Raw genomic sequence first — 55312 nt, forward strand, 5'->3', positions numbered from 1 at the left:
CACACGTTTTAAGAAGTCTTAAGACAACTTTGAGACGTTTTAGTTATGACGACTTACAGTGTTTCATTTTAGCCCAGTTTAAGACATATCAAGACGTCTTAAATTCGTATTTAAGACGAATTGTTACTGGGTGGGTACATACATACATACATACATACATACATACATACATACATACATACATACATACATACATACATACATACATACATACATACATACATACATACATACATACATACATACATACATACATACATACATACATACATACATACATACATACATACATACATACATACATACATTAAATTGCTAAAATATTTTTTGATGATGTTTGTCCATAAAGAAAGTTCTTTGTCAAAGTAAAATTCGTGTCCAAGTCCCTACGAAACGAAATAACTGTTTTGTTTTCAGTCAACAAGATATTATTGTCATAATTAAGAAGTTAGAAGTTCAGCTTCGTTCTTCATTTTGGAAGATTTTTGTTGTGGAAAAAAACCATTTGAAGTTGTATAAACGAAGTAAAAATTGGTAGCATAATTGTTTTTCATCCCAAATCTTGGTGAAATCCTAATTGGTATTTCTATTTCCCTGGCTGATGAAGGTTGAAGATTCTCAAAACGGACCAGTGGAATTAAAATTAATAATGGTTGCTGAAATGACTAACAGGTCGATATTTGAGAGGTACAGGTAATTTTTTTGTCGAGAAACTTAAAATTAAGAAATTTTTGTTGTTGTTTTGAATGATATTCTTTCTGCCCTGTGTTTCTGAAATAGAATGCTACTAAAATATATGGCATCTGAAATAGAATGCTACTAAAATTTATGGCATTTGTAGGTCAAAATGTTGGTCAAAATGTTGGTCAAAATGTTGGTCAAAATGTTGGTCAAAATGTACTTTTCTGTATTAAAAAATATAATTTTCTTATTAAAAAATGAACTGAAGTTAAGGATTCTAGAAACTAAAATCGTTTCATTACTAATCAAGAATAGAAGAATGGAAATAAAACGCCCTTATCAGCTGTGTATCGTTACGGACAAAGAACAATTGATTAAAGGAATATAGTAGTGAGACAAAATGATTATATGTTTCATTGTTTGTGCTTTTAAAATATACATCTATGCTTATTGTTTCTGCAAACTCAACCAGAATGAATTGTAGGTGTTTTGCGTATTTAAATGTCTTCTTCTTGCCCGGTCCTTAAATTTGCATCCATAGTATTTTTACATAAAGAAGTTTGGTATGTGGCAGTTCTATGCATTATTGGAAGACCGTCATATGTAAACTTCTAATTTAATCATGTTGCGAGTTGAACTAAATATTAAATTATCTCTGTTTTGTGCGTGGCGTCAATAATAAAAAGATCTCTTCATATTAATTCGTTAAGAAGCTTTTCTGTAATTTAAACCTTATAATTTATACATTTTTGCGTACAATTGGTTTGTTATTGCTTTAAATAAAACTTATAAACAAAATGAGTTCGGATGAGTTCCAACAGTAGTTTATCTGCGAAAGAGATGGTCATATCTGAGTCATCCATTAGTGACTATTAACGTATTTTGCTTCTTTTTACATAAACTACAGACCAACTTCATTCATCAAATGCATGAAGTTGATTTCTAATGTATGTAAAAAGGAGCAAAATATGCTATACATTACCGAAACCTTAAGCTTTATCATGCGGTTGGTATGAGTGTCACAAAAGCGATGGAGAACTTGCACCATAGCATTTAGGTTGACTTGGATTGTGGTTGAAAATAGAGAGGATGTGTCGATTTACCTTAGAGCTAATTTACTTGTCGCATAAAGTATTTATTAGAGACCTGGTAACAATATCAGCAAAAAAATGAAACTCAAGCTGAACACCCAATATAAGTTGGCAAGGGTGTCTTCGATCTATCTAAAAAATTGATGAATGACTACTGGTATAATTGATGAATGACCACTGGATGAATGACCACTGGTGTAACGATCTAAAGTTAGATATGGTGACAAGGCTGGTTTGCTATGTTGCTCCAGATTGAGACTGAAGATACCCACAAATACATGTAGGAACACTCGGAAGATGTTGGTATCCGCAAATTCCCAAGTTTATTTTCCAGATGAATGTAAAGGTTGTTTTATAGCAGAGTTTGTTGTAGAAAATCTCAATAACTGCTAGCAGGTTATTATACCTCTGTTGAATTTGTAGAACGATATATCACAAAAGCAAAGAACAAGTTCTTCAACCTTTTTTGTTTTGAAACGCTCAGGAGCCAATTGATAATCGCTCTGTGAGTCATGCAGCTCTTTTAGATATTCCGAGTTTACTTTTCAAATTAAAATTTTTGCAAATTTTTCAGAAGCCAAAGATATTCCACCTCTAATTCCTATCTCAATTAACTGTATCAAGATCGCAACACCCTTAGAAACATTTTTCATCCTTTTTTTTTTCATATTGACTATGCTTTTTAGAAAGCGGAAATCAAAAATAACGCAACGGCTATTTTTTGTATCGAGGCTAAAATCAGTTAGTCGAAAGACCCATATCTGGGCATTGGGGTCATCCATAATTTACGACACGTGCTAAGGAGGATGAGGCATTCATGTTTTTATTTTCCTCTTTTCTAAGCATTCAAACAAAAGCAATCATAAAGTTAAAAGACTTCGAGCAAATCTACAAAAAATGCCTCTAACAGGTTTACTCTTTTTCGTGGCTTAAGATGATGAGGCAAAATTTTGATGTTTCAAGATTAAAATACTATTAGCTGCAACCACACTCTTGATTTTCAGGTGAAAAAAAAATTTTTTTATTTCTCTGAAAATCAAGAGTATGACGCACTAACAGTATTTTAATGATGTCATTGACGTTATCTCCAACAAAATCAACCAAATCACTCCGGATTTTTTTTTTTTTTTTTACAAAGTTAAGAATACCGTAAAAATTTGCAAGTATTAAAAATCGGTTAAAGCCATCTGGCATGACGTCAAACTTTGCCAATAGTAAGATGTCACTAAAACGCGCAACAATTAAATTGAAGATTTATTGTTTCAGCTTGCAGCGAAACTAAACGCACAGAGTCCATTTTTTTTAATCAACTTCAGAAAATTAAATCTTATAGAACGATAAAGAAGTAAATTTAACTTTCATCCAAATTACTTGTTAAAAACAAAAAAAGTTTAATGAAAATTTTAGTAAATATTAGTACCGCGGTAATTGGTCACACCGCGGTATTATAAAAACCCGATGAATTACGAAAAAACAAATTTACTGGTGTGCAACAAAGCGTGAGGAACATTTTGGATGATTTAATGTCTGGGAGGGATCATAAACACAATGTGATTTTTCAGCCAATACAAACTTTGAAACAATTTTCTATACCTATTTAGTTTCTCTTTACTAGATTGCAAATTACACGGAAAAAAAAAAAAGATCAGTTGCACAGAATTTCCCCTTTCTTTCCACTCTCCCCTTTGACTGCCAGATTAAAATATACATTGTGTTGACGTCTTAAATTGGGTGGTAATATCCATTGTTAAAGGATAATTTTTTGTTAACCTCAAAAGCCTTCTTTTTTTTAACAATTATAATTCTTTCGGATCCAGGCTCCAAAAGTTTCACATAAATAAGCTTTTGCAACGTTAAATTAGAGGTGTGATAAAGAATCAGATAAAAAGAATCAAAGTGTTAGGTAAAACTTTTTGTATTTTTTTTTTGCAATTTTTTTTTGCTCAAAATTAAGCATCGGCCGGTTTGATTTTCCGTTCATTTATTTCAAATATCAGACATGAAATAAATCGAATTTTAAAATGATTTTTTTATTTAGACCTACAAAGTTGTAAGACTCCAGAAAAATTTTTCGATATCTTATTTTGTTTTAACCCACCAAGACGCATGCGCAGAATTGCAATTCGATTAAAACCGTTATACTAATTTTCCAAATGTAACAAACTTGTGTATAAAAAAGTTTTTTTTGCACAAAAAAAAAATGCTGTTTTAAATGCACACAAAGTGGTATTTTAACAAACTTTAGAAAATTCAATTTATTTTAAAAGACCGATATAAAAATTTGTCTTATTATTATTTGTTTAAACGAAAAAACTGAACGCCGAAGCTTGATTAAAATGTTTTAAAAGGAAAAAAAAATGAAAAAAAAAAAAAAAAAAATTAAATTTCTTCTTGTCGTTAAAATTCGCAGAATAAGGAAAAAACGCTTACGGTTTTTCCTTTACATTTTATGATTGTATTAGTAACTAAATTTAGAATCCTTAGCAATTTATCCTACTCATGTTGTATCATTACTGCTCCGAAAACTGGCTGTTGCCAAGGGTTTCTAATTAAAAATGTCAACTTTTGATGGTATTTTAGGATCAAAACTTGAATTAAAAATGAAATTAAAGTCTTAGTTTTTTTTTTTTTTAGCCATCCTTTGAACTGCCAATATCTTGATCAATCAATATGAAGATTCAAGTAGCTTTTTTGACTGCTTTTTTGACTGCTTTGCTTTCAAGTGTTATTGCTGTCCCAACCTATGAGTTTGTTGTAAGTTATCAAGCATATTCAGAGACAAAAAATAGGATTTGAGAACTTAGGAACATCAATTTAACTATTGGTGTATTAATATATTGCGCTGTTGATGCGTGCAGGTTTTTTTTTTGTTGTTATTTTTCGATTATATGTATTTTAATTAAATCAAATATTTAGTGCCCTTCTGGAACTGAGTTAAAAGGACGAAAGGATTGGACTGACCAGCAGCCAGTTGGAACTGCATTTGCTGGTTTTACTTGCTGCCCGGTCGGATATCCAAGTGAGGATGATTATGATTAATAATGAGATTTGTAGTGCAAATCTCGCACTAAAATTGATAAGCTTTTGTCGATGAAGACATATTTTTTTGTCTGCATTACTTGCAACATACTAATTATAATTTTTATAATTATAATTTATATAATTATAATTTTTATTAATGCATGCAATACGTTTTTTGATTTCTATTTGCACACACCCAGGCATAAAATGATCACTTTTGCTCACACGATGTTTTTCCCGTTTTCTATTTGCAGGTTTGCATTATGTCAACGAAAACTATTTTTGTTGCGAAGCTGGTTCCGGTGCAAGTTGCAGTGAGAAGTTTATTTTTAAAATTAAGATTTTTGAGTGACGATTTTTTGATTCAAATTATAAAATGCCTCTTTCGTTGCAACTGCAATCTTTTTTTTTTAGTGAGTAATTCGTGCAGATGCCACAAAGGAAAATTGAAGGGTGGAGTTATACCAAATATAAAGAAAACTAGCAGCTGAATGAAATTTCGCAAGCTTGTAACATTAAACTCGAATAAATCATTAAAAATTTAAATTTTTTTTTTTTTTTTTTTTTTTGTTTTTCATTCACCAATTTCAAGTTAATTTAACCAAATTTCTTAAAAATACGTTTAAAAATTCGTTATGTCAGAGTCATATTTAGTAAATTTAAAAAATTTATTTCATTTTTTATTTTGTAAGTTAAATCACGAATTTGAGTTTTTAATTGAATTATGCCATTAAAACATTTACGTAAGTTACCTAAGTTGTATAGAAATGAGAGTGGTCGCCCATAACCACGATGCCGACCGTAAAGCCAAAAATGGCGAAAATTATGCTTAAATTTATGGTTTCCATAATTAGACCATAAAGTCCAATTATTAAATCACCAAAAAAAATTTGGCTATCAACCATTTTAAGCAAACCTATTAAAGAAAGCTAATTAGAAATCTTGTATGTGAACTATGGGTGCGTAGCACACAAATAGTAGTCGAAAAAATAAAAGTAAAATTTTCAACTCAACAACCCTGCTATCTCGTTTATGAACGTCACAATGGAATTCCATTCTGTTATCTCGTGCAAACATCTATCAAAAAGAAACTTCAATGCAGATGTCTATCGTACGCTCCACAATTTTTTAAAAATTCAATTTTTTCACTAAAATTTGTACAATTGTACATAACTCTTCACCTTTATCAACCCAAATTTTAGTTGGTTTTTGTTGATTAAATAACTTTTTAAATCCTTTTTGCAGCTGTCTTACCTGTTTTATCTTTTAGCGGAATTAATCATCCGTATTTTAATTTTAAAGAAAATATCAAAAACTACTTACGAGTATTTTTACGCCTCTATTGAATTTGGAGTACACCAGCATGTCTAATTAGATCAGCAGCCTTTTTTTCGTCAATACCATCAACAACGACTTTTCTTCTGACAAGTTTTCTCCTCACTTGTTTATGTAATCCATCTGCGAATTGTGTTGTGTGTAAATGGTTCATGTTCTTTTTAGTTCTTTTTAACCACGTGGCAACGATGGCACGCCAAACCCATTCCAAATTTCATCTTTGTTCCAATAATATTTTCAGCAATTTATTTATCTAACTTTTCTCTTAGTGTTTGGTGAACGATGCATCTATTTCTTCTAACATTTTTTTTTTTACACACTTTATTTTGAGTTTATACATTTTTATTTAATAGATGCATCATGATGATATGCAGCATTATTTTCCTTCATTATTACAAAGAAATCATTTTTAGTTTTACCAAGATTCTTTGAAAAAAAGACTATCATATCCCCTTAGATAGTGAAAAACGATGAAATTTAGAGGTTTGCAATGAAATTTAGAGGTTTAATCACACATTAAAGCAATTTACATGCCATTGTTCTTATATATTTTCCAGTATAGTGACACAAATATGGTTTATTTTCATTAGGCTCAACCATTTGGTTATGAAACATGCTGCACTTTGATTCAGTTTCAAATCTCTTTTTTTTTCTTCGCCATTGAAGAAAAAAAAGATTTGAATAAGCAAAATGTCTGTCATATTTTTGACAATCAGACTTTTTGACTTATTCTAAGTGGGTATACAATTGTTTGTTATCCAAATACGCTGATTGATATATCTAAATAATGTTTTTCAAACTTGTTTATAGTGGCATGTATGAGGTACTTTTGATAGTTCGTATTTAACAGTGCAAATTTTAAGAGATGTTTTATTGATCAACCACTACATTTCTAATGAAATTTGAAAATCTTTTATAAAACGATCAGTTATACTATCATAAGTTATCAGAGCTTCTCAATTCAATTCTATTTTTTAGAATGAAAGTCAACATCTTGTTCAATGATATCTCTAATTACAATACTAATGCTTTCCATTATACATTTTAGAACTAGCTCTCCTTGGTTATTGTGTTGTCAGCCAAACAATTTTTTACTTTAGCTCATATAGGATTTGAAAAAAGATTTAGGATCATATTTTTTACCATTAATTAATTATATTACATCAGCATCAATAGCAATAGCATTTACAAACTTTTTCAAAGCAAACTGTAATTTTCGGATTAGAAAATTTCTTGAAAGCTTCATGATACAACTTAATTTTTATAATTAGCCCTAAGATTGGGAGTTGTGAAAATATTTTTGGACAGATGTTCAGAGTAAATTAAAGACTCATGTAAATGAAGAAATTAAATACTTACGTATATGAAAAATTTTTTAAGCCTAAATGGTGCATATGCACCAGATCGTTATACAGCCCATCTTCACATATTACCTCATACAGCTAAGTCATAAATATTTTCCCTAAAAACCTTTATTTTGTAATATACCAGGTTCAACAAATTTTTATATTAAATATTATGATACTATTAGTAATACTAATAATAAGATTGTAATAAAATTGACATTGGATTAAGTTACTGCTCGGCGTATTTCTAGTCTGATATTCCAACTCCTTGCCTTGAGTCAACAATCGTTCTTATTCAAGCCTAGTTTTTAAGTTTCTCGCCCGGTGTCCTCCTATTCATTTTAAAGTTGTCATTTCTGTTTGAATAGGTTCCTGCTCTGTGTAATTCTAGCCTAAATCTGCAATTTGTAACCTAGTGTCAATATTCGTTTCAAAGTTGACATTTTCAACTGGATCAAGACTTTGCTCAATGTAATTCCAGTAAAATTCTCGTACTTCTTGCCTGTGTCAGCATCTGCTCAATTTGTTAATAAAGATGGGATGTTTTATGGCTTTATTGTTATTCAAGTATTCTAATCGAATTCATATCAGTCTAAATTTCAACAATTACTTTAACTTGTTAATATCAATTTAGTGTAAGTGTATGGATCGTTTTTCAATATTCCTAATGATTTCATATGCAGCTTTTTTTTATTTTGTTTGATTTGTTCACATTCCGAGCACATTCTCACTTTTATTATCCCCGCCTTAATATGCTGGCGTTATAACAATGCTAATGACCGATAGAAAGTTTATTACAACTTTCTTTGACCCTGCTGGAAAAGGGGATCCTGTATCTCAGGATTTGCTTTGAATTTTCTGACACCCAGAAGTATACATTCTTATAGTTCCTGGATTTCGGATAATATCACAAATCATTCCGGCGTTTAGCTAAAAAAGTCAGGTTTTCTGCTATTTAGGAATGATAAATGCACAATTAGCTACAGCCTTCATAGAATTTATATTACGAGCACATTATATGTTTAACATTGGGATGGATATAGATCCTAGAGCATAATTCCAAAACATCTTTTGGGATTAGCAAGAATGCCTAGAAGATTTTCAGATTTCCCTGATTCTCTGACTACCTGAAATCTTACGGGCTCTTTAGGGTCAACAATTTTATTAAACTGGTGTAACTTGATTCACATTTGTCATTTTCTATGTCTTTTACAGAGAAGAAAAATTCCTTGATTGAAACAATATTAATACAGAAAAGATTAATAGTTCGGAAAGAATTCTAATGAAGCCCCCTTTGCAAGAATACATACTTTCAAAGAACTACCTGTTGTTAAGACACCCTCCCGAAGACAGGTGGTATTTTCTAAAACATGTCATTTTTATTAAAAAAAGGTTGATTATTTTCAGCAGTGTGTTTTGGATTATTGTCCTGTTGAAACACAAAGGTGTTGCCAAATCTAAGTTGATTTGGCGAAGATTTGAAATTTTGGTCCAATATAACGGCACAAATGGTTTCATCAATAGGTTCTGATTTACCAATACCCTGCCATGCCATACATCCCTAGACCATACATCACATTTTCTCTACCATATTTAACCGTTTCTTTCGTGTAGCTCAAATGAAAAGATTCTTTCCTCTTTCACCAAACATGTGCTCTAATCAATTTTATGTAATATATTAAGCCTAGTTTTATCAGGCCAAAAGGAGTTTTTCTAAAAAGAAAATGGGGGATCAAATGTTACGTTTTTGCAAAGTTCACTCGTTTCTTCTTTGAGCTTTTGTTAAAAACGGTTTCTTACGAGTTTTATCAGATAAAAACTATTTCTAACTTATATTGATAAAAATGTGGTTGCTGTAATATTTTCCAGATTATTTGCAATTTTAATTGCACTTTCAAAAGATTCCAGTAGTCTTGCCCTGAGTTTACCATTGATGACGTGTTAGCTTCACATGAATATTCGGAATATTGTAGAAGGCTGATTCTCAATATCCAAACAAAACGAGAAAAAAAAAAAAAGCAAAAGACAATCATGTTGATAATCGACTCGTTAATTTTTGATCTCCAAGTTGCATTTTTATTTACATTACTTTCATTTATTGTGGAAAGGGTCTTGATTGGAAAAAGTTTCCAAGAAACTTGGGTTTAACTTGTAGTGAGTACTTGCTATCATTAATAGACTAGTATTCTTTACTTAACTCTTAAACTTCGTCTCAACAACAGCTTTTAAATAATAGCGTGAAAATTGCTACAAGAAATCCTAATTTATCTTAAAGTCTCACTTTTTATTACAAATAGTATTGTATGTAATTTACTTGTAGATCAGCAAATTTATAAATCTAAATCTGAAAAATATTAAAATAATTAGTAATTGTTATTATTCTCTTTTAATTACTAGATTACTCGATTATTAGATTAGATCTGTAAATTAGATTTTATTAAATTTGCATGGAATTAAATGTGATAGCAATTGGGAAGTTTGTAGACTTGCTGCTGCATGTAAATCAACAGTAAAGGGATATTTACATTAAGAAGTGCTGTACCAGGGTATGCGGCATATGAAGATAACAACCAAGATATACAAGAGAGGAAAATAACACTTAAAAAGAGCAAAAAATGTTCCTATAAAGTCAAAACCGATGAAATTTTTGGGCAGTTCATTTTTACATACAGAAGCTTTAGTTTCTGCAAATTTTTTATCAGAATATAGTTTAATTATGTCAGCTCTGTGTGAGTGCCTTCTGCACCATCTAAAGAACAATAGAAAGCTTCTTTCTTTGTCTGTCATGTTGGAAAAGGAACAGAAGGATCAAATGAAGTATGCTTATATGAACCTACCTCAAAAAAATATCCCTTCCATCATGTTTTTTTCCATAGATTTTAGGCACAAAAAAAAATCATACTTTAGTTTGATTGATGTGAATCTTGTCATGGTTAGGAGGGGGACTAAAGAACTTATAAACATTATCTTTAAGAAAAAATCGATCAGCATAAAACGTATTTAATCGAAGAAAAGTTAGAGACAGGTTAAACACCAGATGAACACACGTGTACAACTTCATGAAAAACAAATCAGTCGCAACATTAAAGTTTTAAACTGTTTTCGCAATGATGACCGAAAATAATGACCAGAAATTCAATTGTAACTTCACTGATAAATTGATAATAGTTCAATTAGTAACATACCCGACAGCTCTGTAATTACTTTATATGATTTTTTACAAACAAGTTGAGGCCAGAGACAAACGTTAATAGATAGATAACTAGTAAAGCCTCTTTAGATAATCATGACTACGAGGTCAAAACAAAAGCACTTAACAAACTTGAAGATAAAATCCATTGTCTATGCAAGGACAACACCTGATTTAAGAAACATCTGTAGACACATACAAAAAGATCAGTTAAGAAAAACCAGAGGATGGATTGAAAAATTTTATGGAAGATTGATAGAAGATTTTATGGGAGCATTGATAGGAGAGTTTGGGAGATTTTTAAAAGAGAATTTAAAAGAAAAGGTAAAGAAAAAAAACTAAAGGGATATTTTCAAAGAGAAGAAAAAGAAAAAGAAATTTTCAAAGGTTTTAAAGTAAGAATAGTTCTAATATAGATAGACACTTTGGCCATGAATCCAAACGTGATAAGAGAATATTTTAAAGTGAATTTTGATTGCATATTATCAGTATTTGAAAATATTAAAAGAATATACTTGAGTTAAATATTTGAGACTATTTATTAAGTGAGACGAGAAAGACTATTAGTAAATATCATTTCATTTACACTTCGGTTAGTAGTTCCATTAGGATTTCTTTGTTAAGCTTTACATATCGCGAGGTTAGAATTATTTTGTTTTATCTTCCATTTTAAACGTTGGAAGAAAGTGAATTATTAATTTTAGTAAATAATGATTACTTTTATAATAGATTTTAATTTTTTAAATTTTTAAAAAATTTTGCTTAAACATAGATTATTTTAAGCATAAGTTATAATTTCTTTAAAAATTAAAGCTAAAATTTTAAATAAATTTTACTTTTAAAAAAAAAATCTAAAACTTTCTCCCAACGTTTAAACTTGAAGATAGAACAAAATAATTCCAACCTCGCGATATGTCTAAAGTGTTTAAAGTCGAGGAATACATCGTTACACAAACTATGCACTAACCAAACCCTACCCGAATCACACACAGTCACACACACCCACACAACACTGAGGGCAACCCAATAACCCAATCATAAAACCCGAAGACTAAGCACACCTCCGCACTAAACAAATCACCGCCCTTACATTATCTCCACCCTCACACCATCTTCCCGCTCACAATCACCGTCCTTACTGTATCAAATAATAAAATTTCAGAGAATTCGTCAATACTTTCCTATTCCAGTTTATTTATTGTTGTCTCGCAAAGGAGACTTTGCTGTTTTTAAAAGGATTTAAAAAAACAGATCGAGTTTACACTATTGAATAATATGCTAAACAAATAACAAGTTCCACGAAAGTTCAAAGGTTTGAACTGTTTATGGTTGACACTAATGAGATTAAAGTTTATAAGTAACTAGGGCAAAGCAAGAAAATGATAAAATCAACAGCTTTTTATCGTTTATTTCGTATTATGACTCTAGAATGGTAGCTGATGTCAAAAAAAAAAAAATTGTTTAATTTTTTTTTTATCACGGATTAAAGTAAATCTTGGTTTACCATTTTGAAATAATAAATAATAAGCAATCTCAGCGGGAGATGTAGCCATCGCTATATAATTCAGACTAATAATTTAAAAGCTTTGTCACCAAGAGGTGCAGGTAATAAGAAAACAGTTTCTTTTGATTTCTCAACAATTTGTGGACAGTGGCTTATAGGCTTTCTGAAATAACTGTTTCATTCTTCATAACTCCAAAGTGTTTAGCTCATTCGCAAGCAGTCTGCTTAAAGTGAATTAGGTTTTACGTAATAAAAGTTTAAACAATCATCTTGATCTATTTATAAATAGAGATAATCAATTTTGAGCCTTCGTTCTTCTTGCGAAAAAAATCTGCGGAGCCTACTAAGAAGAAATAGTTAAAGAAGTGCGATTCAGCCTTTTTGCCTTCTTTATTCTTTCTACATCGGCGTTCTGCATACTTGGGTTTTTTCGTCATCCCTCACTCAGCTATAGTGCCAGTCCCCCACTCGATATAAAAAAATTTTGAGTTTATTTCTTAATAATCTAAATTTCCTCGATTTGAATTTTGCAGCTACTGCGAGGCCTGAGAACGAGCCTTTTTTGGACTTGCTGATAGGTGCACACTTTTAAAAAACGTTAAACGTTCCTTAATGTTAATGTTGATAAGCGTCTGAGATACTAAGCCTTCGAAACAACGTAAGATATCAAATAAATTTCGAAATACATAGGGATTATTAAGGCACGAAAAAGGCACATCTCCTTAAAATATTTATTTTCTATTTCTGGATTAAATAAAAAAAACAGAAACAAACATAGTCTCTTTTTACTTTTACATTAAAATGAATTTAAATGATTGAAACTGAGACATCAAATAGCACTTTTTAAATCTAAAAAAACATCTAACTGGGACAAATTGCGACATCCAAGCTTTTAAAAGCTGCTGCGTGGTTTGCAAACAAGTAAATGAAAGCTTAGACCGTTTTGAATGACATCAAGTGTAACCGAGCTAATATTATTTATTATTCTTTCTAGTTAAAAAAAGCTGAACTTTAAGAAAAAACACATTTCAAGATTCAAAAGGGAAACAATACTTTCGAGAATGAAAGTTCTTTTTGCACTTTTCTTGATTTTTTTCTTTGAAGGCATTTACACAAAATCCATCAAGAAAGATTTGTTGAGTGATTTGACAGATGATTTATCGGAAGAGATCTTAGATGATTTAGAGGATGAGATCGAGGAAGATGCTCATGTTAAATTATCTGACAGTCGATGGAGATTTCGCGTTCCTTCAAAAGCTAGATTGATTTGGAGAATGATAAAACCCGGATGTCTTGGTTGTGCTGGAATTTGTGAAGAAAAAGTTCCTGGTAGATGTGCCTGTCGACCAAAGCGAAACTGCAGATTTGGTTAATAGCAATAGAATTGATGCCTTTAACTAACTTTATAATTATCTTTTATTTTTTGCGTTGCTGAAATATTTTTACTTTGTATTACAGAGTTCAAAATTATTAAAAAAATTTTCTTCAATTTCCTACAAAACAGTCCACCCCTGAGTTACAAAAGGTTAGAAAAAAGTGATCATCTAAACTGCAACTGGTGAAGTGGGAGGGAATCAAACTATATCTAAAGTAAAATGCATATTTGCACCTCAGTGCTTGTAGAAAGTGAACCTTAGGCGTCACTGAGATTTAAAGTCTTTTGTATGAACCTTCAAAAACTTGAACATTTTTTGCATAAGATAAAACTTTGTTTATTTTTCCTTCAAATAAAATGGCATTTTAAAAACTGGAGATCTCAAGTCTGCTTAGATCTGATTATCACTTTATCACTTAGATTAAAACTAGTTTAAGCCTAAGTAGTAATTAGGACCTTAAGTGTTAATCAGGGCGATAAGTGATAACCAGGGCAATAAAAGATAATCAGGACGATAAATGATAATCAGGACGATAAATGATAATCAGAACGATAAGGATTTTAATTTTCTTTTTTGGAATTCCACCATCAACTGCTAAAATCTGGACTTTGGTCATAAATGACTTTAACAAGAAGAAAAAAAAGAACGTTAAATATCAAAAATATCAAATAAATATACATAAATATCAAATAAATATACGTAAATATCAAATAAATATATATAAGTAATAAAAAGTTTAAAAAGAGTTTAATTAAAGCAAACGATTTTTTTCTCATTTCAGTTTGAAGAAAAAACAAAAGTTACTTATAAACAACGTTGAGAATTGAAAATGGACTTTTTTTTGTTTTTAGTTGCATACTCGATATCTTATTTGTCTGTTTCACACCCAACTGTCAGTTTTGAAGTTCATTTTCTGACCAAATCAAGTTTTACTTAAATATGATTCATCTCTTTTTACCAACGCCTTGAGTTAAAGGAAAAACAATAAAACATCGTTAATACATTTTCAATAAAAGTTTGCACTTAAATTTTAAGAAGAAGTTGGAATTGTTTGTATCATAGATGTGCAGTCTTTAGTTTTGATACCTTAATACAAGTATGATAAAATACAAAAGAAGCATTAGAAAAGCAGTTTAACAATACCAGATGACTTTGAACTTAAGTTGATAGGAAAGTATTCGGATCTGTACACTAAGTACAGATCCTAATATTTTTTATTTAGGTTCCCCCCTCATGAGTCAATGAATTGTTTTTAGCTCCAATCTGCAAAGTAAAATATTAACAAAATTTGACTGCTTCATTCCATCCAGATGTAAAGACTTTAAAATTTTAGAATTACTAAATGTAAAAGATATTTTAAATAAGTAGATAATTTCTCGAGGCTTTTGCGAGCTCTGCACGCGGTGCTCAAATGAGGAACTTTTTTTAACAGAGTTGTATTAGGAGTAATGATGATTACTCATAAATATTTTCAAGTAATAAAAAGTAAAATTTGGTAAAATTTCACAAATCTTAAAATCAACTTTTCTTTTTAAAATTATTTCTTGGAAAAGAATTGCTACTTCTTAATAGCAACAATACCCCCTCAGTAACCTTGGAGGGATTTGTAAATCTTTGGTAGTTTATCACTTATACTCAGTCAAGACTAAAAATAATTTCAAGAGTTAGACTTTAATATAGCGCCAAAATAAATAAGATATTCGTAGGAAAACCAAAAAAATCACGAAGATCTTCATGAATAAAAGTGTTTTGTCTTGTCTGGCCGCTATAAATTTCAATTGGCAAAGAAATTTGTTTTTCGTGAAAAAAATTCGCCGCGTGGAAAACCTCTTTTGTAACATTGTGGCTTCCGCGTGGTTTGTAACTTATGGTTTTAGCACTCTGTTACTTAACACATAATGTAATCAAAAAATGATGTTCGTAATTTTTTTAGCAAACTTTTATTTCATAATAGTTGAGTTTAGCTACTTCATCATTAAAATCAATTATTTCGAAATCAATGTTTATTAACAAACAATCATTAAGATGGCCGAAGATATCAGTTCTCAAAGTAAGATGGCCGAATATTTCACAGCAAAACTGAAGATAGTACAAAATAGCAACATTTATTCATCTGTTGTGAGAAAAAAGCCTTATCTAACATTTTCATGCACAAATTCTAATCAAATTTTTTGAAAAGAAAAACCAGTGAAAAGGAAAACAAGCAAGATCAAATATTTCTTCTACAGGAAGACTAAAAATGGAGCGTTACACGAGAGAACAACGCGTTTTCAATATTTAACACTATTTCAAAAATAATTAAAGTTTGGCGGCCACAGTTACGAAGTAAAATTAATATTCCGATCACATTTTGTACGAAAAAAAATTTCCTACAAAATAGGATCGGAATATTGATTTTACTTCGTCGACTGAGAGGATTTGTGATGCAAAACACACTGGTTGTTCAAAAACAAGCCGCTCAAATGTCAATATCAAAGCTGTGCGTTTGAGTGGTGAAAGTCCAGGAACATCAATTCAGCGTCATGTACAAGAATTGGAAATTTCAAGAAGCTCTTACAGCGTATACTCATTAAAGATCTACGTCTATACGCTTACATAGTTCAATTGACACAAGAACTGAATCCTAATAACCATGACTGATGACCAGCGAAGAAAGTTCGTGGATTACTGAACATCAACAAGTGAATACCGATTTTTCGAGCAAAATCAACTTAAGCGATGAAGCATATTTTCACCTTGATGGCTTTGTTAATTTTCAAAATTGCCGCATTTGGGGTTCTCACCCACATGTGAATGTGACTGAAAAAAATAAAATCCATCCACAACGTGTCACTGTTTGGTGCGGATTTCGGGCTGGAAGCAACATTGGGCAATGCTTCTTTGAAAATGAGGTCGAGTAGTGACTATTACTGTTGCTCGATATCGCGGCATGATCGCAGAGTTCTTTCTACCTCTCTATCTCTCTTTCTATTGGATGACATGTGGTTTCAATAAGACAGTGCCACATGCCATATGCGTATGAGCCAGCAAAGTATTGGAGAACATTTCCCCAATGTGCTGTTCCATAAAAAACCCTATCTTATGTTTTTTATGATTCAATGAAAAGATTACAATCGAAAGAAAAAAAAATTTTATATTCAATTCAAACCTTGCGACACTCCGTATTAATGCTTACTTAGAGAAAAACACCTCTTGACAAGGATATTAACTATAAGATTGTAATTGATTACGTGAAGGTTAAAAAAATTGTAAGCAGTGTTCGGCTTAGAAGTGCATTTATGTCAGAAGTCTTCATTATGCAATGAAGACTTCTGACATAAATGACACAAAAAAAAAAAACATTTTCTGACATGTTTTTCTTTTTTGTATCATTTATTTGATATATTATCCACAAGTATGGGGGCTATTGAAAACCAACTCTCAAGATAACAGAGGGAAAAAATTGATAAACCGACGTCAATTTGCTTTTTTATGTCACCTGTAGAGGTTTCAAAATGGAAGTTTTAAGATGTTTATCAATACCTTTTTTCAAAAAATCATAAAAAAGCAACTATAATAAAAGCATACTTCTTTTTATTTTTTCTTTGGTTAACAGAAAGTATATTTCTCTACTAAAACCACTAACAAGTTTATTAGCTTGTCCATTTTTTTATTAATTTAATTTACTTACGTGCATATGAAAAACATAGAAGAAAACTTTGTAAAAAAAACACAATATTTTAAAATGATTTTTGTTCTATTTACTTCTCGAACCCACTGTTAGTTTAATCATTTTTCAAAAAAACGTTGCATAAAATTGTTAAAAATGACCAGTTTTTTTAAAAATGACTAGTTAAAAGTTTTTTTAAAAATGACGTTAAAAGTTACGTTAAAGATTTTTTGAGGCTGAAAGTTAAAACGCATAGATAATGATCAAAAAGCAGTAAACTTAGCAACAAAGTGGGATATAATAGGCATGAAGGATGGTCAGAGGACATAATAGGTATGAAGGATGGTCACAGGATCAACAATAAAGAAGCATTATTAATTCCTAAAAATTGCATCAAAAGTATCTGAAAAAATTGCAAAAGTATCTAAAAAATTTTAAATGACACTTGGCGTCATCCAAGATCTGGAAGATCTGGAAGATATGAAAGATCTGGAAGATCTGGAAGATATGGAAGATATGGAAGATATGGAAGATATGGAAGATATGGAAGATATGGAAGATATGGAAGATATGGAAGATATGGAAGATATGGAAGATATGGAAGATATGGAAGATATGGAAGATATGGAAAATATGGAAGATATGGAAGATATGGAAGATATGGAAGATATGGAAGATATGGAAGATATGGAAGATATGGAAGATATGGAAGATATGGAAGATATGGAAGATATGGAAGATATGGAAGATATGGAAGATATGGAAGATATGGAAGATATGGAAGATATGGAAGATATGGAAGATATGGAAGATATGGAAAATATGGAAGATATGGAAGATATGGAAGATATGGAAGATCTGGGAGATATGGAAGATATGGAAGGTTATAAAAAATTTTGGGTGGGCCAAAAGTCTTATACTTCGTCAAGTTTGAACCAATCAAAAATTAAGTTATTCATGAACTTTGGAAAAGCTTAAAAATCATTTTCATCAGGAAAAAAGTTGGTAATCATGCAAAACTGATAATTATTCAGCCGTTAGAAAACCGATTATGATAACCAGAAATAGGCTTGCAAGATTAAGGTGGTATAAACCCAGTGAGCACGCCACGAAGTATAAACGTTTTATTCACGTATTTTATTTGTGTTTCCGAATAAAATACGTGAATAAAACGTTTATACTTTGTGGCGTGCTCACTGGGAAGAAAGAACTGCTTACACCACCAAAATCTCGTGAGTTTATACCACGTTAATCTGTGTGACTAGATCCCATTTGGAGAAGTTTGTTTTGAAAAATCTTGTTAAATGCAAATAAGATGCAAGACTTCCACGTTTTTACAAATACTACCATTGATGTTATTGTTGCTGCACCAATTTTGACTTATCGCAGGTGTTTTTTTTTTTTTCTTTTTTTATTGATTTTTTTTCTCTGTTTTAGTATGACATTCTCATTTAAAATTTACTTAAGAATAATATTTTCATGAAGAAGCATAATGCAAATATCTTTTTAAGTTTTTAGGTCATGAAATTTTAAATTTTAGACAAAAAAAGTTTAATTCTCCTAAAAAGTGCAGAGAGCTGCTGGATATGGTTTCGTGATGTTTCTGACAAGCGTGCATTCTGAGTCGGATGTCCACTTCATGGCGCTACTAATTAACAATATTTATCTTACACATTGATTTGAACTTTTTATTGAAGAGTTATCACGTTTAAATATTTAAGAGTGTTTTAATATTTATATCTATACTCATAAAAGTTCAAAATATTGTTTACAAATAAATAATGTGATTATTCTTTGTTCTTCTCCTACCCAAATCCCTAAAATGCTGAACATGGAAGATTCAACAAGACTTTTTCGATCAATGTTTCAGAAATACGATTTTCTGCATTTAAACAAATTACAGACTTGTGATTAGCAATAAAAATAAACTGATGATTGAAGAATAGAATAGAAGAGTATTTTAATTTTTTTTTATTTAAGAAATTAATTTTATCATTGATAAGAAAAAAACTTTTGTAAGTATCATTAACAAGTATCATTAGCATGTGACACGATTGTTGTATAGCACGTAAGTTTTAAAGATCATACTTTAAAATATCGATTCAAAAAATCTTGCGCATGCGGGAGAGAAAGAAAACGACTTATTAGCCCAATATTTAGACAATGAAATGAGGTAAAAATATTCCACAGCCTAAAGACAGAAACTTTCATTTGTTTTGATGCTCAACTCACACAGGTTTATGGTTTTTCTTTTGAAAAAACTAGAAATATTCAAAACTGTTTTATCCAAAGATATTAATTTTAATTTTGCTTAACCAAGCTGATCGTTATATATCAAACTAAAATTATAATAATTACAAAGAATTTAAATATTTATATAAAAATGTGAAATGCTAGACCATATCCATAAATATTTACATATTATTTCTTTATGATGAGTATGTTTTATTTTTATGCATGTGGTATGTATATATTTATACTTTAGAAATGCACACTTTTTAAATTCATGTATCCATATTTAACATAGGTTTGATATATTTCATGAAATGATATATCAATGTAGATATATGTAGTATATATATTATATATATATATATATATATATATATATATATATATATATATATATATATATATATATATATATATATATATATATATATATATATATATATATAATAAATATGTATGTATTTGTTTGCAATTTTTTTCTAAATATTAGTCCCCAATCTTGATTGTCTGCAAAAATATTTAGAAAAGGGCAAACATGTTGTTTATCACAACTCTTCATATTTGAAAAATAATATAATCTACAATTCCAGCTTATGAGATATAGGAAAGAAATGAGCAACCAAATGATACCTTGACAAATGATGTATCTGCTTTATAGAATGAAAATTATGTAAATTAAATTTATCTGTATAAAATCAGGCCTTTAAAGTTTTGTTTATATGTTACTTAGTAAATATTGTAGCTGTTGTATAATTCTAAAGAAAACTATTAATTAGGAGAAATGGTCAATGAAACGATAAACAAATTTATATAAGTAAATTAAATAAATTTATACTTACTAACATTTATTAAAATAAATAAATTTATTTTAATAGATGTTAGTAAGTACAAATCTTAACCTATTTTCAAATAATTTGATTATTTTAAATATAAAGTATGAAGTGTAAGAGAAAATGATTTTTTTAAAAATTCAAAAGAACAAACATTAAATATATACTTGTATAACTAAATTTTGCATTTTATAATTTAGAATTTATGCAATTTAATGCATGTGCTAAATTCAAAATTATGTAGCAGCTGCACATAATAACTTTTCAGCTTTTACAACTGCAGATATATTTCTCATTTTTTTAAAAGAAATTAAGCTCTTGTTTTTCATAAAATTCTAGGGATAATTTGCTAAAAATAAAGCTTAAGAAATCTTAACTATCAGCAACAGAGGGTAGCAAGTAGATTATTAATTTAAGAGTATCACCAGGATCCAGAGCGCAACAACATTTTGCTATAAATTATTGTAAGCAGAAAAAAAAAAATTCCGTAAAAATTTTTAAAAAAATTCTAAATGGTTTTTTCAAATACAGTAAGTAAATTTGGTCAATATCTTTTTTAATTTTTATTTTATCAAAGTTTAAAAAAGGTTTCAACAAAATTTTACTGTGTTTTATACATATTTGTATATATAAAGCATATTAAGATTTTCTTGTTAGGAAGGTCCAAAAAATGAATTTTAATAGATTAGGTCTTCATTAGCCTTATTTTCTATTCCACGCCATGGTTCTACAGAAATTAGTACTATTTGATTGATATCTAGGGGTCACTCAAGGTCAAACTGTTTGATATTATAACTGTTTGTCATTATTTTGATGAATCTTACACAAAGTGTAATCAAATCAGTTGCACAAAGTTTGTTTAGAAAGGTACATTTTTTTTACAATGCCAAAAAAAGATATTGTTATTGATTTTCATCTCTTGGGGTTATGCCCGAAGACATTGTAGCAAGACTTAGGATAAGTTAATTTAAAAAGTTTTGTCACATAGAGAGCAAACCAAGAAGTGGTAAGAGAAAGACTGTAAGGATTTAAGGTTTGTTAGAGCAGTCTAATGCTGGATTCTGTGCAATCTGCATGTCTGACCCATGAAAAATATGGCCAAGGAACTCTCTGTGAGTGAGCAAATAATCAGAAATGTTGTTAAATAAGACCTGAAGGCCAATTCTAAAGCTGGTTCCGAAAGGTACCTCTTACAGAAGAAGTCAAATCCAAATGAGTTCAGAGAAGTAAGAAACTTTTGTCTATCTTTAAGAAAGGTCAACTAATTATTCTGTTCTCAAATAGAAACCTTTTTACAGTGGATTCTATAATAAAAATAGTAGAATTGATTAGTACATGAGCACCTCAAAGTCAGAAGATATTCCAGAGTGCATTAGGTTCAAATTCAGGACAAATTATCCTGCTTCTGTAATGATATTTGAAGTTGTTGCCTCCAATTGCCTGAAGATGCCTGTATTATTGATGCAATGGTCAAAATCAATGCAGATGTTTGCAATAAAATCTTGGAAGACCATGTCCAGCCACAGATCACCCTTAACTTTGACCCTCATGCTAAAATTGTGTACCAGCAGAATGGGGTTCTATCTCATACAGTAAGAAAAACTTAGGAATGGCTCAGAAAAAACAAAAGCTTTTTGGGAGAAAGTTTTGTGACCACTGAGTTTCCCAGATTTTAATCCTCTGACCTGCAGTATATGGCTATATGTTAAGTAAAAAGCCTTGTTACAAGTAATGTTAGGTAACAAGTAAAGTAATAGTGTATTGCTTATCAGTTTTTGTACATTTGCCACTCTTCCTCACAGTATTTGAATGTGAATGTGTGATGGGCTTTTTGACAAAGTTTTTGTATTAACTCATGACCAAGCACCATTGCAACTGCATTAACAATATGTGGCACCTTTGTCAAGTATATTTACTCTGCAACAATGGGATTTTCAGAATGCTGACATTTACTTGTTTTTGGCCAAGATTTTAGTCTAAGCTTAAGAGCACAAGGTTAGGAATCATCATTAGAATCTGCAGGGTGAGAAATGGAAGTGGTTAAGATGTTATTATGGAGTCCCAAAACTGCCATTTATTGGACTCAACCACTCACTACATTTGTAGAAAGGGAAGTTATTGGGTTTGCTGTATAAGTTTGAAAATTTTCTTCTCAAATACACATTTTAAGAATAATTGACATAAAAAATGATGTTTCTTTTAGTCATGAGTCACATAGAGCAAGTTAAAAATTAAAAAAATATCCCAAATTGTTTAAAGAAGTGAGCCTGATACCTTTCCCTATCAACCAAACTTTTCCTTATAAACCATACTGAAATTAGATAAATTAGATATTATGACAAGTTGATACTACAACTGAACTGGTGCAGTATGCACACCCAACTATTGGTTACATCATGCTGTGCATTATTACTGGAATGTTCTGGACCTTAAATGACTTTGAGTGACCCCTAAGCTTGCTCCAATCTGGCTATATACACTTATTTTTAGTTTAAATAAATTATTATGTTCAGGAGTTAGAAAGCTTTAAAGTAAAATGATTAGAAATCCTGTTTAATGATTTTGTGGCAATATCATATGTTAGGTGTTAAATAGGTTTTAATGCTGTATTTTAAATTAAATACTTAATCTGATAAGGTTCCTTCATTCCTCAATTACATCACATTAAAAAGCGCTGAAGCTCAAAATACTTTCTGATTTTAGGTCCCATCATCTACCACTGACCTCACCCCTAACCCATTTACATTTAAGCCTCAGATATATTAGCCCAAATATGGTGAATTTTGTGTATGAATAAATAGAGCTTAAATCTGTTGATCTTTATATTTTGCATCTATGCATGATGCTTAGGTTTGATTTTATCAATCAACCTTAATATCACCAATTTTTTTTTTTTTTAGAAATATTAATGCACAAACATCTTTTTCTTTTTCTACAACAACCAACAATTTTTTCATTACCAAAAGTCTTACTTCGCTTTCAATTTACTTCATATAAACATAGCCAAAGGAACATGAAGTTTCTGAACCAGATTGAAGCTCAAAATATAGATGTAGAGTTAATAAATGATTATAAGTACACTATCGAGCAGTTGATGGAGTTGGCAGGTGAGCATGAAACTTTTTACTTGTTTTTACTCTTTTTTTTAAATACATTTTTAATATTTCTTTTTAAGTTAATTTTTTTATTATTATTATTTGTTTGGATTTAAAAGATTCGTTTTAAAAATGCTTCCCTATTTAAAACAAATTTTAGCAAGTTGTATTAGAATACAAGCATATATACAAATTCATATATTCAATACATAGAATAAATGAATTTGCATTCTTATACAATTTACCTTGAGAGAAAATGTGGTGAACTTAGTTGTTAATTACTCTAGCCAATGAGCTTTTTTTTTTCCCACCCAAACAGTGCTTAAGTATTTTTGATGGGAGGTTATAACAAAATATCCAGATAAAGAATTTTTTTAGCGATCAAGTTTGATGAATAAAAATCAGGAGTTTTGAATTTAAAATGCTGTTTTGTTGTATTTTTTATTTAGTTCTAATATACGGTTATCTTGTTTCAATACAAATAATCATCTTTTTTTCTTTCTTTTAGTAGGTAAAAACTTAAACATTTACAGTGATATACTTTTACGAAATGTTAAATTTACGGAATGTTAAAAAAAGAAAATATCTGATTTTTGTCAGCCTTTGTAAGCACTTACATCTTGTGGTATATTTATCATTTATTAGTAATCGATGGTTTACTTAATCCTTTGTTTTTTAGGTTTAAGTGTTGCAAGTGCTGTAGCAAAATCATTTCCGTTAGATTCCTTATCAAATCCAAACAAAAAGATATTAGTGTGTTGTGGACCAGGTAACAACGGAGGAGACGGACTTGTTGCTGCACGTCATCTTAAGTTATTTGTGAGTTTTTTTGGCTAAAAAAATTATTTAAAAACAAATATTTTGAATTTAGATGAAATATTCAATCACCTGCGAATCGTTGAACATTTTATGTTTTAAAAAATCTGAATCTTTCATTTGCTAAGTGAACGATTAATGATGTAAAGTGTAAGAAATGTAAAGTGAACGATTGATGATGCAAAGATTGATAAATGTAAATGATTGATGATTGAAGTGTAAATGAGAACGATTCAGATTTACTTATGAAATCGATTTAGAATGTAGAAAAATCGGCGTGTTTTTTAGAGTGGGATTTTGAAAAAAGTACTTTTTACTTTTCATACATTTTAGAGGTACACAGAATCACATGTAATTAGATTTTCCTCTCAATCATAAAACTGTATGTAATGACGACATTTACTGGAAATTCTTTTAAGATTAATAAGTAAAAAAGTTTGGTTTTATTTAACAACCTTTTTTTATTTTTAGTTGTTTTTTTTTTTTGTTTTTTTTTTCAGGGTTATTCACCGGAAATTTATTACCCAAAACGACCGAACAAAGATCTTTTCAATAATCTTGTCATTCAGTGCAAGCGACAATTTATAACTTTTATAGAAGAATTACCGGACGCCGGTTATATTAACGAAAATTATAACTTTATAATTGATGCAATATTTGGGTTCAGCTTTCGCGGAGACGTGCGTCCACCTTTCGATTCAATGATTGAAATGTTAAAAACCGTTTCAATACCATTGGCATCTGTCGATATCCCTTCAGGTACTTGCGCCATCTTTCTTTTTGGAAATTGTTTTATAAATGTTTTAAACTTTCTTTGACGGTTTTTTGTTTTATTTTTGTTTTTTTTTCGTGTCACAGGTTGGAATGTTGAAAATGGCAATCCTGATGGAATCAAACCCGATGTTCTTATTTCCCTCACTGCACCTAAACTTTGTGCAGCAAGATTCAAAGGTGAACACCACTACCTTGGAGGTAGGTTTGTTCCCAAAGCTGTTGAGAATAAATACCACTTAGACCTGCCTTTCTTTCCTGGTACAGACTGTGTTGTACTGTTACCAAAAATTAAGTAGATGCCTTTTATTTAAGAGGTTTCTCAGTGGTTGTAATAGGTGGAAAATAATATCGAGATAATGCGAGATAAATAGTGTTCATATTTTGTTTCAGGAAAGTCTTTTGATCTTATTTAAGATTCTTAATTTCAATCAGTTATCTAGATGATTTAAATTTGATTTACATGTACACCTGAATGCAACGAGACTCTTTCAAAATGTCAAATTCATCTTCCTGATACTGGTACTTAATGGACTAAACTCTATTTGTAAGTACATAATATGTGGTTTTTATTGATGCATGTTAATTGACCATTGATCATTGCAAAGAAAGTATCGATGACATAGTGTCTACTTTTTTTCTTCCTTGTCAACTGGGTAGAGAACACAAAATGAAGAGTTACACTCATTCATTAAACGCGTGTTACGCGCATTCATTTAAACACATGTTTAGGAGTCTAGCCAGCCTAGAGAAGTAGGCCAGACTTAGCTCGTGTATATCACATCAATTGATGTAGAAGTTTTTCTTTAAACAAGCAAATATTTTTAGAACTTAATTTACAGTAATTATAATTTTTTTTTTTTTTTTTTTTTCTCGATTAAAAAAAGAAGTTTTGTGGGGCTTTTCCACGAATTTTTCATCGTTGTTTTTTTTTATGCACATATTTATCTCCGAATATACTGTTAAAATATCCTGCTAAATTTAGTCATTAAAATTTCCCCAGCATAAATAGTTTCACAAAGACACCTGCAAGAGCAAATTAGTACTGCTGAAAATTGCCATAGTGCGGGCAAATATACCAAGTTCTATTATTGGGTTCTCCTAAATTTTCTTTTAAATTGTCGATTTCAGAAAAAACTGGTAAAATAGCTAGTAACAAGTAGTGAAAGGATGGAAGGTAAAAAAAAACAATAGCCTTTATTGCTTGAGTATATTGGTAAATGGCGTCTGCTTTTGGACTATTCAGGTTTTCCACACACCGCGTTATACATTTGGATTATGAATTAATATATCGTTTAATGAAGTCTGATTTGCACCTTTTTTTAATGTGTTTGTGACATTCTTAAAGTCCAGTGACGTATTCTTGTCGCTAAAAATGATTTTAAACACATTCGATGTATACACTAAGTGTATTTGAATTAGATTCTATTATGTCTTACTATACTGCTTATGCTACTATACATACTTTTGTAGCAAATAAAATTGTTCTGGTAATGAAGGATAGTATGGACTTTACAAATAACACTTCCGTTTGGGGTTTCAAGATAAGATGTCATTTTCCTAATTGATTTTTCTTCCATAACATTCCGTTAGGGAAGAAATATCAATTAGGAAAAAACTACGATTTCCAAAAACAATTTATTTTTATTCATATCACTAAAATAAAGTAAAATAAATAAAAATTTATTTTTATTAATATAGCTATCAATATAATTAGTGATCAGGAAAGAAAATATTTTCTCAATTTTGTACAATTAAAATGTAGTAAGCATGGGAATTTCGAAGTTCGAAATTCGATGATTTCGTAATTTCGGATGTTTCGATCTAAATTTCGGTCCGAAATGTATTCAAAATTGGATCGAAACTAATTTCGAGTCGAAATTTTTCCGCAAGTTTTAGGTCGAAATAAATTTCGTATCGAAATTTATATTGAATTTCGAAAGACGAAATTTCGAATTTATCAGAAAAATAAATTTCGCGAATTTCGAAAGAACGAGACTGGCAGGTAAATCGAATTTCGCAATTTCGTGAATTTAGAAAAAAACAAAAATCGAAATTTGAAACATACCGAATTTTTGCCTAAATTTCGATCTGTACAACAGCAGATAAGATTTTTGTAACTAGCTTGCTCAAGCTACATCAGCATCTTTATTGCGACGTGAAAAGCATCAGAATTTCACCAGAAGTTACGACATATTTTTGCTATCTTTAAGGACTGAGTTTTATGAGATTTTTTTACAGATTTTTGTGAGTAGAATAAGATTTTAAGAAGAGTTTCACCCAACAAATCGCGAGGTTAGAATTATTTTGTTCTATCTCTAAGTTTAAACGTTGGGAGAAAGTTTTTGGTTTTTTTCTTAAAGTAAAAGTTGTTGAAAATTTTAGCTTTAATTTTTAAAGAAATAATAGCTAATGCTTTAAATAATTTGTTTAAACAAGTGATTTAGAAAAAAACTTGTAAAATAGAGCGCATTTTAGAAGTAATTATTACTTACTAAAATGAATAACTCATTTTCTCCAAACTTTTAAAATAGTAGATAGAACAAAATAATTCTAACCTTGCGAAATATCTTTCTGTAATTATACTGTAGCTTTAGTTTATTTATTTTATCTTTTAACACTATTTGGTAAAAGTAAGTTTATTGAGCACTTAATTAGCATCTCTCATAGCTAATTGGACTGACTAGTTAATTAGCAAACACCAATGTGTTCTTCTTTGGTTTTGTAAATTTTAACAAAAAAAATTGGCAACCAAAAGCTGGTACTAAGCAGCACTCAACAACAATCGCCTCTATTATTGCTTTTTTTGACTTCATGTGTTCGTATTGTTGTGTCACCTTTCACTTCCCATAGTTTTTTTTGTTCCATGGAAGTTAAAATCATATTTTCAAATTTGCGTTTATCAGCACATGTTGAATGCCCCTTTTTCTTCACCAAACAAAATAAAAAAATTGCCGTACCTTTTTTGCAATAGTTGAAGCATTATTCATCATTCTTCCAGTTTAATGTAAACTCGGCATATCTGAGTTTTTTAACTGGAGTTCTTTGGAGACTTTCTGAAAGTTCCTCTATCAGTTTGATAGTTAGAGCAAGAAGTAGAAGTCTTTATACCATCAATCTATTTGGCGCGGGCATTTGCATAAGGCGGGTTTACACCATCAATCTTTTTCTAACCTTATAATAGATTTCACTATTTAACAGATATCTTTCTTGTTGTAGCAGTTCTTCAAAGATTTCTTTTACTTCAGATTTGCTAATTCTGATAAATTCTACTGTCTTTGTGTGAAGTTTTTCTTTTATTTAGGAATTGATGAAAAAATTTATCTGAATTACATTCGAAATTTCTTTATTACATTCAATGATTTTAAAGCAGTCAAAGAAATATCCAGTGAAATCAGAGCGTGAGTTATAGAACGTTTAATGACGATATTCATCTTTGTATTGAGTGATTAAAGAGTAATTAAAGCAAGATTCTCTGGGGAGTTTTCAGAAAAAATAAATAAGAAGAAAAAAAAAGAAGTAAACTTCCGAGAAATTTGGTTTTAAATTCGGTTTTAAGTTTTTAATCATTTGTGGTTCAGTAATTGTTTTGTTTGTTTTTTCACTTTATTGTTGTTTAGTAATTAATTTTTAAATAAGTACTTGTTAAGAAGTGATTATATCAAAATATTTAAAAAAAATTTTAAAGTATATGTAAAATCTCGAGGATTGAAAACTGATCGTTTGGAGAGACTATGTATTTAAACTAATACAAATGCAAGAGTGTCTAAGCTGCTCCACCAACAGAATATATAATAAAAAAGAGGTCTGTGGTGAACACGCACCAGTAAATTAACCATTAACAATAATAACAATAATTAGGTTACAAATACCACATTTAACAACACCCACTTATAATAATTAAATAATAAATATCACTTTTAACATGTTTCTTGACAATAATTAATTTTTTGCTGTCACTTTTAATACTATAGCCGTATAAAGTAACTAAGTTCTTATATCATTTCCCAAGCAAAGATGGTGGCAATACTGCATCATTTTTGGATCAAGTGGAAATTTTGTCAAAAGACAATTTAAACATAGGTAATAATTATCGTCTTAATGTCGCAGATAATTGTAATCGTAAATTATGTGGCTCCATACGATTCGTAAAGAAATCTCCCACTGAAATCCATTGGGCTCATTGATACCAGAAACACCAAGTTACCACATTCTTTTTGCTCCGCTTAAAAGTTAAAAAATAAAGCATAGTTTGGATCTAACTTACCTGTTGAAACTTACACTTGGCTAAAATTTAAGGAGGTAATTATAGTTACTTTAATATATATTGCCTATAACCTTACTATTATTTACATATCTATATACTAAATAAAAACTAAAATATACTAAAATATATACTAAAAGCTGAAGACATACTAAGGATACAAACTTTATTTTTTAAAAAACCGGTCACAGTTTTTGTAATCAAGGCGATTTTTTCAAGCACGCCATGTTCACTTTCACTCTTTCGTTGAAAATGCGACGAAAACTAAATTTATTTAAACACTCATTTCACCAAGTGTAATTATTACTGGTGTTGCTTTAAATTCGATTTCGAAATTAAAGTTTTTGATATGTTGCACTTATTATGATGAAGTGCACTTGTCTCTTTTTATGAACCTTTTTTTTTTTTTTAATGGTGTGTTTATGGAGTTCTTTTCTTATAAAGTTAAAGTTGTTAAGAAAACAACTGCACTCGCTCGCACAACTTTCAAAATTCCACTGAAATTCTTTCGCGCACAGAATCAGGCTAATAGAAGGTTTACATTTGGCTTTTCAATGATTTTCAAAGAGACTTAAACTAATCACGATAATTGCAGATTCAGTAACCACCTGTCTGAAATCAATTTTAAACTTCTAGAAAGAAGAGTCTTTGTGACAATTTACAACAATTGTAAAAAAAATTTGGATTATAAAAAAATATTCTTTTTATGTTGTCATTCTTTTAAATTCAAATGGAAAGAAGAAGAAAAAAAAATTGTTAGTCTTGGAGTGTTAAATACACCTGGTTCATGTGCACCCATTTAGCCTAAGTTAAAGACAATCTAACTAAGAAGTGCTTTCAGCAATCCAAGCTAAGATCAAAAGATTTCAGCAGTCCAAGATCAAAAGATTTTCGAAAATTTTTTACTTTTATAATTCATCTGTTTACTAATTTTTCAAAAGTTTGACATAAACCCGAATAAAATTAACATACAAATATAATAACTGAGTAAGCTGATTGTTAAATACAATTTTAAGGTGAAGATTTATAAAAAGCCAAGGTGAGAATAGAAAAGATGAAAATTTATGCTAAGTAAGCATCAGGAGTGCTAAATTAAACTTTTATTTCTTTTGCTTGTAAACTGACTTATAAATATTTAATGAAAGACATTCCATTTGTTTCTTGGAGTGCGGAAATCAACAATTTGACAACCATTTAAGATTTACAACTTTAGTTTAAAAAATGTCAGATGCAACGGAAACGCCAACCTTAAAGAAAAGAAAAACAGTTGAAAAACATATGGAAAATACATATATTTAAAGTTTTTGTTTTTCTGTGAAGATTTTATCAGGTTTTTTAAGTTTTTTAATTTTAAATTAAATTATGATTTTTTTTTTTTTACCGTTTTTACAGGATAAATTTATAAAGTTCCTCTATTCACAAGAAATTGAAGGTAATTAAAAATAATTTTAGAGCTTTTATCTGAAGAAAAAAAAAAGAATCAAATTTAAGTTTTGAACATTTTTTGTTATTAATTTTAATTTTAGCATATAAATCTTGTTTTAATTTTAACATATAAATCTTGTTTTAATTTTAACATATGAATCTTATTTTAATTTTAACATATAAATCTTGTTTTATTTTTAACATATAAATCTAATTTTAATTTTAACATAAATCTTTTTTTAATTTTAACATATAAATCTTGCTTTAATTTAAAAATATTGTGTGAGAATAATAAATATCGCTTTTTAACCGAAAGCTGGGTGCTGCCAGTTTGAGATATAACCCCTAACCCATTTTTTAAATTAAATTTTAAACTGCCAATATTTCTTTCACAACATAGAAAGCCCTGATTTATTGCTTTGGCAAACTTGTCCTGCTTAAACCAGAAATTCTTACCAAGATTTCGCTATTTCTGCATAACCAATGAGATATGTTTATTAAGGGTCTGCGTATCGTTTCATTTCTATTTCGTTATCATTCCGATATATAGAAAAAAAAATCACCGGAATGACGAGAGTTCCGTTTTTTATTTAAACTACGATACCGGTTAAAAGTTTTATAACGATATTATGTCGTAATCATTCCGATTACACTTTTTTTTTCCGATATCATATCGGTATGATGACGATATGGAAATGAAACGATACGCTGACCCTTAATGTTTATAAAGCTCATACATTTTTTACTCGAAAAGTTAGAGATTTCGCAGTAACAACTTATGAACTTTGTAATATATGCGATATATCCTAAACATACGTAGGGTGTTCAGGATATATCGTGTGTGTGTGTGTGTGTGTGTGTGTGTGTGTGTGTGTGTGTGTGTGTGTGTGTGTGTGTGTGTGTGTGTGTGTGTGTGTGTGTGTGTGTGTGTGTGTGTGTGTGTGTGTGTGTGTGTGTGTGTAATAAAAAGAAAAAGTTTTTTTACAAAAGCTTGAATAATGAAACGAATTCCGAGCCATCAGACCATCAGATTACTAGAAATCAACATTTTAAAAATATTTCCTTATCCAAGCCTACTAAACTTGACGGAAATAATGAGTGTTAAAAAAAATCATTTTACTCCGGAATACAAATATTTCAAGAAAATATTAATTGTCAGCGAAGGTCTAACATTGCGGAAGTCAAAAATGACTACTGCCTGAGTGAAAAAACTTTTAGAATGCGTGTTTTTATATGGTATATCATGATAATTATCTTATTATGATAGATAAGATAATTTAAAACTCTAATTTGGTATAGTTTTTTTACTCTCTCGTAAAACAGCCATTTTTAACATCTGTCATAAACTGACGTCATCTAGAAAATTTTTGATTTTAAGACTGAGATAACAGGCGTTTCAGATTAAAATAATTGATTTTCTTTCTATAACCTGTGATTCTTTAATTGAATAATTGCCTAATTACCTAATAACTTAATTCCATGACGAACTTACGTATTAAAAGGTTAGTTACAGATTTCTCAAAAGAAATACCGGTTTTAAGGTATACGGTAAACTAAATTCCCTTTTCCTTCGGTAATCATCCCTAGGCAATCATCCCTAGGCAATCATCTCGAGGAAATCAATCCCCAATGTCGCCCACGGGGGTCCTTCGACATTCAATTTCTGGGATTGATTAATATTGCTTTATTTATCAAACCTAAAAAAAGTTTTATAAAAATGTCAAAACTGACGAGTTTTTGTCATTTTTTTGTGAGATTTTGAAAAGATTTGAATGTTAAGATAAAGAGAACTGGCTCGTAAAACAAAAATCAAAGCCCTAACAAAATCCCTAAAAAATATTAGCCCTAAAAAAATCAAAGCCTAAATCTTTTGACGCTACCTCCCAGAGGTAGCGTCAAAAGATTAAGGTTGTGTATGAAGAGATTGGAAAAAGTGGATGAAATTTTTAATGATAAAAGTATTGTTGTTTGAATGAATAGAAAAAGTTTTTTTAAATCTAAAAAGTCGAGCAATTGCTTTGTTTATCAAGGTTGTAAGGTGATAGGAGGAGGGGGGGGGGGGTAGTGTTGGTGCTTGGACTGCTTTAGTTTGGTGTATGCAGTATCTACACAGATCGAGTCAACCAAAACTACATAGAGACGCTTGAGAGCGGTATCAGCATCACATCAGCAGACATTCACTTTATCAGAATGTGAAAACCGTTGATTTTTGAAATCACTTAGCATGCATTTTTAAAATGTAAATTTTGTGTATGCGTATTAGAAATATTTCTGAACCAAAAAATAATAATTGTCAGATAAAATATCGTCCGTTTATTCGACGACTCTTTACCTCCTCTATTAGCGTAGAAGAAAATCTAAACTTGTCTAGGGTTGTTCAACTGAGCCGATATTTGTTGTTTATAAATCCAAATGCAGCGAGTAAGAAGCACGTGGTTAATTGTTATAACCACATCTTTAAGGAAGTTCAAGTGCCTCTTATGGCATTTCTGTGGGCATTGGAGTTCATCTTTTTTAAACTTAAAATAAAAAAGCTGTATATATAAAACCAGAGCGCAAATCTGCAGATAACGTTCTAACAGAATGGCATTGATTTATAGACGAATCTTAGAGTTCTCACTATCCACTTTAAAAAAGAATGAATATAAAAGAAGCATGTTATTGCAACTCAGTCAAAGTTTTAGGTATCCATCTTCGTGTGGATATATTCAGCAAAGTAATGGTAAAAATTTGGATGTAGTTTCTTCACTTTCACACGTATCCAAGTATCATGGTGATCTATATGAGTTAAGTCTAATTGATCCAACAACTTTTTGGGGTGAAATTGGGAGAAAAAAATTAAAATGGATGAATGAATTTCATACTGTAACTGACTCTAATATGTCTGAAGGACAGCATAAATGGTTTCTTGGTGGAACATTAAACATTTCAGGTGAAAGTTATTGATTATATAAAGCATGGATTTATGTTTAATATCATATTCTCACAAACACACACATATACATGCATTTATATTATTTACATATATATTACATATTCATGCATTTACACTGTTTGTGTAAACTGGTGGATTAAAATGATCAAGTCAAACAAGCTTGCTTTAAAACTTTTATAACAAATTTGAAAAGTTTTTTCTCTTTGTTTTCTTATATAATGTAATATGTAATAGTATAATGTGTTATGTGATAGTTTAAATATAGCATACACATCTAGTTATTCAGATTGTATTTTATACTGGACTAAGTAATATTTTGTATTCTTTTAGTAAAAGTACCTATAAATAAAAATATTAAAGTAAGATGATTTTTAAAAAAGCGTTTATGAAATATTTTTGAAATATTTGTAAAGAGAACTGTCTTGATCGACATGCAAAAGAAGATCCAAACCGTGTTGCTCTTATATGGGAAAGAGATGAACCTGGAACTCATGTTAATGTTACTTACAGGTGTCTATTTTATGCATTTTGTATCAAAAAAAATTTAGCTTTGTATTTTTTAAAATATTTAGGTCAAATGTAAATAAACTTATCCAAAGTGATTTAATATTCTGGTGATGATGATGTGATTATTATATTCATTAAAATGTTCATTTATTTTTAGTGAACTTTTGGCCATGACCTGTCAAATCTCTAATGCTCTAAAACGAAAAGGTGTCAGTAAAGGTGACGTAGTGTGTTTATATATGCCTGCTTCTCCATTAGCTGTTGCATCCATGCTTGCTTGCACAAGGATAGGGGCTGTTCATAGGTAGGTGTAAAATAAAATTATTACTCTAACTTGTTTTTCACAGTTAATTTTTGTATTTAAGTCATTTGGATTTCATTTGAGTAAAATAAATTGAGTTCAGTTTTTGTAATCCTTTATCTTTTTCTTTTTTCTTTCTTCTTTTTTTTTTAAGTCATTACAAATCTTCTACAGTTACTTTAGTCAATGTTTTTAATTTTTACAATTTTATGTAAAACAGAATAGTTTTTGCAATTCAGAGGCTTAAAACTTTTCGATGAATGATACAAAAATTTACCCTAATAATTAATAAAGTAGGTTTCACAAAAATTTCTGTAAAGATCAGTTTTAAATTTTAGTGTGGTGTTTGCTGGATTCAGTGCAGAAGCTCTTGCTGCAAGAATAAATGATGGTACAATACTAATACATGGAAAAATTATAAATTAGTTATACATTTTTACATGAAACATTAACATTGATGTAATCAAAAAATTTTTCTCTACTCATTTTACAAATAAAATTATCTTTGAAGTGTAATAAATTTTATGAGTTTTTATAAATTACTTACAGCATCTGTAAAAACTGTCATCACAGCAGATGAAGGTTTTCGAGGTGGTAAGAAGATCCCCTTAAAGCAAACAGTTGACATTGCTTTAAAATTGTGTCCAAGTGTTACAAACGTTTTTGTTGCTCAAAGATCTGGAATTGATGTACCCATGGTAAATGGAAGGGATGTTTATCTAAAAGAGGTTTGCTATTAATCTTTAAGTAAAATAGAATGGTGTTTTACTTAAAACTTGAACTATTTATTATTTGATATTTAAACTCAATATTTTATCAATATTTTGGATGCAATGCAATCAATATTGACAAGCATTATAGATGTCATTTTTGAAAAGTAAAAGATTTTTTTTTTAAATATTAAAAACTTCTTTTTGTTTTTAGCTTTAGTATTATAAGTTGAAACAACGGTTCTTAGGTAAATATTGTTGAAAGGAAAGCATAATGAATACATGTAGGCAAAATCCTTTTTCCAATTTTTTTTTCATTTTCACAAATGTCACTTTGTCCTAAACTAAACCTCTGATATTGTAATTTTGAGTTTAGTCACTTGGAATTTTTTTATGCACACTGATATTTTTGTGCTAAAATTTCATTGGTCATTACTAAATTTTGAATAACAAAAGGAGAAATTTTCCAAGTTGTTTTTTCAGAATTTTTGTTTATGGTAGAAAGCTGTAATGAAAAACTTTGTTGCAATGGCTGACTGCTTGTATCATTTACCATTTGCCACTTTTGTAAAGATTTATTATCTTTTGATTCATTATCTTAGAGGAAAGGGGTTCAGTCAGATCAACTAAATCAGCCATAGTATAGAATGGAGAGTTTGACTGTGCAGAGTTGTATTAACTTTGTATATTATTGTTACAAGAGAATTTAACTTTCTAGGCAATGGCAACTGAAAATACCTTTTGCGAGCCTGAAGTAATGGAAAGTGAAGATACAATGTTTATATTATACACATCAGGCAGTACTGGAAAGCCAAAAGGTGTAGTGCATACACATGCTGGATATTTGTTGTATGCTATGCTAACACATCAGGTTTGTTTTACAATTTTTCCAAAACACATCATTTGTTTACATATTATTTTTTTATTGCCAGTCCCCAATATTGAAGCTATTATGAATGATTTATATATATATATATATATATATATATATATATATATATATATATATATATATATATATATATATATATATATATATATATATACAGTGAGAGAAATAAGTATCCGAACAAAAGATTTTTTTATGGAAAATAAACTTTGTCAGGTTTTTTTCGAAAAACATGTTTTTGATAAATACTTTTATAATTATTCTAAAAGCAAATTTAATTACGATTTTATGTTGCAAAAAATTAATCAAAGGTAATTAACTTGCGTTGCTAAAATTTAACGATTCCCGAAGGAGTGTTAAAACTTCAATGAAAAATAATTATCCGAACATGTTGTTTTGTAAACGAAGTTTTGAAATTGATTATTAAAAAAAGTTTTTAAACCAATGGTTTTAGAAATATTGTTGTTTTACGAGTAATTTTTAATAATTGACTGATATTTTTTTAAATTCATTTGATTTACCATTGATATCATCAAGTATGGGAGTTAAAACCAAGGAATGGTCCCAAGCTCAGCGCAATTTGGTTATTGACTTGTTCAAGCAAGGTAAAACGTTTAGGTCGATAAATAAAGCGACTGGAATGGCATTAGGAACCATCAGCAATCTGGTTAAAAAGTATAATATGTTTGGATATGTGCAAAATCAGCCCAGATGCGGAGCAAAGCGTAAAACAACATCAAGAATAGATCGACAAATTGTAAAGATGGTGCAAAAAAACCGTTTTTTTATCAGCACCAAAAGTGTCAAGCCTCCTTGAGAAAGATTTTGGGTTAAAAGTGAGCTCATGTACTATTCGAAATCGATTGAAAGAAAGTGGATTCAAAGCAAGAGTTCCACGCAAGAAACCATCCCTTTCAAAAATCCATCGAAAACGAAGACTTGCATTTGCTAAAAAATATGTAAATATGCCGGTATCATTCTGGAGGAAAGTTTTGTGGACGGACGAGTCAAAATTTAATCTTGTGAAGTCCGATGGAGCTCAAAAAATTTGTAGAAAAAAAGGGGAAGCATTCACACTCAGTTGTATTCGAGGCACAGTAAAATTTAGTGGAGGCAATGTTATGGTATGGGGATCGATGGCTTGGAACAGAACAGGAAAACTGGAGTTTATTGATGGAATTATGGACTCTGAGGTTTATGTTAAAATTCTCAATAAAAATCTTCTGGCTTCAACTAAAAAACTGCGATTAGGAAAGCATTTTATCTTCCAACAAGACAATGACCCTAAACATACGTCAAAGAAAGCAAAAGAGTTTTTCATCCAAAAGCAAATTGAGTTACTTGAATGGCCTGCGCAAAGTCCAGATCTCAATCCAATTGAACATCTCTGGGCAATTCTGGATAAAAAATGTGGCACACGATGTCTAAAAAGAAAAGAAGATTTAAAAATCATGCTCCAAGAAGCTTGGGCTGATATCGACTCAGATACGACAAAGAAATTAGTTGAATCGATGCCATGTCGACTTGGAGAAGTCATAAAAGCTAAAGGCGGTCCAACTCGATATTAAAAAGTCAAAAAAATAATTACTCGGAGAAACGTTAATCTTTAAGCCTTAATCTTTAAAATTTTGTTCGGATACTTATTTCTCTCACTGTGTATATATATATATATATATATATATATATATATATATATATATATATATATATATATATATATATATATATATATATATATATATATGTATATATATATATATATATCTATATATATATGTATATATATATATATATATCTATATATATATATATATATATATATATATATATACATATATATATACATACACACACACACACACGCTGTATATGTACAAACATGCTTAACTGCAAAATTATTGCATCACTTATACATTTCTATTTACTTTAACTGTCATCAATATTATCATATATTTTGACAAACATATTAAGAATGGAACACATGAACAAAATTATTTCGATGATAGTTATAAAATTGTGATGACAGTTAACGCACCACTTACACATTTCAATTTATTTTAACCTCTTATAGCCCACTTTAATTTCTTGTTGTGTAAAAAACATACTTTTTTTAATTTTAGTCACTTATGATCCTACTATAATGATGAAATTAAAAAAAACATTTGTTTTATTTTTTTTGGGTCAATTTGGAGTTTGTTGCTTTTAGGCAACAACGGACGCATAAAGTACTAAAATAATTTTTTTTTTTAATCTGATATAATAGTGTTTTACATGAAAAACCATGTTTTCTTTTATCTCTCTAATTTTACATTTTATTTAGAGAAATGTATTAAAAAATTTAGGGTTCATGAAAAGTTTTAAAACAGTTGAATGTTGGCGTAAAACAGAAACGGACATTACACTTGGAGCACTTTACCTTAAAGAAACCATTACAACCAGGATATCTACATCTTCCTTTCTTATCTGTAAACTCTGGCCAATGTTCGTAACCATCATTTCGAATGAGTTTGTTTGGAATTGGCGCTGCAAGACCTCTTTTTTTCTTTGCATTATAGTTCAGATCAACTGATGTTGAAGGTCGTTCTTTTCTGATTGACCTTTTCCCTTGCATAATCAATGATTCGGCAATTGACATTTTGAAAGATTTTAATGACATTTTTCTTAATGACATTATCATTTGCTAAATCTTTTCTATACAAAATCCATGCTTGGACTACTGAAACATCAAGAAAATGCCAGATTAGCCGATGATACCTCTTTTTTGAACGAGCAGGAATACGATAGTAGCTCAATAGTCCATCTAAAAGATTGACGCCTCCCATGCATTTGTTATAGGTGGCGATTGCAGAGGGACAATCAACCAAAATCTCTTTTTTTTCTTTTTTATCCCATCTTTTTACTTGAGTTATTGGAACTACTGATTCATAAGTAGTGAGTATATTAACAGATCTATTATCAAACCACTTAATTGCACAAAGCTCAACCCCATTATTTTGGCATATTTTTATTTCAACTGAACCTCTTCCTTTATTTTTCATATATTTGTCAGTTGGCATTTTGCAGTCAGTAATCCTATTAGGGCGCACAGTCCCAACTAAAGCAATTCCTTGATTGAATAATGCAGTTGCTAATTCAACACCTGTGTACCAGTTATCTATAAACAATTTATGTCCATTGTGTCTCGGAATATTTTGTAGCAATTGCATAACAATAGTTCCTGAGGCTTTAAGATCAGATTGACCTGTGCATGCAGAAATGGAGCCTGTATGGATTTCAAAGGCATAAATAAGGCCTTCTTGATTTGTCAGGATGTAAAGCTTGTAGCCCCACTTTTTAGGCTTTTTAGGATTATATTGCTTTAATCTAGATCTCCCTTTAAAAGGTACAACTTGTTCGTCAATGCATAACATTTCAGCTGGAACAAATAATTTGAAACATTCTTTTAAAGCATCTATTAAAGGACGAATTTTAAAAAGTTTGTCTGGACAGTTTTCTGACATATTCAAATTATTATTGCAATGCAAAAACCTCTTGATACGCTCAAATCGTTGAATGTTCATAACATTTGCTATGCGCTCATATTGAAGAAATATGTCCCAATATTCGCGTGTACCAGGCATTTTTACTATTGACATTAAGAAAAGTATACCAATAAATACTTCCAACTCTTCTGATGAAAAATTAAGAGGTTTAGTGATGTCAAATTGGACTGCGTATATGTTACTTTCTTCTACGATGCGCATGATGAGATCGTAACTTATGATATCTCGAAAATACTCTATTGGCTGCCGCACAGGCAATATTCCAAGAGTTGGAATCCCAGTGAAAGGAATTTTTTTGACAGAAATATTACATGGCTCTTTTATTTTCCATTCCAATGGTTTAGACTTTTTTGACTTTAATTTGGTTTCAATAGCACTTGTTTTTTGGATTGGAGCAATGTTTGCTATTGGAAAAAGTTGGTCATTATTTTCCAAAAATGAATCATCAAACTCTGTTTCTAGTTCCAAATCAGCATCTAACTCTATTTCTGGTTCCGAATCAGTAAGTTCACAATCTAATTTATTATCATTTAGTACAACTGTTTTATCACTTTCAAAAGATAAATCACTTTCCTCTGATACTGCAGGATTTAAAATTTGTCTAGGTAGAACTGATTTTAGTTTTTGACCATAAAATTTATAAGTATCCATCTAAGTAAGTAAAAAATAATACCTATAATAATGTCGTTTATTAGATGAATTTAATGTAATAGACTTTCTGTTAATGCGCAATGTTGCCTGAAGTCAACAAAACGTGTTTTCAAGCAAAACTTTTCGGTTTAATTTTTTAAGCGGGTATGCGCAATGTTGCTTTAAAGCAACGAAGGTTTAGATTAAATTTAAAAACTCGTTTGATGAAAAATTAATATGAAAGATATATAAGATCACATTAAATATGTTATTAAACAAATTAGTCATTTTTTGAACTGCAAAAAGATGATATATTTCTGAAAAATAAAGATTAAAAAACTTACCTTATTTACAAACACGCAAAAATTGAATCTTTAAAAATTGAAAAGCTGGTTAACTTGAGAATTCAAAGAATAAACTTTGGTGTCTGTTTATTTTGATTGGTTAAATACTGAACTAAAGTCATCAGCATTCTTTTTATTATAAAATATTACTTTAATTAAACTTTTAAACCATTTTTTGGTATGTTGACTACAGGCAACTCGGGGCTACAAGAGGTTAATTGTGGTCAATATTATCATATAGTTTGACAAACATATTAAGAATAGAACACATGAACACAATTATTTCAATGATAATTATAAAATTGACTTTGAGGGTGGTGAAACAAAAAACTAAAACCAAAAATATGGCTCATTTAACAAAATAAGGTAAAATGATTATTATTGCTATGCACATTGATCAGCTTAAATTGAAATATTTTTGACTTATCAATAACTTGTATTACCACCTCTTGATGTTATTACAGCCTGACATCACCGTGGATTACTTTCAATTAGAGATCTAATCATTTCTTGAGGGACATCTTCCCACTCGCGGATATGACTTTGTTGCAGCTTGTCTAGGCTGTTAGGTGGTGGATGTTGGCTTCTAACACAGCATCCCATTATGTCCCAAAGATGCTCTATTGGGTTCATATCTGGACTGCAAGCTGACCACTCCAAAACTTTTATATTAAGATTGTTTAAGTATTCAGTAACAATATGTACTGCATGTGGTCTAGCATAATCCTGCATAAGAAGGAATCCATCCCCAATGTACAGTGCAAAATAGTTAAATTTGGAGACTTTGTGCAGTAGTGAACCATTCTCTCAGTGTTTGAAACATTAAAAATCGGTCCTCCATGGCATTGGTAGCTCATAGTCTGCCTTGGCCAAGTTGTCTAGCGTGATCTTTTGTCTCTACAAACCTTTGTAGAACCCTACCAACTGTTGTATGAGACACTCCAAATCTTCTACCAAGTTTGCGATTTATTAATCATTGATTGGATAAAGAAACTATTGCAACACATTCATCACTATTTAAATTTTGTCTAGAATGCTGCATTAGGAACAGATGTGTTGCTCAAATGACAGTTATCTATTCTACTGTTAAAACAATTTAAAAGCAATGCATACTTTTCTTCTAGAAGTGCTACTTATGAAAAGCTTCTATAATTTCATAAATTAAATAAGGGAAACAGAATAAACATTACTATCATCTTTATAATTGATAAATCCAGGAAATACATAATTATTAATGGTGCACTAATTTTGCGGTTAAGTGTGTGTGTGTGTGTGTGTGTGTGTGTGTGTGTGTGTGTGTGTGTGTGTGTGTGTGTGTGTGTGTGTGTGTGTGTGTGTGTGTGTGTGTGTGTGTGTGTGTGTGTGTGTGTGTGTGTGTGTGTGTGTGTGTGTGTGTGTGTGTGTGTGTGTGTGTATAATAACATAAACATAGATCCTGGCTATTAATTATCCTACCATTTAACAAAAACTTTTTAGTTATTAATAATTGTCATTTTTAATTCATATTAGGTTAATTAAAAATTATTAGGTTAGTTTAGGTTAATTAAAAGCTTTTGCATTTTAGAGATTTGCTTTTAAAATATTCTCAATATTATTTATATTATTAGTTGTATGAATCAGTAAATTTCTTGATTTTTTTCATGTTGTTGTCATCTTAGAACGAAGTTGATAGAAATAAAGTTCTTTTAACCAATGATGAGAAAATTTAGAGAGAGATGCCAGTACTTTAAAACTCATTTAGTATATGCCCTGTCATTATGAAGATAAAATTAAATATATACTATGGAGATAATGTAAAATAGTTTTGTCAAATTTGTAAAATAGGCTGGTATCTTAAGAAAGTTATGTCTTTTTAAAGTCTTTTAAGTTTAAAAGCATATAATTTGATATTGAGAAATTTGACCAGGTCATAGGTATATTGAGTTATCATTTAAACTCATCATATTTCATAAAGTATGCGGTTTTTTTTTATTTGTATATATAAATCAAATTTCTTTTCATTTTTCTTGATTGCTTTTAAGAGGTTCTCTTTAAATAAATTGAATAAGGGGATTAAAGTAAAATCATCATTTTTTATATTACATACCATAATTACAAGTTCAAATATATATTTCATTTTTTCATTCTTGACATAATCGTTTTTTTATGTTTAAAACTAACAATACGGATACTTAATTAAGTAGCTGTTGTAAAGTTGCTGTAGCTGTAGTAAAAGTAGTTGTAGTCTTTGCAGTGGATTTTAGAGTTTGTTTTTTTTTTTTATCATTAAAATGGCCAATGTTTTTATTTTTGCGATAATCAAAAGTCAGTGAAACTTTTTAAACTGTAGATAGATTTTGCATTCATCCTTTGTATGATTATTTTGCATTCATCCTTTGTATGATGATGCCAAACGAGAAAAAGAGGATCACAAAGAAGATGTGTAGATATTGACAGGGTTGACCAAGAAAGTTAACATGCTGGTGAATATATTAAATATTTAAAAATGTGTTTAATATGCTCTTTCTCAAATGTTTTATATTACAGCTAGTGTTTGATTACAAACCAGGAGACATACATGCTTGTGTTGCTGATATTGGATGGATTACTGGTCACTCCTATGTTGTATATGGACCTTTAGCAAATGGAGCAACAACTGTTCTTTTTGAGAGTGTCCCAAGCTACCCAGATCCAGGACGCTACTGGGAAATGGTAGAGCGGCTAGGTATCAATCAGTTTTATGGTGCACCAACAGCTATTCGCTATTTGCTCAAATTTGGAGATGAATATGTTAAAAAGTACAATCGCTCTACACTGAAAGTTTTAGGTTCAGGTGAAAATTCTTCTTTAAGTTTTAAAAAGTTTTTTGTAAAAATCATTGTTTCATTGATCTGATCGAGAATAAAATTTTCCTTTTAAAGTTTCCCAAATAATCAAGAGAAGAGTTTCTTATCTTTGTTACTGGAAACATGAACTAAGTTTTTGCAGATAGCGTTTTTTATCTGCAGAAAATACTTTCTCCTATAAACAAGTAGAGTGGAATGAGACACCAGAACCTTTTAATTAAGCTTTTGTTTTCTATAATTATTGTTTCTTTATATTCAGTTGGGGAGCCAATAAATGATGAGGCTTGGCATTGGTATTGTGATGTAGTGGGAGATGGAAAATGTCCTGTGGTTGATACTTGGTGGCAGACAGGTAAATTGCCTTTTCCAGTTTGTGTTCCATTTGAAACTGTTGTAGGATTTTGTCAATGGAAATTTTTTTTGTAACGAAGAAACTGGTGGAATACTCATGACACCTCTGCCTGCTCCGGAAAATGCACTTGTGAAACCTGCTTGTCCTGTGCGTCCTTTTTTTGGAGTAGAGCCTGTTCTTCTTGATGACAAGGTTCTTTCATTCATTTAGAATAATTTTTTTTAGGTTTGCATAAAACAGGTTATGAATAAACATTTTCCCATTAAATAACAACTTAATACTCAGTAAGTTAAGAATGATACAAGGATTGCATGACAATTTCTTGTGAAAAATAGCAAACATCGAAGTTTAAACTTTTCTGCAGCACCTAATGTTTGGATTTGTAGTGCCTAATTTATTTCTCTTTTGTATTCAACATTATTTTTTGGGTTGTTAACTGATGTTTGACAATAACTATTTGATTATTAATCTTAGGGTAATGTGCTACATGGGAATAATGTTAGAGGAATGCTATGTATAAAGAAATCAATACCAGGAATGTCACGAACTCTGTTTGCAAGCAAAGAGAGGTTTTTTGATGCGTACTACAAACCTTTCCCAGGTATTTTTTTTAAAGTAGATTTTTCACACTGCTCGATGGAAACTCAGTGGTGAATTATCTTTGTTTTTATTATATTTTATGTTAAATATTTCATTTGTGTTGAAAATTTTTTTTATTTCAAAATGTACAACAAGAAAATATTTTAGGCTATTACTTTACTGGAGACGGAGCAATGAGAGACTCTGATGGTCATTATCATATAACTGGTAGAGTTGATGATGTCATCAATGTAAAGGGAATTAGATTGGGAACAGCTGAAGTTGAAGATACCCTTGTAAGTACTTTTGTTATCTGTTTAGAATCTTGGTTCATTAAAAAAAGAAAAAAACTGGAATCCAAATAGGAATTGTTTTTTTTTTTGTTTTTTGTTTTTTGTTTTTGTTTTTTTTCTAAAAAAAAGGCCTTTTCAAAAAAAATGGATATAGAACATACTATTGCTTCTTCTTTTAATCTATTCAATTTAAAATTGATTCTAAAAAGCCAAAAGATTAGATAGTGGGTGGCGAAAAGTTGATTTTTAATGTTTGTTGTGCATCAGATATGTTTTTAGATCAGTGATATTAGGTAGAAGTTTTTGGGGTACAGCTAATTAGTCTTTTCTTTCTTATAACATTTCAAAAGAAGTATTTTTTAAAAGTCTTTTAAAAGCGATTTTTACCATTGAATGCCGTACTTTTTATCTGCTTTTTTTCTGTTTTTTAAATTCTTACAAAATGTTCTTGAATAAAATGTTTTTGATTATTAAAGACAACTATTTGCTTATGTTAACAATTTTGTTACATGTAGTAATTTTTTAAAAATGTAACAGGACCATCATCACTCAGTTGCAGAGACTGCTGTTGTTGGATATCCTCATGAGATGAATGGAGAAGGTACAAAAACTTTTATGTTTCTACTGGAGAACTTTTGTATGAAATGAGCATTTTTTAGTCAAAATTGATGATTATTATAACTACTGTATCATTTTAAAATTAAGACTCGCAAGTTTCTGAAATCTCTCACAAACTTATTCTAGTGGTAAATTCATGTTGCCTTACTTCAAGCATTTGTGTATTTACTAACCTTAGGTGTGTATGCTTATGTCACACTAAAAGAAAATGTTACTGAAGATGAGGATGTCATTAAAAGCGAGTTGCGTTTAATGGTAAAAAAAGCGATTGGATCTTTTGCTGTTCCAGAAATGATTCAGGTATTCTTTTTATCTGCTAAGTTGTTGTTGGTTTTTACACTTTCTGATTTATTTTTTACTATATTTGCATAAATTCAATTTTATTCAAAAGATTGGCTTAGAATTTCGTTATTTAACAAAAATGGCCTCCACTGTAAAGAATGTTTTTTTTTTATTTATACTTTTGTAGCAAATGTATTGAAACATTGGCCAAGGTTAAGAATCTACCCTGAAAGCCAATATGAAACCTCTTTACTTTATTATATTTAATTATACTTTATGTAAATAACAAAAAACCTTTTTACCAAGATTATGTGCCGGTCCCATAAGATCAAAACAACCTGAATATTGTTATAAATAAAAAAAAGAAAATCATTTTTGTCGAGGGGGGCGCCCATAGTGCGTTTAAATTTAGATAATAACTTGGTGTCATGTTTACAACAAATTTTATATATATATATATATATATATATATATATATATATATATATATATATATATATATATATATATATATATATATATATATGTGTGTGTGTGTGTAAAAGAGTAACATATCGTGTGTATTTAGATTAGCCCTGGTTTGCCAAAAACTCGTTCCGGAAAGATCATGCGTCGCATTTTACGTTGTATTGCTGCTAATCGTATAGATGACATTGGTGATGTAAGCACCCTTGCTGAGCCTGAAGTTGTTGATTCTATTATAAAGCAGCATCTTAAACTTTTGGAATCCACTGAAATAAGTAAATCATCTAATAAGTAAACCATCAGAAAAGTCATTTTACTCTCCAGGAGTTTGTTTTTTTTTATGAACATTTTAGTCAAAGTTTATTCCTAATTGGTACCTATCGGATGATAACATTTAATTTGGCCTGCAGTTTTAGATTAATTTCTTGACACCAGAATCAGTTTGAAACATTGCAATTACATTCAAAATACACGTTTTTTTTTTTATAAGCATATGAAATTTTTGAAACAGGCTCGGGTATGCTTAAGCAAAAAGTTAAAAGAAATATGCTTAAGCTTAAGCATATTTCTTATAAAATATGCTTATTTCAATACTTTTTTAAAGTGTGCGCGTTACTAAAAGTTAATGGGTATAAGAAAAATAAAAAGTTGACTTAAGCTCTGTATTTGCCTTGGTTTTAATGTAGCTGAATTAATGTTATAGTATAATAATAAAAAATAAAACATATATACTATATACAATTGTTATCAATGAAATCAAATATAGAACTTAGAAATGAAATAAACATTTTAAATATGGTTTTAAATAAACTACACATTAAAAGTGAGAGAGAAAAAAAAAAAGAGAGAAATAAAGCACTTCAGAGCGTTATGCTTATTAAAAAAAAAGAACATGTATTACGAATTTTCTCTTCTTTAAGAAAATTTATAAGTTATCTATAAACTTTTGTTAATTGAAAAAAAAGAGGTTTCTAAGTCAGAGACCTTAAGAAAGCGTGTGCACGAATTTTATAAAACGCATAATGGTGAAGGGGAAAAATTTACTGCTGACTATTTTAAGGCAGAATTTGTACCAAAATCAATTATCTATACTAAAGAGAATGTCAAGCCCTTAAAAGAAATCTTTGACCAGAGGACAGAATTTCTCAAAGACAAGCAGCCCAGAAGTTTGCTTGTAACAGTAAAACGCTGGCAACAAAAACTGAGATCCATTCGCAAGAACAAAATGCGAAAGACTGAAAATTTTCAAAATCGAGCTTTCATCTTAGATGACGAGTCATCTTACTTTAGCTCATACTAGCATTGATGGTAACAACAGACTTTATGCAAGCAATATAAATGACACCTCTACAAATGTAAAATATAAATCTATTGCTCTTATAAAGAATTGCCCTCACTGTCCTCCTAAAGTTTAAAAAGCTTGTATTAAAAGGTTATCAAAAACTTGACAGCATTAAAGGAGAAAGACTAAAATCCTATTTGTGTCAGCATCTCTTAGATAGTTTGTTTTTTAGAATAAATTCTTAAGAATTAGAACAAGAAAATATGTCATAATATAAACTTTATTCAATCTATAAACATTTTTTTTTTGTTTTGTTTTTTTTTTACTTAAAAGAACTTGCAAAAATTGAAAAAAATCTTTTAAATATATTTCTCAAACTTATAGATATCACTCGATGAAAATGAGACTGTAAAGTAAGTTGGTATTGTTCTTGTTTAAGTCGTCTGCATAGGATTTATCTCTGAAAATTTTAGATTTTGATAGTTGTATCACCTCGTCGGTTTTTCTCCGATTCAGTGCATTGAGACACGAGCCGAAGCTCTATTCTTGTTCGCCTAAGATTATCCAGAGGTAATTATCATTGCTTTCTAGCACGGATTCTGACTTAGAGGCGTTCAGTCATAATTCAACAGATGGTTGCTTCGCACCACTGCCTTTTCAAGCAAGTGCAAAAGAATGATCAAATCTTTTTTTCCTTCTCTAAACTTCTTGAAGCTTCTTAATGATTTTTAATCTTCCGAAAAGTCTAAACTTACCTGAAAAGATTTTTTGTCTTCTTGGAATAACGTCATCAGATCTCATCAATAATTCAAAACTAATCGAGAAATGTTAACTTTCAGTTTCAGTTTCAAAAATGATCGAGACCTGACTAACACATATAAGCTCTGTACACCATCAAGATCGATTCTTTAGAGGAATAAGGTTACACTGGATTTGAGTTGTGTAAGCTTCTCAGACAATCGTCACAAACTTCAAACAAAATCCTTCAAAAGTCTTGAATTGGTTTAAATTAGTGAAGATTTGGAGGGTTTTTGTTTTCCTCAAAAAAATTTACTTTCTTTCTATTTTTTCTTTCTTTCTTTCTTTCTTTCTTTCTTTCTTTCTTTTCTTTCTTTCTTTTCTTTCTTTCTTCAATTTCAAGGTTTTTGACTTATAAGTCTAATCACTACCAAATTTCTTAGCAACCAAAATTTCACTACCAAATTTCTTAGAGAATTACGATCTCACAATTACTTATTTTCACCATTTTAACACGTATTTAATTTGATTTTTCAAAATCGAATTCTAAAGAAAAAAAATGCTACTTATATTAATTTGTATATACATAAATATTTTTGCAGTTGCAATTTTAAGAAATCTCAGACATTAACGATTGATGGCAAAAAAAATCTAGTTTTTTGTTATTAACCGTTTTATTGGCTGAGAGCATGAGCATTTCGGGGAAGGTTCTCTGTATTGTGATTGGTTCTTTGTATTGTGATTCTGAATTTCAAATAATTCTTTCATGATGATTAAGACAAAGCGATCTTTGAATGTTCCCTTAGCTTTGATTATCAGCGCATTCAAATTTTAAAAGGTTCTAAAAACTTTTTGAACCAGATGCTCAAAAAATCTCAAACCAAAATAAAATTAGACCTTTAATTTGTTGTACCATTAATTGCTCAGCCTGTGGAAAATATAAAACTGTATGAAGCTAGATTGTCATTTTGGAATTTCAAAATGTATGTTTTGTAAACAAATATAATATATTTTTTCATATTTACCCCGGTAACTCGAACACCGGTTAATTCAAACTTATATTATGTCGAACTGTTTTCTTTTGTCCCTTGAAAACTCAATATGGAAAAACTTCGTATAAATCGAACATTCATTGCGTCAAACATCTCCTTGGTCCCTCAAAGTTTCGACAGGGATTTTGTTGCGTATTAATAGTTTATATCTTAATCTTTATATCCACTGGAGTTAGTTTTATATCTTTATATCCACTGGAATTACTCTAAAAGGACCGTTAGATGCAATTCAAACAAAATTTGAAATGTTAACACTTTATTAGGTTTTTAACCTATTTAATATTTGAAACGATAAGTCGATAAAAAGTAATTAAACTAAAAAAAGCCGAGTTGCAAAAAAAGTCTGTTAATCTTCTAGATTATAACGCCCTAAAAAAAACTTGACACATTTTTTCCTAAAGATGGCGCCTGACACGGGGGTTTACATTTTAATCCATAAAAAATCATTTTATATTTGAGAAAGCATAACAAATTCGAGAACATGTTTATTCTCAAATAGATACACAGCTTTATAATTCGGGTCGAATTATTTGTTTACACTATAGACGTAAATTTATGTTACGTATTTACATTATATAGATTTTAGTCTGATATTTTTATTGCTAGATGCAGTGAGGTGTTAACTCGCTAACAAATAGAAAATTTAAAACAGAGTTCAGAGAGAAATTAAACTTTAAGATAGAACTCTATAAAAACAAGCGAGGTGATAATCAAACAGATTAACGAAAAGTGGCGCAGGTTTAAAAGCGATTAGTAAACCATGCAGCTAATTGAACTCCACCATAGGAGAACAAAGATGCGAGTCATTTTCTGATTAAAATTTTTTAAATGCTTTTCAAGTTACTGAATATAATTCATTTGAGTCAGCTTTCAGTAGGAGAAGGAAATTTGTGTTAAGATAATTTTTTTTTATTAAAAAAAAAAAAAAAAAAAAAAAAAAAAAAAAAAAAAAAAGGAAGTTATGACGACATAGGCGACAAAACAAATTTAGAATTTCCTTTAACGCAACGACATAAAACCACTGATTATATTAAGCACATGTACTTAATGACTACATCATAAATTTACAAATTTATGGGGAAAGGGGGAAAGCACGCATATAAAAAACAAGAATCAATTGAAAAAACTGATCAAAACGTTTATAAATTACAACTTGGGTAGGAATGCCTACAATACAATAAAATCTCAACCAACCCACAAAACAGGTTAGGTTGAGACCTGTTATAAATTAACCACATAATTTATTCTTTTTTGTATGTTACAAACTAATGTACTAAATAAGTATAAAACTTCACCAAATGGAGGCTGGCGACATAAATAGTGACGGGCTTAGAAACAATTTTAAATTTATATATATAAAAAAACAAGTTTTCATCATTAAATCTGAGGATTAATTTTGTTTGATATTAAAAACAAAAGAACAAAAAACAAAAAACAACACGGCTTTTATTTACAAACACAGTTCTTTTGCTACAAAACGCCTAAAGAATGAAAAATCGGTCGAAGTAAACAAAGTTATTGGCCACGCACTGCTAACGTTTGCTTCAAAGCTGAGCTAACACTCAATAAAGTGCAAACCTCCTCCATGGCGTCTAATATATATACACAAGGAATTCTCCGAGAGAAAAAAATATCACTGAATACATTCAACATAAGATGTTAGTTTATAAATTAAATTTGAATAAAAGTCTCGTAAAAGGATAAAATATAATATAAGAAAAAAGCCAACTAAATGTGTTTTAAAACAATATAATACTCTTTTCAATAATATTATTATAATATAGTTGCGGCGTAAACTCTTCTAAGAGATAACACAATTTCCGCACAACGTAGCAAAAATAATATATTACAAAAAACAAAAAACAAAAAAAAAAACAAAAAAAACAAAAACAAAAAAGGTCAATAAATAGAACATTTTAAATAACAAAGACACTGAGCGACACCAAAACATTTTGAAATAATGTTCGATGATAAATTAAGATTATATTAGGATTTTCTGTCGTTAAAAATTACGAAACTTATGACTAACGTGCGAGCAAAAAAAAAAAAAAAATCAACGTGATATTTTCAGTCAGGATTAAGTGACGCGAATTTCTCATCAGAAGTTGCTAGTCAAGCTATATAAGAGATAAATCGAATACACAATACCGCTAACAACAATATTCAATAAAAATCATTATGAAGCTTTTTTAAGTCAGACATCGCGGAGCCCTGACCGATATCTTAAGATAACATTAAAAACTGCAACAAAGTAGGCTCGCACCATCACCGAAATAAAAACTCCATGCTTTTTATCAAAATTTATACGCATAAAACTTCGAAAAATAAAATATATAAATATAAATATATTTCAAACAAAAATTCTTTAACTTTGATTAATCGTAAATCTAGCGTTAGAACAAATATAAACGGGCGCATTTTTTTTCTGCTTACCCGGGGAATTTCGATGAAGAAGAGATAAGATCGTATTATATACGATCTCGTAAAATAATTTTTTAACTTATCGCTATACATAAAAAATTTCCTTTATAGAAAAAACAAACGAACAAAAAAAAAAGAACTCGAACTCACTAATTCAAACCACCGAATACTGGTAGGCGACGAAGCTTTTCGACTGGAGAGGGAGGGTTGGAAGAGCCGGAATCTGAAGGTGTTGTTGTGTAGCGTTCGTTTAACGTCGGCTTCATCCCTTGAAAACTTAATCCACCAACCATGGAAGTTAACGGAATATAGTCGCTGTTCCTAAGTTTGTTTATTTCGACCGAATTGCACGGAGATGGATAAGAGTTTTCCGGAATGACACTCATCGAGTTTTGTCCACACACAGCCAATGGATTCTGAGCAATATGCGAAGGTTCGTCAAAGAGAAACACATCACCGCCATAACCTGGAGATGTTGGCGGTGTCAGAGAATTACCAAACGGTGAAGGGGCTATATCGTGTGCAGGAGATGGAGGAATTGAGTCCATACTGGATATAGAGCAGGAACGACCTAGGCTAGCTTGGGCTAACTTTTTCTCCTCATCATTGTGTATAAAATGACACCTTGGTCCATAAGGACAGAAGCCAATGGTATGATACGTTCGACAGAACTCAGTTTTGTATTTAGGATGTCGATTTAATCCTCTAAGTTCATGAAAACCATGAGCAAATTGGCATTTATCGCCGTATTTGCACGCTCCATTTTCTTCGAATGGTCGACACAGTTCTGTCTTGTAACGACTAGAATTGGTAGAGTTTCTTTTTCTTTGTTGAGCGTCTAATTCTTCTTGGAAACTAGCACTCTGCGCCCTTTCGCGAAATGGCGAAATATTTCCCAAAAATCTATCTTTCGGCGAGGGAGGCATCGGATAAAAGCTAGAAGAACTGGGAGACAAAACTTGGGATTTTGTTATTTGTGCGCTTAAACTAATAACAGTCGTTGAGTTAGTTGAGTGACGTCGAGGAATTAGCAAATTACTCGGTCTTCGATCTTCCAATTTTTGACGTAAATCTAACATTGGTCGCTGTTTACTCTATAAAAAAACAAAAAACAAAAAAAAAACATCGGGAATAATTTTAAACGAGATTCGTATTAAAAGCTGCAACGATATGTCTTTCAAGTTAAACACATAAACTCATAAACGAACGTTGAAAGAATCTTATAAAAAAAAAAAAAGAAAAAAGAAAATAATTCAAAAGTATAAAGAAAATCGTAATGGCTTTACAAGTTCATATTTATGCTAAATCTAAATCTGTTTTTATCTTCTGCATTATATACTCGTTAAAAACATTCCCAAGAGAACCCTTCTAACTAAGTTATACAAAGTACACAAAAGTAAAACAAGAATAGTTTATCTAATTACATTCCCTGAGAGATTTGATTAGGTTAAAGGCGGCAAAATAACTGAAAGTATACGACGAAATTCGCTTTTTCAACTTAAATACATTCATTACCTGTTGAATAACATCACTAATATCATAAAACGCTGATACCAAAGCTGTACTCATTTTTTTTTTTGATTATTAAATAAAGGTTTCAACAACTACAAAATAAAGCCTAACACGTTCCACGCGTTGAAGTCTGTTTGAGACGATATAAAAAAACATTGACGAAAGGTTTTTGTGCGATATATAAAGGTTTATTCAGTGGTTAGAATCGAGAACAATACAATAAACAATCAGGCGTGACTAAGAATGCATGTCAATCAAATCCTTTTGTTTTATGTTTTGAAAGCATTTTTACTTAACCAATAGAAAGGTTAATAAAGATTTTCAATAGGTGGGAAAATGTTTTCGGAAAAACATTATAACGCTCTGCTAATTTAAGCATATCGATTTTTTTAGAACAAAAAGAATGAATATTTTACAGCAACATTTTTTTGTTTTTAAAATAGAAAAACAAAATTTTTTTTCACGTGTTTCAATATGCAATAATTTCAGAATTAGAAAATATTTTAAGTCAAAATTAGCAAACATGATTCAAAGGAGTCCCAATTATCTAGATAAACTATAACGATCTCCCGAACGAAGGTCAATTTGTTGACTTTTTGTGAGGTCGTCTGGTATTTCCAAAACAACTAAATGGATTAAAACTAGTTTCTTTTCATAAAATTGCGAAGATAAGTATGCTTGAGACGTGAGTTAATTTTGTAGAAATGTTGTTAGATGGTCTAATTTCTACAAGTAGATTTAAAAGATTAGAGCAATTCATAAGGAGACGTGAAGTCTAATCAAACAACTTCGACTTAACAAACAAATTGGGCGCCACTCGAACACAATCTTTGCTATTTAACAAAATGGTCATAAAAATTCTAGATCGAATGTAGAGATGAGTTATTCTGTCCGTAAATAAAATTCTGCAAATACTTGTGTAAGCTGAAATTGCCTGCGAAACTTTTATAGAAAACACGAAAAAACTAACCTCAAAAAATCATCTGTTGTTTTTTAACTTTATTCCTGCACCTTTTCTCAGGTTTACGACGCTAATCTCGAAAAAAAACAAAAATAAACTGCGGGAACTTGGATCACTCACAGTTTGTAGAAATAAAACGTTGCTAGAATGAAAGTACGTAGACCAAAACTTATTTATCAAGTCTTTAAAAAGCAACGTCATAGACGTTAAATATTTAGCAGAATTGTAATTTACGTTAAACGATTATTTAACTTTATATGCTGAGTTTAACAAAAGAAAATTTGATTACTGTTGTAAATAAGGATAAGAAGATTCGTTAGACAACTTTATACCTTCGGTATTTCGGAGAACCAATAAAAAATATTAAAGAAAAACATGATATTTTTCGGCATTGCAGTTTAAAAAAAAAGTAATACGCTTTGCATAATAGAACAGGTGCCCGTAGGGAATTAAGATCTAAATAAACGTTTCATTTTTATTTTCTGATTTGAGCATCGTGTTTAAACTTTTAACTTCTGGTCGGTTTAAAGTCGAAAGGTTGAAAAAGTATTCGGTATAATATTTGATGCAAAAGCAAAACGCCAAAAGAATATGGTTGCCACCTGTAATTGTAACTATAAAACCAAAATGCTGTTTATTCGGAAAATTCGAATTGAATTTCTATCTTTTTAAAATACTTTGAAATGGGTAGAAATGGTATCAGCCTACCGATGGAGATTGATGTAATAAATATGATGGATCAATACCATCCAAATTTTTATATTTCCGAACAAAATGGCGAATTATTAATTTGAACTTTATAATTAGGTATTATTCTACTCTTATTTTTTTTCCGAACGGCGCGAGTATTGCAAAGTAAATTTAATACACAAAGTTAATCAACCCGATCCATCAACAAACCTTTTAAAACTTGATCTCTGCAATTTGCTAAAAAGGTTTTTTTGCGGTTTTTGGTAAGATTTTGCGTCATTTGCCAGGACGAACGTTGATTTGCATATTTTTCAAACTCATCAGCTTTTGGAAATCAAAATGCGCATTCATTTGCATGTTTCGAATTTATACCGTGAAAGATGCAATAATTATGTCCTCCTATTGACATAAATCTTTAATGGATGAATTTTTTTTGCGATGAATATATAAAAACCTTATAACCCAAAGATTTTTAGAAGAAGAAAAAAGAAAAAAAATTTAACTGTTGTATGTTGAGCAAGAGTAAGTGACCATATAAAATGGAATTTTTTTTTTGTTTTTTTCGTACGTATACAATTTTCAAAGATGCGGCCCTTAAAATCTTTCAACAAGTATTTAAGATGAAGGATCTTCAATTCAAAAGTGTAAAATACGGGAGTTCTTGGAGCTCGAAGTAATCGTTATAAAATTCCTTTTAAAACGTAAAATTTCTCTAGAAATTAATTTCGTTGCAATCCTATCAAATGATCACAATTTTT

General features: G+C 30.0%; 4 protein-coding genes across 6 annotated transcripts; 3 read left to right on the plus strand and 1 right to left on the minus strand.

Moving 5' to 3' along the window:
• The first annotated feature begins 3580 nt into the window (after positions 1-3580).
• Positions 3581-5339, plus strand: LOC149890433 (uncharacterized). The gene is made up of 5 exons (XM_090086053.1): positions 3581-3675; positions 4407-4526; positions 4689-4791; positions 5048-5107; positions 5208-5339. The coding sequence occupies exons 2-5, from the start codon at positions 4443-4445 to the stop codon at positions 5282-5284; spliced, it is 324 nt and encodes a 107-aa protein (XP_089942179.1). The 5' UTR covers positions 3581-3675; positions 4407-4442; the 3' UTR covers positions 5285-5339.
• A 13965-nt stretch (positions 5340-19304) lies between these two features.
• Positions 19305-25854, plus strand: LOC145182758 (NAD(P)H-hydrate epimerase-like). The gene is made up of 5 exons (XM_090085990.1): positions 19305-19429; positions 23156-23362; positions 24030-24169; positions 24667-24925; positions 25025-25854. The coding sequence occupies exons 2-5, from the start codon at positions 23164-23166 to the stop codon at positions 25234-25236; spliced, it is 810 nt and encodes a 269-aa protein (XP_089942116.1). The 5' UTR covers positions 19305-19429; positions 23156-23163; the 3' UTR covers positions 25237-25854.
• Positions 25855-32968: 7114 nt separating this feature from the next.
• LOC149890434 (acetyl-coenzyme A synthetase 2-like, mitochondrial) lies at positions 32969-46221 on the plus strand. Its single transcript, XM_090083916.1, has 14 exons — positions 32969-33558; positions 33975-34071; positions 34226-34372; positions 34708-34760; positions 34919-35097; positions 35798-35950; positions 43011-43296; positions 43569-43661; positions 43741-43853; positions 44136-44262; positions 44409-44536; positions 45071-45134; positions 45330-45451; positions 46002-46221. Exons 1-14 carry the CDS (start codon positions 33210-33212, stop codon positions 46191-46193), a joined length of 2103 nt encoding a protein of 700 aa, XP_089940042.1. The 5' UTR covers positions 32969-33209; the 3' UTR covers positions 46194-46221.
• Positions 46222-50083: 3862 nt separating this feature from the next.
• LOC145182462 (mRNA decay activator protein ZFP36L2-A-like) lies at positions 50084-54013 on the minus strand. Of its 3 annotated transcripts, none has more exons than XM_090085618.1 (3): positions 53874-54013; positions 51542-52485; positions 50084-51087 (listed from the first exon to the last, which is right to left on the minus strand). In XM_090085618.1, exons 2-3 carry the CDS (start codon positions 52468-52470, stop codon positions 51069-51071), a joined length of 948 nt encoding a protein of 315 aa, XP_089941744.1. In that variant the 5' UTR covers positions 52471-52485; positions 53874-54013; the 3' UTR covers positions 50084-51068. The 3 variants fall into 3 exon arrangements, with proteins under 3 accessions (XP_089941744.1, XP_079913718.2, XP_089941743.1); XM_080057592.2 differs by lacking the exon at positions 53874-54013 and adding an exon at positions 52907-53084 and having other exon boundaries at positions 50961-51087; XM_090085617.1 differs by lacking the exons at positions 50084-51087; positions 53874-54013 and adding an exon at positions 52907-53084 and having other exon boundaries at positions 51263-52485.
• Positions 54014-55312: the final 1299 nt, after the last annotated feature.

Source organism: Hydra viridissima, unplaced genomic scaffold, assembly GCF_058129835.1.
Source record: "Hydra viridissima isolate aposymbiotic clone 2 unplaced genomic scaffold, HvirCarnegie_v1 scaffold_4, whole genome shotgun sequence".
In the NCBI taxonomy this organism is placed as follows: Eukaryota; Metazoa; Cnidaria; class Hydrozoa; order Anthoathecata; family Hydridae; genus Hydra; species Hydra viridissima.

Coding starts and splice junctions, on each gene's coding strand:
- LOC145182758 (XM_090085990.1), top strand. CDS start 23,164: ATGCACAAACATCTTTTTCTTTTTCTACAACAACCAACAATTTTTTCA. Junction 23,363..24,029: donor GCAGTTGATGGAGTTGGCAG/GTGAGCATGAAA, acceptor TTTGTTTTTTAG/GTTTAAGTGTTGCAAGTGCT. Junction 24,170..24,666: donor CACGTCATCTTAAGTTATTT/GTGAGTTTTTTT, acceptor TTTTTTTTTCAG/GGTTATTCACCGGAAATTTA.
- LOC145182462 (XM_080057592.2), bottom strand. CDS start 52,960: ATGAGTACAGCTTTGGTATCAGCGTTTTATGATATTAGTGATGTTATT. Junction 52,486..52,906: donor TTAGTGATGTTATTCAACAG/GTAATGAATGTA, acceptor GTTTTTTTATAG/AGTAAACAGCGACCAATGTT.
- LOC149890434 (XM_090083916.1), top strand. CDS start 33,210: ATGGCATTGATTTATAGACGAATCTTAGAGTTCTCACTATCCACTTTA. Junction 34,761..34,918: donor TGCTGCAAGAATAAATGATG/GTACAATACTAA, acceptor AATTACTTACAG/CATCTGTAAAAACTGTCATC. Junction 43,854..44,135: donor CTGTTCTTCTTGATGACAAG/GTTCTTTCATTC, acceptor TATTAATCTTAG/GGTAATGTGCTACATGGGAA.
- LOC149890433 (XM_090086053.1), top strand. CDS start 4,443: ATGAAGATTCAAGTAGCTTTTTTGACTGCTTTTTTGACTGCTTTGCTT. Junction 4,527..4,688: donor TCCCAACCTATGAGTTTGTT/GTAAGTTATCAA, acceptor TCAAATATTTAG/TGCCCTTCTGGAACTGAGTT. Junction 4,792..5,047: donor CTGCCCGGTCGGATATCCAA/GTGAGGATGATT, acceptor TTCTATTTGCAG/GTTTGCATTATGTCAACGAA.